Source organism: Tenrec ecaudatus, chromosome 7 (assembly GCF_050624435.1).
Source record: "Tenrec ecaudatus isolate mTenEca1 chromosome 7, mTenEca1.hap1, whole genome shotgun sequence".
Taxonomy (NCBI): Eukaryota; Metazoa; Chordata; class Mammalia; order Afrosoricida; family Tenrecidae; genus Tenrec; species Tenrec ecaudatus.
This window is the reverse complement of record NC_134536.1, coordinates 124,664,145-124,736,233: the sequence shown is the minus strand read 5'-3', so window position 1 is coordinate 124,736,233 and position 72,089 is coordinate 124,664,145. Positions and strand designations below refer to the sequence as shown.

Genomic DNA, 72,089 nt, shown 5'->3' with positions numbered 1-72,089 from the left:
CCACAAGGAGACCTCATCAAGCTGTGACCTGATTGACAGACTAGACTCAACTTGTACACTTATTTATCCAGTTGACATGAAATTATGTAACTACCCACCGAGCTTTCCTCTAAGCACTTTTAACATTAGTGTAAAAGTTCTCTAAGGGCTGATAAACCAAATAAATACACCCTACACATGCTTACTCACACACGTGCGTGTGCTATTTCTAGCAACTCAAACCAAGAAGTATAAGAAGCAACAACAAAACTTAGTGGTCATCAAACTAATTTCAACCTACAGCAACCCCGTAGTGTCATAATACAGTATCACAGCAGAACTGCACACGACAGGGTTTTCAAAAGCTGATATGTTGGAGGTAGATTGCCAGGCCTTTCTTCCTAGGCACCTGTGAAGGGACTTTTTGAAACTTCAAAGTGTTTAGCTCTTTTCTAGGCTTTTCCTGGTTCATGGGGAAAATACGAACTTCTCAAGGGCATATATTGTGTTTTCTATTTCCTTTTCATCCTGCATAGCATTCTATTGTTTGGAGGTATCTTAGGAGCTTGTATATTAAGAGACTTAAAATATTTATGATCCAGAATGTAACACAATTATTAGAAGATTTTAAATTAATATGTTAAACGTTATGTTTTAATTACAGCTCTATGCTACTCAGTCTCATACCAGTGAGCTGGAGGCCAATTGATAACTAGAATACTGTCCCTGCTGGCCAGGGACACACAGCCAACTGATGAAACAAAACTAGTGGAGATGCAAACAGCACATGATGTATTAAAAACAGGATGTAGTAAGCATCCCATTGTAGCATCTTGGGCACTCTTTGGGAGGAAAGGAGGAGCAGGTGGTGGAGGCAGCAGCAATCACCCATGATGGGCCTATGGGATGTGCGAAGAAGGAAGGGGAAGTGATGGGCTTTCTAGGTGAATGAAACATGAGCAGCGGTATGTTTCTCTTTGTAAACTCAAACATAAAAGTAGATGCATTGTGGGTTATTTATTGACAAGGCCCAAGTCATGCAAATGTATTTTTCTAAAATACCCAAAGACTAGCACGATCACTGAAGTTAGGTGAGAGCAAGAAGAGATGGCTGAGATGAGCTTAACATGGTAGATTTGTTGACAAGTTTGTGTATTTTCCAGCTGCCATAGAGACGTCTCTGTCTCCTGGAAACCCCATGTGTGTCAAGGCATAATTGCCTTCCATTAGTTTTTCAGAGGCTGAAGATTTTAACCTCTCCTCCCAAGCACCTGTGGGCAGATTGGAACCTTCAACCTTTTGATGAGCAGGAGAGTGTGCTAACTTTCTGCCCCACCCAAGGACAAGTTAGATTGGCAGCTAAGCGGATATGCATAGTGGGAGATAGACAGGTGGGCCTCATCAGAGCAGGACCTCATCTGCCCCGTTCCTCTTGCTAATCAGAGACCTCGTGCCTAGAACTGTGTACAGCCCAAGGGAGCCTCTCAACAGGTCCTTTGAATAAATCCGTCAATCTTCGAGCTTTATTTCCAAGGCTCAGTGTGAGGCCCAGCTGGCGCACATCCAAGCAGAGCCTTTGCAGAGATCTGTGCCCTGTGCTTTGTTTGTTTTCCTGAATGGGCTGGTCTCCGGAGATGTTTGCTAAAAATACAAGGCCACTTCCCCATCAGTGTAAAGGTGAAAGAACTCAAGGAATTCTCTCTTCCCTTCACAAGTGTGTGAGGGTGAATGGTCTTTTTTTTTTTTAAATCATTTTCTTGGGGACTCATACAACTCTTATCCTAATCCGTACATCCATCCATTGTGTCAAGCGCATTTGTACATTTGTTGACGAATGGTCTTTTCTAAGCAGATTTGCTCCCTCTCTAGACCTAGGGTTTTGACGTTGGATTATTCTTCCAAGGTTCACCTGGAAACCCAGGATCATCAAGCCCGGTGCACTCGCTCAGCCCATTACAAACAAGCTCCTTGTTGACTCTGCTTGCCCTTGTTATTATCGTTCTGAGAGCGGTGTGTGCGGCACAGGGTATGGTGCACAGTGACTTTGAATCTACTCGGATCCTCTGGATTCGCTTCAATGGAGTGCAAAGAAAAGGCGCCCTGGTGACATCATGACGTACACAATGGGCTGCTGAACTCAGTGTCAGCAGTTCGAATCCACCAGCCGCTCCTCAGGAGAAAGAGGAGGTTGTTTGCTCCATTAAATATGAGAGTCTCAGAAAATGCAGGAAGCAGCTCTCTGTGCAGTGGAGTGGCTCTGAGTGGCCATGGAATCAGCCTCATGCCAGGGGTGGGTGAGTCAACACGGAGGCAGGATCTGCTTCCAGACTTTTAGGATAGATTTTGGAAAAGAGGTGCCCCAGCTGTGAAACTTAGATGAGTGGCAATGTCATTTGACAAGCTGTTGTTTTAAAATATATATAATTTTATTGGGGACTCTTATGGCTCTTATAACAATCCATACATCCATTATATCAAGCATATTTGTACATATGTTGCCATCATTATTTTCTAAACATTTACTTTCTATTTGAGGCCTTGGTAGCAGTCCCTCTTTTTCCCTCTCTCCCTCCTCCCACCCTCGTGGCCCTTGATAAATTCTAAATTTTTATGATTTTCCTATCTTACACCGACCGCTGGACCATGTTTTGTGTCTTATCCTGGGCTGAAAGGTACCTGTGATCTCGCTGAGTTTTTCTGAGAAAGTATCTCCTTCTCACAATGTTCACCTCTTCTTGGGTAGAGAACAAAGAGGTTCTCTCCAATGTGCCCGTCTCTTCCTAGTGTGGCTTCCCGAGTGATTCAGAACAACGAAGATCAATGTCCCCCAGATTGGACCCTGGGTGTCTGCGCTTTGCTCTCTTTCTAAAAATGCTAAGGTAAGGAAAATGGCCTTGCTGCTCGGTTTCCCCAGTTGATACAGGCACAGATCAAGCAACACCCATGGATGGCTGGAGGCAAGCTGTCTCAGCAACACACTGGTCTGAGTCTCATTAGGGTGTCTGGAGGAAGAAAAAAAAAAAGCTTACCTTTTTGTGCCATGTGTTGGGGATTGGGGGGGGAGGTGGATAACTTTGAGATCAATGGTTCTCCAGTGAACATCTACCCCAACACTGAAGTTGGGGGAAGGCTGTTCCACCTAAAAGAATCATTTTAGCTGGATCATGTTTTAAGGAAGTTTGAGAAGACCAAGACCTGGGAGATGAATAAGACAGAGAGGTGAACTCAGAAGATAGGAAAACCTTTTTTTTCTCTTTTCAGGATTCCAAAGAAGTAATGGTGACAGATTTTAAACAGTATAGAATGAAGAAAACTTACGAAGAAAACTTAGAAAAATTGAAAACTGGGCTGATGAGACAAAGGCCAGGAAATTTGCACCCAGAAAATTTCCCCCCCATCACAATAATGCTCACTCTTTGAGAGTAACAAAGACTCTGAATCTCACTGGGACACCCTACTGCCTCCACCCTACAGCCCTGATCTTGCTCCTTCAGACTTCTTATTCCCAACATTCAAGAACATTGAAAAGTAACATGATTCTGGTCCTTCAAAATTGCCAAAATATGGTATAGATTGAGGAGAGTAGCATTCTCCCAAGAAAGGTAAGAGCGAATGCAAACACCCTTGTCAAGAAATGGCAGCTTCACATTTGATGTTTTTGTTTCATTTGTTTCACATTTTTGTTTCACATTTGATGTTTTGTGTAGCAATTCCTTGGGAATTAACTTCCTATAAGATCCTTTGTAATGTCTTCGCAAGGTGATCTCAGAATAGCAAAAAGATGTATTTTCTCTGCATTTTATTCTCCAATAAAGGCTACTTACTTGCTTGTTCCTTTGGTTGGTGCAACAGTGCTCCCATGCCCATCCCCCTAGAGTTGAGGCAAGAATTAAAGAGAAAAATTTCCCAGGGGTCTCTTGAGGGATTTAAGGGGTCCCGGTGGTGCTGTAGACATGGTGTTGGGCTCCTAACTGCTCCTAACTGGTCGCTGGTTCAAACCCATCAGCCAGTGATCTGGAAAAAATGAAGCTGTCTGCCTCCCATACAGCCACCTGAGACTGTAAATCTCAGAGACCCTGTATGAAGTCACCATGCATTGGAAATAAAAGCTAGGAGCAACAAATTAAAAACAATAGTTCTGATGGGATAGTGGATTATGAGTTGACAGCTAACTGCAAAGTCGGGAGTTTGAAACCACCAGCCACTCTGAGGGAGAAAGACGAAGCTTTCTGCTCCTGTAAAGATCCATGGCCTAGGAAACGCTTGGGGGTCACTCTAAGTCAGAATTGACTCCAAAGCAATGAGCTGGGTTTGGAGTTTCGCAGTTATTGAGCACATTCTATGTCCTTTTGATAAAACCACGATGCCATTTAATACTCAACTACCTTTTAGGTGTGTGCTTTTTTAGCTGTAGAATCTGAGGCTTTGGAGAGATTAAATCCCCTGTCTACAGACATCTAGCCAAGTATGTTAGTCTAGGTAGACTAGAGAAACAAATTCTTAGACACTCATATGTGTATAAGACAGAACTTTATATAAAGAGTAAATGTATATTAAGAAAACATCCCAACTCAGTCCAGATCAAGCCCACAAGTCAAATATCATCCCATATGTCCAGTACCATTCTATAAATTCCTCTTCAGACTCAAGCAACACATGCAACGATGCCGAGTGCAGCAAGATCACAGGCTAGTGGGTGGAAAGTCTTGTGGGTCCAGTGGTGGTGGAAGCATCTAGCACTGACGTGGGTGTCCAAGGCTCTATAGCTCCAAGGCTCTGGCTGCCAACAGCATAGCTCCATGTTACCTGTGAACAGGAATGTCTCACAGGGAGTGAGGGTGTGTCCCACTTCCAGCGAGCTCTTTATCTCCATCAAGCTGCAATCTGATTGACAGGCTAAACTCCACCCCTTCACTCTTAATAGTCTCAAGTTACCAACAGATTCTGTAACTGCCACACTGAGTATTACCAGGATACCTAATAATAAGCAAGGTAAACACTGGCTCACTTGTGCTTACTTACTAATCTAGAGTGAACAGTTTCACATGAGTTTCATCTACTAGTAAGTCCTTGCTGACCTTGCTTATTGGGAACCAACCCGAGGCTAAGTGGGTCTGGGCTGTACTGAAGACAGAGTCCACATTGTTCAGACTGTCCTCAAATTTCCTCAGGCAACTACATAAATAAAAGCGAAAGTTCCTTTCTGTAAAACAAAGGGTGCATCTTACCACCCCATAGTCACACCTCTTTACATCGTCTGCTTCTGCTTGGCAAACACTCCATCAAATGTATATTGCCACCAGGGATAACCTCTCCTAGCATCCACAATGCCAGGATGAGGGAAGTGTATACGGACTGACGGTGGGGGACAGGGAAGGAGGAGAGGCCAGAAAAAGCCATCGGGTTCATTAGGTTGATATGTATACTTCAGTGAGCCTGTATTATTTTTATCACAATAAAAACTGTTTCAGGAATCAAATGGTTAAAATAACCATTTTAATCTTTAGACTTGGCAGAGGGTTAATGTGTTGTTTCGTTTTCTTTGAGGATGAAGATCAGATTTTAAAAGTGATAAAATGCATTTATAACAAAGAAAGTGGGGTAGAGGGCCTAGATGGCGATTGTAACTGGGGAGCCAGAGCACAGCACACTTAGAAATGCTTCCAGGGTAAGCTAGAGTAATGTTAGGTTAGTCTGCTTTTTTGTAAGCCTATTGCATATCAACAAAGAAAAAGAATTCCGAGTTTCTCTTGGTTAGTATCTCTCTAGTCCCAGCCTTCTCGAAAGTTTTCTTTTTAGCCTGAACTACTTTTTCTACTACTTAACAAGGGGGTGAACAAGAAAAAAAAAAGCATCTAAGTCATGGGTTCCGGTGGCTTCATGGTCTCCTGTCGCACTCCCCTCACCCTTAAACAGGTGCCTCGCCAAGCCCTTTCCCTAGAGTGCCCAGTATGTTGCCTGATGGCATCTGCGGCATAATGACCGTCAGAGCCCTGAAACTTCGGATTTATTTCCCCCCTGGACAAAGAGGAAGAAAACCACACAGTCTACTAACCACCTTCCTGTTTCAGGCACTCCACCTCTGTGTGCACTTATCCCTACCCAAACCCTCACAAGGTAGTGAGTGTCATCTTTGCCATTTTATGAACGAAGAGCTTGGGAGCCTGCCAAGAGGGTCGGTGGCACACCTTCTTGTTAGTTACTGTGGAGGGGACTCTAGTTCCTGGGAGCTCCCGGTGCACAGACTAGAAACGCTGAATAGGCTTCAAGGCTGCGACCTTTGGGAAGATCACCAGCCCTTCCTTCCACCGTGCCTCGGAGGAGGGGGTTCCCGTCACTGTGGCGAACAGTCCACCTTTGGACAGACTTAAGTCCCTGTGCCACCCAGGGACTCTGCCAATCGCTGACCTGGTGTCTGCAGATCACGTTTCCCTTTACACACACAGTGTGGTAGCAGTGACCATGCCATCTACGACTGGTGCTTTCTTATCAGCATTGGCATGAGTGCCGTCGTTTATTGGTTTATTGGATGCGTGCTAAGAACCTGCAGGCTTCTCTCCTGGGCTCTCAACTTTCAAGGGGCTATTAGCCTTTGTTTAAGTGAGCCCGGGTGGCGCAATGGTTAAGGCACTGACTGCTAACCCAAAGCTTGCTGGGAAAAAGATGAGGCCACCTGCTTCCATAAAGATGTGTCGTCATGGAAACCCTAAGGGGCGGTCCTGCTCCATCCTGTGGGGTTGTGTGCAGTGGAATGACCCAACCCTGGTGGGTTTGGGTGGGTGCGGTCCTTATGTTTTATTTGTGCACAAAGTGAACAAATTTAAGAAGCGTGAGTAGGTTTATTAAAGGTTAGAGCCTGCTCTCAAAAGATGTTTCTTCCTTTTCAAAATGATTTCATTGTTGAAATATATATATATATCGCAGAAATGCAACATTTCCCATTGAAATCCTTTTTCATGTGCACAATTCAATAAGGACGGTCACATTGGCTGGGTGCAACCATCACCAATGTCCTTGGCCAAATTCCCCAGCAACATGAACAAAAATTCTATACCATCTAAAATACATTCAAAACCCGTTTCTTTCTGAATGGTGGTAGCCTGTGGCCAGAATGCTGCTATATCGAATTGATACGTCTCTGCTCACGCCACCAAGACTGTCCTGATTACGTAAACTCACAGCAGAGCAAAGAAAGAAAATGAAAATGGGTGGGGTACGGAGGGAACATCCCCCCACTGCCGCCCCCACTACTTCCTGGAGCCCTGGGAGGTACAGAAAGTTACTGTGCTCGACTGCTAGTGGAAAGGTTGGAAGTTTGAAGTCTCCTAAAGGAGCCTCAGACAAAGGCCGGGTGACCTCCTGATGTACAGTCAGCCACTGAAAGCTCTCTGGGGAACAGGTCGACTCTGATGCATCCCGGGTCCAAACGGGGGTTGCTGTGAGTCGAAGCCAACTCCTTGGCAAGGGCTCGGTTTGGTTTGAGTTCCCCACCTCCTGCCCTCAGCACACGGGAGAGGACATAGAGCAGGCAGGAGCTTCAAGGTGCTCTTCAATGATAGATTTCTCTTCTCCCAGGGGGTTGCCGAGGAAGAGATGGCAGAGCCAAAAGAGTGTCATGGCTGGACAGGCCGTGAGATTCTCTAGTAAGTGCAGATCTGTCATTTTGCAGATGGAAAACTAAGCACTGAGACGGGGAACAAGCAAGCCTGAGCCAAGACCTCCCTGGGTCTCCCCATACCAAAGAGAAACCCCCACAGGAACCAATACAAATCCCCTAACCTGAGTGGGTACAAAATCACTTGGGGAGGTTTGTTAAAACACAGAATGCCGAACCTTGGTCCAGAATTCCTGAAATCCATGGTGTGGGCACTTCCAACAAGTTCCACCAAAAAAAAAAAAAAATCCAAACTCACTGCCAATGAGTCCGTGCTGACTCAGAGTGGCCCTATAGGACAGGGTCACTGGGTAGAATTGTCCCTGTGAGTTTCTGATTGCGTAACTCTTTATGGGAGTAGAAAACTCCATCTTCCCTCCCCAACAAATTCTGGCAAGTGAGTGACCACATCAGAACCACTGCTCTGGTGTAAGAGGAACGGGAGACGTTCCCAATTTGTGTTGCTTCAGACTTTAAGGTGTAAGTAATTGCCAAGTTCAAGTCCAGGAATGAGTTTGGGAGAGTGGTGTCTCAGGGACTCTCATTTCAATTGGACAAGGGACATCACTTTTCCACAATGAGGCGAGCTAGAGGGCAGGTGGTGCTGGCCCAGCCCCGCCCCTGCAGGAAAACAAGGTCACATTATCGACCTGTCCAGGGGGAGCTTTCATGCTGTGAATTGTCCTTGGCAGTGCCCGCTGCTTGCTGTCATGGAATTCCCAGCTGCCGTGTCTGTGCCCTGTTGTGGGACATGCTGAGAACCGAGCACCGGGAAATCTTATCCACAGAGCCAGTGTGTGCCTTGGCAGCACATCACACTGACACGCTCCTCTGCTCTGGTTTCAAGCGAACAGGTCAGAATCCCCAGGGGGTGTTGCCTCCCATTTGGTTGGCATCCATGCAGCTTCTGGCACTATATTATCTATGATTCCTACCCAGCAGGATAAGTTCTTGCCAAACCCACTTGGCCTGGTCCTCTTCAATGATAGATTTCTCTTCTCCCAGGGTGTTACCTAGGAAGAGACACGGAGCCAAAAGAGAGTCATGGCTGGACGGGGCCTGTGAGGTTCTCTAGTAAGTGCAGATCTGTCATTTTGCAGATGCAAAACTAAGCACTGAGACAGGGAACAAGCAAGTCTGAGCCCAGACCTCCCTGAGTCTCCCTATATGGAAGAGAAAACCCCCACAGGAACCAGCCAAGGAGACCTAACCAGGCACCACTGGTTAGGACCAAGTTTCAGGAAATGCATACCAATTATGGGGAGATTTTGTGGCATCCCTTCCAAAACCAACCCAAACTCGCTACCGTCAAGTGGGTGCCAACTCACAGTGCCCCTATAGGGCAGGGAAGAGTTACCCTTGTGGGTTTTTGAGACTACAACTCTTTACAGGAGTAGACAGCCTCAACTTTCTCCCACTAAGCTGCTGGTGGTTTCAAACTGCTGACCTTAAGGTAACCAGTCCCAACGGGTAATCACTACACTACCAGGGATCTTGTGAGTCCTTAGGTGGTGAAAATGGCTAATTCACTTGGCTGCAGACTGACAGGTTGAAGGTTTGCGCCTACCCAGAGGTGCCTTTAAAGAACATTGAGTCCACTAGAACTGCTCCTGTGAGGTTCCGAAACTCTTGCTCTTTATCCTGGTAGAAAGACCCCTTTTGTTTTCTTCCCTCCCCACCCCCAGGAGACCTTTGAAAAAAGGTCTGGCAAAGGACTGCAGAATCAGCTGTTTCAAATCTAATGGAGCACAGTTCTTCTCTGCCACACATGGGGTCTCCATGAATCAGAACTCATTTAAGGGTCACTGATCTGGTTAATGGTCATCAATGAAAAATGCAGCTCTGCTCCCTACTACGTGTCCCCCTGTTCTTCTCTAGGTTTCTTCTGCCTACATCTTCCCCCTTGACACAGCCCACCCCAGGAACCCTGGGTCCATGTTGGGCTGCTAACCGGAAGGTTACTAGTTCAAAACCACCAGCCGCTCTATGAGAGAAAGATGAGGGTTTGAGTCTTATAGCTCAAAACTGTATAAAATTTGCCAAATCATTGCTTTCAAGGTAAATAAGGTGACTACAAAAAGCACAACATATTGCCAGTTTTGTTTGCTCCCGGTACTTGAATGAACCCTGTGTTTGCCCAAACTAGCCCAGTAATTAGACTAGTAGAGCCCAACATGAAATAAAGGCCTGGCTTTTTGTGGGGAAACAATCCAGCACTAACCGTAGCTAGTTCCTGCGTTTCCATTCTGTGGCCTCCAGTGTTCAGCACCCTTGGACATGACCCCAGGAAACAGGTATTGTTTGTTCTCAGGAACAGGATCCATTATGTTCCCGAGCACGCTAATTGCCTTTATAAACCCAAACGCAGCAGCAACCATGTTAATTGCTCCTGATTAGAGTAGTGGGATTAAAAAGGCTTCCAGTCCTTAAAATGCCAGAGAGGATTTCAGGTGTATTTAATCTCAAGCAATCAGTTCAGAATTTATTTCATGATCACAGCCTGCCCCCTGTAGTTTAATGAGGGTAACTACAGTAGAGCCCTGTTGTTTCCCTCCCCCCACCTCACCCCCGCACGTCTCCCTCCCTTCTCCCACCCCCCAAAAAGGCAAATTGGAGGAAATGCATGTGGGAGTTTGGGGTCGGCATCCTTTTGAGACGCATTCTAGGTGTTACAGAATGGCCATTTCTCATCCTCTTTATTTGTTCTGGAAGGGCCATTCTGATATGTAGGTTGCCTGGCAGCTTTTCAATGTCCCAGAGTCTCTTAAATGTAATGGACACCCAAGGCTCACTAAGTATCTTGGGAAAGGCCAGAACTTCGAAACGAAACTCACTAATATGCAGTTGATGCCCATAAAGACCTTATGGGTAAGGTGGAATGGCCCCAGAAGGTTTCCAAAGCCTTCGATCTTTATGGAAACAGGCTGCCATGTCTTTTTTTTTTCCTTCAGAGTGGCTGGTGGGTTCGAACCATTGACTTTTCATTTAGCGGCCAAACACATACAAATATAAAACAGACAAAGAGGGAGCCAGCAATGTCACCATGGGCCTGTCCTGTAGGCGTTTCTAAAGGGGTAAAGGAACAAAGAGAGAACGATGACTCAGGGGGACAACCAGACCAGCCTTGAGAGGCCTCTAAGACAGCCAGTTTCAGAAGTGAGTGAGCCACCCACATAGGCTACCTCTTTCTTGTTCACGGGGAGGTCGGGTCCGGAGGTAGAGTCTTAGCGTCTTCAGCACAGAATGGTGCTTAAACCCAGGGGAAGAGATCCAGTCATGGGCCAGTGCAGCTTGAGAGGCAATGTCATCTGAGAGCCAAGGCTTAGGGCACACCAACATTGAGAAGCAGAGAGAGGACGGAGCCCTGTAAAGGGAGTGACAATGACTGGACTTGAGAATCTAGAGGTCAAGAGACACATTTCAAGAAGGACATTACGTTAAATACTGCAGAGAATGATTGAAAAGAAGGATCACTGGCCATTTGAAGCACAGAGACCATTGGATACATTCTCGGAAAGTCTGGGGGTAGATCTGAGGATCTGAGCTTTCCCAGAGCTTTCTACAGTCCTTACTTTAGAAAGATTAGACCAGAACATGCACACTGCTACAGATAAGAGCCTGAAACACAGAGAATTCAGGATAGATACAACAATGAGAATAGAGATACCAGGAGGATTAGGCGAAGTGGGGGTAAAAGGGGGAATTGATCCCAAGGATCAACATATCATCCCAAGGGGATGAACAATGGAAAAGTGGGTGGAGGGTAGCAGAGATCTATGTATGATATGAAAATAATAATCTATAACTTATAAAGGGTTCATGAGGGAGGGTGGGGAAGGGGAAAATTAGGAGCTGATATCAAGGGCTCAAGTAGGAAAAAAATGCTTTGAAAATGATGATGGCAGCATATGTACAAATGTGCTTGACATAATGGATGAATGTATGAATTGTGATAAGATATGTAAGAACCCCCAATAAAAGTGTTTAATAATAATTTTTAAAAGACAGGAAAGAAAGAAAAGATCAGCATGGTTGCCAGAGATTTTGAACTTGCTCTTCATCATATAGTAGCTAAGGCACATGGGAGAAATGATGAGGTCAAAGAGCGGAACAGAAAATTTCACAGGGCAGTTTGAGGAGACAAAGTAAAATATTATAATAAAACGTGCAAAGACCTAGGATTAGAAAACCTAAAGGGAATAACCCGCTCAACCTGTCTTAAACAGCAAGAACTCAAGATAAAATTCAAACCCTGAGTTGCAGTCTTGAAAAGTTCTACAGGCAAAAGTCTGAACGATGCAGGAAGCATCATAAGAAGATGGAAAGACTACACAGAGTCACTGCGCCAAAAATAGTCAATATCCAACCATTCCAAGAGGCAGCACATGAGCAAGAACCAAAGGTGCTGAAGAAAGAAATCCAAGTTGCACTGAAAGCATTAGCCTTAAACAAGACTAGGAATTTTTTTTCTTTTTATTATTTTTTTTATTTTAACAATTTATTAGGGGCTCATACAACTCTTATCACAGTCCATACATATACATACATCAATTGTATAAAGCACATCTGTACATTCTTTGCCCTAATCATTTTCTTTTTTTTTCTCCTCTTTTCTTTTTTTACATTTTATTAGGGACTCATACAACTCTTATCATAATCCATACATATACATACATCAATTGTATAAAGCACATCCATACATTCCCTGCCCTAATCATTCTCAAAGCATTTGCTCTCCACTTAAGCCCTTTAGGAATTTATGGAATACCAATTGAAATGTGTCAACGAGCTGATGAGGCAATGGAAGCACTCATCTATGCCAGGAGATTTGGAAGACAGCTCCTTGGCCAAATGACAGGAAGATTTCCATATGTGCTGTCCTCATTCCAAAGGAAGGTGACCCAACAGAATGCTCAGATTATAGAACAGTATCATTAAGACCACATGCAAATAACATTTTGCTGGAGTTCATCCAACAATGATTGCAGCAGGACATTGACAGGAAGCTGCCAGAGGGTCAGGCCTGATGCAGAAAGGGTGTGGCAAAAAGGATACCAAGGAGGCTGACGTCAGATGGATCTTGGCTGAAAGCAGAGAATACTAGAAAGATGTTTACTTACGTTTTATTGATTATGCCAAGGCATTTGACTGTGTAGATCATAACAAACGATGTCCTATTACTGAGATTTCGTATCAGAGACACTCAGTGCTGTCCCTCTCCTAATGTTTCATTTGTGTTCAATACCCTTACCTTGAGTGAGGTTAGGACCAATGGCTTGCTTCTAATCAATAGAATATGACCAAATGATATTCTATCACTCCTAGGGTTTGTTACTTATTTTTAGGTGCTGTTAACTCAGTTTGAGCTCATAAAGGCCCTAAGTGCTACGGAACAAAAAACTGCTCAGCCCTGGGCCATCCTTACAACCGTTGCTATACAGAGCCCACTACTACAGCCACTGTGTCAGTCCATCTCATTGAGGGTCTGTCTCTCTTTCATCAACCCTATCCTTGACTGAGTACGATGTCCTTCTCTAAGGATTGTTCTACCTGGTAGCCTGTCCAAGATATGTGAGACAAAACTTAGCCATCTTAACTTCTAAGGAGTATTCTCACTGCATTTCCCACCCCCCCAAGACAGTTTTACTCTTTCTCCTGGTAGTCCATGATATATTCAATACTCTTTGCCAACACCACAATTCAAAACCATTGATTCTTCTTTGGACTCCATTTCCGTGATTATCTTACGTTACACAAGACTCTGTCTTCCAAGCAGGTTAGAACTAAAGCCTCTGCTTGTTGGCTTACTGAATTAATTGGCCATATGGCAGAAGCCCCCATGAAAAAGCAATGTGGGTGGCCTCTCTAGGATCTCAGAGCAGCCTCTATCCACCAGTCAGTGGAGAAAAAAGTCAGGCCTCTCTGTACAACAACTGCAAAGACTTAAATTCTGTCAACAACTTGGACTCATCTGAAAATGGATTGCCCTCCCCTCCTCCAGGCACACCTTTAATTGAAGACACAGCACAAGCAGCCCTTTGATTTTGCTCTCGTGAGGCTCTGCGCAGCGGCTCAGTGGAGCCTCTGGACCCTCCAAAGCTAGGGAATCATACACACATTTACACAGTAGATGAAAACCATTACTGTGTCTTTTAAAATTTATCTTTATATGATTGGCTCAGGTAGTCCAAGGGGGAAAGATGATGCTGTCAGCTTCTGTCTGGATTTAAAACGTTGGAAGCCCAGAGGGGTGCCTCTACTCTGCCCTAGAGGGCCATGATGAGCTGGAGTCAACTTTATGGCAATGTGCTTTTTGAGTTAGTAGCATTTTGAATGACAGCTGAGCTGTAATTAGTGAGTTGGACAGACAGACAGACGTGATATATGTTCAATGATACTTGTATTTCTTGATGTCTCATCCATCCTTATAAAGCTTGTTCAGTAGAAGAAAATTTCCTTCCCACCAAGCATCTTGACCACTTTAATTAGCTAAGATAATCTTCATTTGGTGATTAAGATCCCTAATCGTATGTAGCAATATAACAGATACAAGGGATTTAGCCTGAAAGGTCCCTTTTCTCTCTCTTGCTTTGGTTGGCTGCATGTTTGGCACACCCTTCCTCACTGGTGGATGTTTTCACTCAGTTCTTCTTTGCTTTCCATCTACCTTGAGCACTGAGGTTTTCTGACCTCCCTTCTCCTGAGCTGCAGGGAAGACAGGTTTGCCTGTGGAAATGGAATCATGTTCACAGCAGTCAGAACTGTGAACTTGGACATACTCTCGGGTTTGCTGTGGGCTCAGTGGCAAGGGTAGGCAGGGACCAGGTGTAAGTGCCCAGTGAGCACTAATGGACTTTAGAAGCATCTAGAATAATAAACCTTGGCTTGGGCATGGACAAATCCACACAGGCCAGGCATGGGAGTGAGGATCCACCAAATCCCAGTATGGGCAAAGCTGAGATGGTGCTGAGCCAATTTTGATGGAGGTTCCACTCCCAAAAGGTCAATCCTGACACATAGTGATGCTATAGGACAGAATAGAACCTTCCCTGTGGGTTTCTGGGGCTGTAAATCTTTACAGGAGTAGAAAATCTCAACTTTACCCTGTGGAACAGCTGATGGTTTCAAACTGCTGGCCTTGCGATTGACAACCCAACGTGTAACCCACTACACCACCAAGGTGCTGGGGAATATCACTCCACAGGGTGTCTACTAGCCTGCTGCTCTAGATCTCACTCTAAAGTGGCCACTGGTATACATGTAGAGGGCGTTCCCAAAAGGACCTACAGTGTATGATGAAAGTCAACCACAGTGCATACATACATACAATCATACGAATGCAAATGAATGGGGTCAGAGTGGAGATCCAAAGCCCATCTGCAGGCAATTTGACACCCCTCACAATAGATTCACAGGGAAGGGACGAGCCAGCCAGAGTGCAGTACAGCACTGATGAAACACACAATATTTCTCTAGTTCTTTAGAACTTCCTCCCCACGCCCCCTATCATGACCCCAGTTCAACCTTACAAACCCATCTAGAGCATGTACATTGGTAGAGATAAGAGCTCTCAACACATGGAATCCAAGACAGATATCCCCCTCCCCAGGAACAGTAATAGGAGTAGCGATACCATGAGGGTAGGGAAAATGGGGGAGAATAGGGAGAAAAGGGGAACCGATAGCAAGGATCAATGTATAAACCCCCCCCCACACACACACACTCCCCAAGGAGGACGAACAACAGAAATCTGGGTGAAGAGAGACATCAGACCGTGTAAGATATGAAAACAATAATAATTTATAATTTATCAAGAGTCATAAGGGTGGGAAAGGAAGGAAAACAGAGGAGCTGATACTAAGGGCTCAAGCAGAAAGAAAATGTTTTGAAAGTGATGATGGCAACATATGTACAAATGTTCTTGATACAAATGATGTATGGATTTTATAAGAGCGGTAAGAGCCCTCCACAAAAAAAAAAAGAAAGTAAGTAAGTAAATCTTTGTGATGGTTCCCAGAAAGCTAGCAACCAAACGGCGCTTGATTTGCTTCTTACATAGAATTCTGGGCATGATGAACAAGATATCTGACTCGAGAAAGACCTCGGAAGATGGTAGGTCATGTTCAAGGCCATCATGGGGCTGCCCTGATGGAGCAGGAGTCCAAAGCCCGAGAAAGTCCAGGCTCCCTCCTCAGACTTCTGGCCGAGTCATTTCGGTTCTCCAACTCTCCACTTCTTCAGCTATGCCTTGGGTGTCCCCTGGGACAGCAGCCTTCCCTGGGCTAGAACCAGACCACAGTGCTTTTTGAACTGAAATTACCACAATGGCAGGGAAGTGACACTATTACGCTGCCTGATCAGTGGCTACCCAGCTCTCTGGAAAGGAAGCTCCAAGGTTTATGTCTGGAGAACTTTTAGCATGAAGTGGCTGAACAAAAAGAAAGGGGCGGGGACCCCAAAATGGAATAAAATCCAACTTAAAACCTTGAGAGGAAAGGCTTTTCTGTAAGAAATGTCCACCAATGGCTTTGTGGCAAGAACGTGGCAGCCTGTCCATTTATCTGAGGCGATTTCAGGACACTTTTAGCATCTGGGCAATGCTCGTGACTCATCCTCTTTCATACAAGGAAAGCCACCTTTGAAAGCAGTGAGAGGCAGGTGTATGTGTACTGTAACAAAATAGATTCTTCTGTATTTTGGGTGCAATTTTTCAGAATCAGACCACCTGAAAAATACCTCTTCTTTCCATTTCCTTGAAGTTAAAGGAGGCAGTGATGAAGACTAGGAGATCTCCTTATTTTGTTGCCAGACTCCTAAATCAGAAAGTCCCATCTAATTCTGGGAAGGATCTCTTCCCTGACATCTCACTTCAAATGTCAAACTGCTCCATTTCTTCCTCCTTGATTTTATGGTTCCTAGTCTTATTCCGTTGATAAAAATTGAGTTAGCATGATGTCGTCTGAAGAGTTTCCAGTATGCGAAAGAGAATATATGCCTGAAAAGGGAAAGGGGAACAGATTATTGCTTGGCTATGTTGGCGTAGGGGCTGTGCATTGGGCTGTGATCCAAGAGGTCAGTAGTTCAAACCCACCAACCACTCTGGATGAGAAACACTAGGCTTTCTACTCCCATAGACAGTTATGGTCTTGGAAACTCACTGGGGCAGCACTCTACTCTGTCCTTCAGGGTCACTGTGAGTCAGAATGGATTCAATGGCAGTGCGTTTGGTGTTTTTGTTTGGTTGGTTCATTTTAAGTGATGGGGTAACATGACGTCCTTTGAGGTTCATATGTGACAGAGTAGAGCAACTCTACAGAAGCAGATCACCAGGCCTTCCTTCTGATGGAGAGGGTAGGTGGGCTCATAAACAAGGCTTTTAGGTTAGTAGCCAAGATCCTATTGGCACTACCCAGTATCCTCCAAAAAGGGGAAGCCAAAACCTACTGCCATCAAGTTGGTTCTGACTCACACTGGCCCTATCTCGAATGGGTTTCTGAGACGAGTAGCCTCAGCATCCTCTCACAGAGGGGCTAGTTGGTTGGAACTGCCAACTTTGGGGTTAGCAGCTCAACACCTAACCCAGAATACCACCAGGATGCCTTTAAAAGAAGAAACTTGTAAAAAAAAAACACACAGCTTCTTGGTAGCAGTCATGAGAGGAGACAAGAGTTCTAGGTGTGTGGATCTCCAGAGACACTTGAACTTTGGAACTGGAATATTTTCATGGGAAATGAATTGCTCATTTGCCTAAACTTAGGAGCATATGAACAGAACTTGACATGGAGTGGGACTCAGATTCTTAACTTCTAGGAGCAGTGCAATGTCTAGTCCCCCTCCTCCTCTTCCAGGAATGCTATCGCTATTTGCAATGTTTAAATATCCGTCTTCCACCAGCTGAAGCCCATAGACTTACTAATGGCCAATGAGTAAACACATGAACAATTCCGGCTTTAGAGAGTGGAGCAAGCGCTCTCTCAGCCGGACCAGCCTGGATCTGACAGTGGCTCCTGTTAGTTTAACCACCCTTCATGGGATTCCATAGCTCTCCATGGAGTCATGTCGAACTGAGGAAATGGGTATAAGGACGGATACGTTGTGATGAAGTGTAGGAGTGACACTTGCTGGTTTCTATCAACATCAGATGCCCCAAATTGTCCATCAGCCTTGATCCCACAATCCAATGAACTTGGGGCACATAGCTGGCTAATAATTTTTCTCAGTTGGCATCAAATTTTCTTCATAGGATGTATTTGTATTCTCTCTTCCCACCTTTTCTTACGTGGGGTTTAATTGTAACTTACCTTTGTGTTGCAATGGGTTGAAAGAATTGGAGCATCTGGGCTTGAACGTTAAATCAGATTTGTTTTGCTGCACAGAAGAAAAACAAGTTATTATGGGCATGAAGAATATTCTTTTCATGAAGGTTTCTTTCAAGAGTGCCTAGAACAAGAAGTCTTAGTCCAAAATTTTGTTCTACTCACTCACTCTCTCACTCACTCACCCACCAACTCACTCATTCACTCACTCACCCACTCACTCACTCACCCACTCACTCACTCACCCACCAACTCACTCACTCACTCTCACTCTCTCACTCACACTCACTCACTCACTCACTCAGCCACCCACTCACTCACTCACTCACTCACCCACTCACACTCACTTACTCACTCACTCAGTCACTCACTCACTGCCGTCTAGTTTATCCCAACTCGTAGTGACCACACAGGACAGAGCAGAAGTGCTCCCATGGGTTTCCAAGACTGAGAATCTTTACTGAGGAGGAAAGCTTCATCTGTCTCCCAAGGAGCGGCTGGTGATTTCAAATAGCTGATTTTGTGGTTAGTAGCCCAATTTGAGAAAATTGAGACTCAGAGGCAAAGCGACTTTCCTTTAAGATCACACAGTGGCTTGGTGAGAGAAGCCCAGGTCAGTTCTGCCAGCTCTCGGGCCAGTGCTCCCAGACTTGCAGCATGCCCTGTCCTGCAAAATGCAGGCCCAGGAATACGTTCAACGCTGATGCATCGTGTCCCCCTTGACATTCATTTTAAAGATTTTGTTGTCCTTGAGAGAATTTCTAAGCACCCCTGTAGGTTTGGATGCTGCTATGTCTATAGCCCTTGACTGTCTCAAACATGTCAGACCCCTGTCTGAAAGGACCTTCTTGTACTGATGGGCGTGGGGCGTGCCCCATCGTTTGTTTCTAGTTTTACTGTTTTCACATCAATTACGCTTGTATACCAAAGGATGAAAGAGGAATTCTGTGTTTTCATATGAACCTATCAGCTTATAGACTGATGACCTAACATTGCCAGTAACACAGTCTCAGCTTGAGATAAAATTCAGAGAATGTTTTGAATATTAACAAGTTTAACAAAACCTCCTTTCTACTGCAGATGAGAAGAAAGCATGGGTTTCTGAGGGTCCAGGCAGTCAGACAGAGAAGAAAGCCCTGCCGGTCTTTCTTGTAGACTTGTGGGAACGGGGTCAAACACTGTGGGGCAGAAATGTTCGCTATCCTGAGTGCCCACAGGCAGCACGCCTGAGCATCCTGGTAGCTTTGCATGCCACCACCGTCATGGCTTCTTGTACGCATGCCCTCCCCAACTCTGCCGAGTATCCCCATGTGCCAGCCGCTGTGCCAGGCAGCAGGAATACAGCAGAAGGAGAAATGCAAGGGGCTTACCCAATAATGGACTCCTTGGGGGACTGCATAAAGAGGAGACTGCAAAACTGGAGTGCAATCCATCAAACAGACAAGGACACACGTGCTAGGAGACGACTGTTATTTTTTCAATTGAGCTAAAGCGGATCAGACCCAAAGGAGCCAACTTTGGTGGTTACCATAGGTGAGATCAGAAGGGAGGGGAGGGAGTAGAGAGGTGTCAACTTGGTGCAGGCAGAGATAGTATCTGGCAAAGGGGAGATGGAAAAGGGTGGGGCAGGGGGACACATCGTTACAGTGGTGGAACCCCAAAACAGATGATGTGATCAGTCAGCCTCTGCCGAATTCACAATGCAAGGTTAAGACAAAAACAAACTAGAATGTCATGCGTTCGCCCAGGACGGCTTTTGTTGCGATGGGCCATCGAGTCTGTGCCAACCCACAACAGCCCTCTGTGTAACAGGGGAAGCCTTGCCCAGCCCTGCACTAGCTTCACAATCGTTCTTATGTTTGAGCCGGTGCTGGGGCTCAGCTGGTTCACAGCAGTTCAGCAGAACTGATAAAGGCTAATTTTCTGGTTGCATTCAGTGAACCATTTGTTAAAATGGCCCTTGTGATCAGGATTCTGAGCTGGGTGTCTGGGCAGCTACCCAATGTGCAAATCACAGATTCACATTCCTTACTCTTTCTGAACATTCAACTGTGCAACAGTGTAGTCTAAGCCTTTATAGTCATGGTCATTCTGTCCATACGTGTCAAAAAGTTAGACGCAAGTATGCCTATATTGTTGGTTTATTCATATCATAAAACTCATTATACATTTGATGAAATACTACCTTTTTATTTCTTTGCATTTATCACCTCAGTAAATAAACATATAACCTAAAGAGAAAAAGTGCCAAGTACCCAGAGGATGGCACGCTGTCATTCATTTTGGCTTTGTGTTACGACGCCCCAGGTTCCCATGAGCTATTCTGAGTGAATGACACGGTTCCTGAGAGTGTTCAAGGAGCTGAAATATTGTAAGAACACTTGCTGTGAATTCAACCAAAGCGGAAAGGGGTTTTCAAAGCTGGCCATAGTATGTTCAGAGAAGAGAGGTCGCCTGTGTGTAATAGCAGGCACAGTGACGATTGTCGAATTGGCCTACCTCTGAAAGAACGCGGTCCTATTCCTCCACTGAAAAGACGGTTAAGGTTAAATACACAGCTCGGACAAAAGCAAAGAATACTGCAAGTGGGGATGCCAAAGAAGCAGTATGGGAATATCCAAAAGGCTAGTTCTACTCTTTTTTAGCAGGCATTCCTTAGTATTTTAAAACTCTTTTTATGACAGAATCTAGTTTTGTATACCTTCTTACCTAAGTATTACCTGTATGCAATAATCAACTACCGTTCGGTATATCAGTTTTCAAAACTTGAAATGGTCATGAGGGCAGCAAAAATAGTTGTTGAATTATTTGACAATAAACTCACCACTGGTTTGAGCCCACTGCTGTAGCCACTGTATCAGTCCATTGTGTAAAGGGCATTCCTCTTGTCTGTTCTTCCTCTGCTTCTCCAGAGAGTGGCTTCTCCTGACAGCTTGTCCCAGGCACGTGAGACAAAGACTCACCACCCTTGCCTCTAAGGAGCATCCTGGCTGTACATTTTCCATGACCGAGCTGTTTGTTCTTTTGGCAGCCCATGGTACTTTGACCTTCCTGGTAAACACTATAGTTCAACTGCAGTGAGTTTTCTTTGGTCTTCCTTTGCCTTGTACAACTTTCATATGTATACGGGGCAATTGACAATGCCGTGGGTTGGGTCAGACACACCTTTAGTCCTCAAATTACCGTCCTTGCTTTTCAACACTTTGAAGTGGTCTTGTGCAACAGATTTACCTAAGGCAGCACATACTTTGATCTCTTGATGGCGGCTTCCGTGAGTATGGACTGTAGATACAATCCTTGACAACTTCCATCTTTTCTCCATTTATCATGATGCTTTCTACTGGGCCACTTGTGGGAATCTTGGGCTTCTTCACACAGTTGTAATCCACTACTGAAAGCTGGAACCCTTGATCTTCATTAGCAAGTGCTTCAAATTTCCCTCCCTTTCAGCAAGCAAGGTCGTGTCATCTGCACATCGCAGCTTGTTCAATAAGCTGTCCACCAGTCCTTTTACTGCATTCTTTTTCCTACCACCCAGCTTCTCTGACTCTTTGCTCAGTGTACAGACTGAATAAGTACAGTGAGAGAATATCACCCTGATGCCGTTTTCCTGATTTTAAACCACACAACATTCCCTGGTTCTGTTCCCCCCATAGCAGTGGGAGATAATTACCTTTGATGAGTGCTTCCAAGACATTAATGGGGATAGCTTGTTAAACAGAAGCTGTCGAAGCTATAACGATAACAAAGCAATGTTGGCGAGATACACATATATAATCGAGCATGAACAACAAAAACAAACAAAGCTGTATAACTAAAAATTAACAGCAGTATTTCTTGGGAGCATTTAATAGACCATAAACATAGATATCTGGTAAAAGGATTTATTTTCATAGACTCTTTCCTATAAACAAAACGAGTTAAACAAAGACCAACAGTACCAAAACCCATAAGAAGCCAGATTCTAGACATTAGTAATTGACAATAAATGAGTAAATTGACATTTATCTTCTAAGTGAAGAGTTAATGATATGAATGGTGCAAAAAAGAAATGATTTAGCTCAGTACAGCATTAAATTAAAACAATAATAAAATTGCTTCTTTGTAAGTAGTGTTTGAGTGTGCCTAATAATTGTATGAATTATCAATTATCTTTATTATCTCATTAAAAGGGTCTTTCATGTTTATTACTCAGCTGCTTTTACTTCTCCAGAGTTATTCAAGGTTTTGGAAAAAAGAGTGAAAAACCTTTTACTTTACATTTTCCTTTTCTATTATACTTCACCTAATCTGCTGATCATTCATGAAGCATTTTACTTAAAAAACAAAAATAAAAAAGAACTCAGTGCCATCAGCCAGTTCTGACTCACAGTGACCCTCTAGAGCAGGACAGAACTACCTCTGGGGGTCTCTGGAATTGTGGCTTTTTACTGCTGTAGAGAGCCTCATCTTTCTGTAGAGGAGTAGCTGGTGGTTTCGAACTGTGGGCCTTCAGTAGTGGCCTTACGTGTAACCCACTATACCATCAAGGGCCTTCTACTTTACTTAATGTGAGGGGGCTGTTTCAACATTTCTTAAAAACTTTACACCTACAGAAGAAGATGCACCTCTAAGCATATTCTAAGTAAGTGGATAAGTGAACTGAAGAAGTACACAGGATTTTGCTCCTACAGAAGACAATGTTGTTCTTAGGTTATTGCCAAGCCACCATTTCATGTGTAGAAGTTCAAGATTAAAAAAGGCCCCTTCAAAGTGGTCTCTACTCTTCACAATATATGCTGTGCTTACTCCTATCTACCTTTATTATCACTAGTAACTAATTAGGTTTTTTGTCTCTTGATGGAAGATATCTTTTTAAATAGCTTAGAATATTTTCCCAAGAGTACCCATTGTCTAAACCTTCTAATTATTGAAATGAGGCTCCTAAACTGAAGGGGTGGGATTTAAAGATGCTTCGGTTTGAGGGTAAAGAAAGAAATGATTACACATACCTTACTATCCAAGAACATTCCAAAACACAAGATGAAAAATCCCTTTAAAAAGAAAAAGGAAAGAAAGCAATCAGTCATTGTATACGTTCCCCCCAGAAAATGAGTCTGTATATATAGTGCAATTATGTCTACCAACATTAAGCTTCTTTTCTGGTCTGCCTCAATGTTAGACTGTGGCCTTCTCCTCAAAGTTGAGGGCATTGTGACTTCCACGGTGCTTGGCTCAACTCAGACATTTTGCTTAAGCTGTGCATAAGCAAGCAACCAAGTGATTGGAGCCTTAAATGTATGTGAAATTTCATTTACCTCCCATGGTGTCACCCCCAACCATTTGCTTCTGGCTCATAGTTTTCATTAGACCAGGCATTTCTTTAACATATGCTAAGCATGTATAATGGCAGCAGAAACTGAAGACCAACCCTCAAGTCTTATAGAGAGAGGTGGCCGATGGCGGCATCCTATCGGTCAAGTACAGGGAAATCCTTCTGGGACCCTGCTACTGCGGGAGGTCAACCCTCTAAAAGGTGTCATCCTCCTGTGCTTGCTTTCCATGATTGTGATCTCTGACCCATTGCTGTTGGGCCCATTCTGACTCATCGCAACCCTCCGGGACAGAGCAGAACCTCCCCGTTGGGGTTCCAAGACTCTGATCTTCATGGAAGCAGACTGCCTGATGTTCTCCTGATGGATTCCCATGGCTGGCCTTTTGGTTAGGAACTGAACGTTTAACCACCGCCCTCCCAGGGATCCTCAAAAAGGTTGAAAACCAGACTCAATGCCATTGAGTTAATTCTGACCCATAGTGACCCGAGAGTGTACAGGAAAACAGCCCTCTTTGGTTTCCAAGGCTGTCAATCTACACAGGAGCAGAATGCCTTCTTTTCCTCCCAAGGTTGGTGGGTTCAGTCAACCTTGTGACAAGTAGTCCAATCCTTCTCTAACAGGTCTAGTAGGTCTCCCACTACCCCCTACATGAGGTCACCAGGGCTTCTCCAAACTCATGTCATCAAGTCAATTCGGAATCATCATGACCCTCTAGAACTGCCCCTTCGAGTGTCCAAGACTGCAAGCCTTTACAGGAGTAGAAAGCCTCATCTGGGTCCTGCGGAGTGGCTGATGGTTTCTCATTGCTGATCTTTTGGTGAGCAGTCCAACACTTAACCCACTGCTCCACCAGGGCTCCTTCCGGTGACGACTCCCCCCCAAAACCCAAACTCACTGCCATTGAGCTGATGCCGAACTGTAGCGATCCTAAAGGACAGAGCAGAACTGCCCCTGTGGATTTCTGAGACTATAACTCTTCACAGGAGTAGAAAGCCTCATATTGCTCTCACGGAGCAGTAGCTAGTGGTTTCAAACTGATGACCTTGTGGTTAACAGCCCAATGTGTAACCACCATACAACCCGGGCTCCCCACAAGGTTCCCACTGCTCATTAAAAGTTAAATCTGTGCCGAAAGGAGAAATCAGCTGTCTTCAGAAAACACTTAGAAGCATTTACTGTCTGGCTGATGCCATGCTAAGTGCTAAACTCTCATTGTTCCTCACTGTATAATGTTTTAATAATAATTATCCCCCTTTAACTGAGGAACTGAAGGACAGAGATAGTAGGTAATCTATTAGAGGTCGCACAGCTGGGAAAGTGGTGTAGTGGTGCCCAGATTCAATGAAGTGCATCCCCACTTCCCTGTGTCCTCACTGTTCACAGATGGGCAGGTAAGACCTCTATGGGACGAGAGTGGATGGCTCCCTCCCAGGTTCATCAGACCCTAAGAATGACTTTGCCCACCTGCTCTCGGAATCCTCTAGTGGTGACATGTAAAACCCGTCTCTGCAGCAGAGGTTGGCAGTGTTTTCTAAACAGGGCCAGAGATAAAGCGGTCTCTGTCAGAATTATTCCACTCTGCCACTGTAAAGTCAAAGCAGATGCAAACGGTGGGCATGGATGTCCCAATAAAACTTTATTTATAAAAACAGCCTCCTGCCTGTCTCGTGCCAGCGCCTGCTCTATGGCACTCTAAGACATTCCTCTGCTCCCTGCAGATCCACAGTCCTCGCGATGAATTCCCCTCTCGTGCGTGCTTTCCCCCAGAGGGCTGCTAGGGAAAGGAGGGTTCCCTCGACAGCAAGAGGGATTCCTGTTAGCTATGTGAACTCTAAGCCCCTCAGGTCAAACCCTGGGAACGAACTTCTAGAGAATTCAAATGTTCTATTTCAATATCATTGTAACCATTGGGGGAGGGGGGATATAGTTTCTTTTCTTTTTTTAAAATGCAGTTTTTGGTATAGTCCTACTGAGGACTGGAAGAGAGATAAAAATCCCACCAAACTGACTTTAGTGACTGGAATTCTCTATATTTATTCCAATTGCTAATTGACATTTCAAAAACTTTTTTAAAAACCCAAAAAACACAGAAACTAAACTCACTGCCATCAAGTCAAGGATGACTCACAGTGACGCTATAGGACAGGGTCAAACTGCCCCTGTGAGTTTCCGAGATTATAACACTTTATGGGAGTAGAAAGCCCCCATCTCTCTCCTGAGAAGTGGCTGCTGGGTTTGAATTGCTAACCTTACAGATCGCCGCAGCCCAATGAGTAACTATTACGTGTCCAGGGCTCCTGGTGACGTGATAGGTTATTCGTATTCCTCTCACCTGGAATGCATTCAGCAAAGCAAAAATAACATGCCAAGCCAGGTTCTGGCTATTCACCAGGGTCCCTATGCCAAAGCCCCAAGTGAGCCCCAGCAGAGGCGTCAGAATGAGCAGGCTCTTCCCCATGCGGATGGCCGTGGCCTTGTCATCCTGGCTTATTCCTTCTCCAACAGCCGGCCTCCGGAGTTTCAGGAGCACGAGCAGCACAACAGTCAGATTCACGGCCACGATGGTCAGTGCAGGGATCACAAAGGCCAGGAGAGGCTTGCTTCCATCCGACCAGTTAAGCCAACACATGTCTTTCCTTCGGTAGCCATCGCTAGGTAGTGTGACAGCGATGGTGATGACGGAGATCACAAGGGGACACCCATAGCCCAGGCTGAAGCCGACAGCCATCATCACAGGCAGGGCCATGTGATGGAACACGAGGATGATCCGATATGCCAGCAGGATCCCTAGCAAAAGCATCCAGAAGAACAAGGCAAGGTAGAAGAAGTGGGTGAAGAAGACTGCAGCTATACAGAATCCCGAAGGGGTTTCCACGGTGCCCACAGTTGCAGCGATAATGAACCAGACGTCAGCAATCAGGAGGGACAGGGCTATGTTCACCATGCAAATATGACGCGTGTGTGACGTTTGGTTCTTCCTGACGTGCTTCCAAAACAGAGCCTCAAGAATCAGGCATAAGATGAGGCTGCCGATGGAGACGCCCAGCCCCACGTAGGTGATCCACTGCACAATGGAGGTGATGGCAGTGGGGACAAAGGGTGACATCAGTAAGGAGAAGGAGGTCAGGTGAGTACACCGGCACATTGCCGAGTCAGAAGTCTCATTCACTAGGTAGCAGCCTGCACTGTCCCACCGCCAACGGCTGAAATCCCAAAACACACAATGAGGCTGGCTCAGGTTTGGGTGGATCTTGGAGAAGATCAGGAAAACTTCACGTATGGAATAGTTGCGGATGACAGTGGATATCACAGGCCCATTGATCTGAGCGTTCTCAAGTCGGTCGCTCGGTAGAATGTGCCGCAGGTTCAACGAGGCCAGGCTGATAATAGTTTCTGGAAGGGACTTCTGGAACTGGTCCGGCCCAATGATCACCTCGCCCCTGATGGGAATGGAGGCATTTGCGGGGAACATCTCCATCTGAAAGTGGTAGCCCTGTTCCAGTTTGCTTTTGCTCACTGAGATCCCTTTCCAGGTAATAAATTCCCGAGAAAGCTTCAGGGGCAAGGCTGTGGGAGGCACCAGAGTGCTGATGGTCTCCACCGTCTCCAGGAGCCGTGAGCTGGCATGTTTTTCTTCCTGTAGTAATATGGTCCAGTTGGCGAGAGAGGCTGAATTCAGGATATGGTCAACGATATTGATGACATCCTGAAAGACAAGGATAAAGGATCGTACACAGAATGAGGGCCAGAGAGCAGACTGTCATCATCCTTAGCCTGCCCCCACAAAAAACAAAACTCACTGCCCTGTGTCAATTCTGATGCCTCGCAACCCTATAGGACAGGTTAGATCGGCCCCTATGAGTTTGTGAGACTGTCATTCTTTACAGGCAGAGAAAGCCTCATATTTCTCCCGCTAGGCAGCTGGTGGTTTCAAACCACTGACATTGCAGTTAACCACTATACCACATCACCAAGGCTCATTATTATTAAAGGTAGAAAAAAGTGCTCAGAAAAAATGGACTCTGTTGAGGACCAAATAAGACCCACTCATCAGCTTCTGTTCACTTGCTCAGCACCGCAGAAGCTCTGGGTTAAGAACCGAGAGTTGGCAGAACTAAATAAATAGTGATGTTGTCTGGTTTCTTGGTTCTCCTGTATTGCTGTCACAGTGAATGGTTTTCCTGAGCTGAAAGGTACTTTCTCGTGGTCCAGGGGTCTAGAAGTCTACCCTCAGGGCACTGACTCTCTAAAGCACCGTTTCCCAAAGTGAGCAGTAACACTGCCCCCTGGGAGGTGGTGAACTGATCCAGGGCTGCTGCACCAGCAGACACCTGCACTAGATCCTGCATAAAGTACAAATGTTTTTCTTGCCAGAGGGGTGATGAGTAATATTTTTTCCCCTGAAAAAGCAGTGGTAGACCAAGTAAGTTAAGGACCTACATGTCAGAGAGACTCTGTACTCGCGGGTGGAATCCTTGCCTCCTTCAGTTTCTCTGGCCTTCTCTGGGTTCTATGGCGAGCTCCACAGGATGGCGCTCCTTCTCACTTTCTTACCAGATGCCTTCTGTGCCTAATCTACCCATTAAGTCTCAAAAGTGATTGGCTTTCAGAATACCCTATGCTGATGCGGCCTTAGAGACTGCCCTGGTCCCTCATGGGATTACTTCCTGAGGTAAGGGGTAGGATTTCCAACACATATGAGGGGCTGTCAAAGAGTTTGTGGAACCATGGAATTAAAAGATAATGGCATGTCCCCTGCAGACTTGCTGAATCCCCCTCATTTCTTAGGGGGCGGGGCACAGGGCAGTGCCTAATTCTGGATGATGAGTCCAGGGCACTTGCAAGCACACCGGGACTTCTCCAGAGACACAAAAGAAGCCCATCGTTTAGACTGCACAAGTGTACATCTTCTCCTGAGGTGAAAAATGGATGCATAATTTCAAAGCTGAGGCACAAAGATTGAGCTCTTTCTTTTAACCGCTTTCCCCACTTTACATTTAGGTTGCTTCTCTCAGAAGGTCTAAATGTGGGTCCTGAATCTCCAAGTTTTAATTCATGTTTATTTGTATATGCTTCATTGTATATTAAAATCCAAAAACCAAACAAATTACCTTTGAGTTCACTTCCTGGTGACCCTGTAGGACAGAATGTGACTGCCCCCAAGGGTTTCCAAGGCTGTAAATCTGTACAGAAAAGGTGGCCATATTGTTCTCCCTTGGGACAGCTGGTGGATTCGAACGGCCAACCTTCCAGTTAGGGGCCAGCACTTAAACACTACGCTTCCATGGCTCTCCTTGGTTTATCAACAAATATAAAATGAAACTGAGCCTGAGTGATAAGGAAGAAGTGCCTGGTGGGGTTTAGGAGTCAATCTTAGGTTCATGTTTGCTACGGGGTGCAAACAGGAAATACGCCCACTTGCTGACCAAAGAGTTAGTGGGTGGAGTCCACCCAGAGACACCTTGGGCAGAGGCCTGACAATCACTTCTGGACAACCAGCCACTGAAAACCCCACGAAGCACACTTCTGGTGATGTTTTTTTTTTTGTGCCAACATGGCACCTGTAAGAAGCTATAGGTGTTTAGCCTGTCAATAAGGTCACAGCTTGATGGCCTTATTTGGAGGTGCAACCGAGGAGATAAAATGATCTCTAGAGGTACCCCCTTCCCCGTCCCCTTTGCCTTTACCTTCCTGTTGATGAGCCACATGGTGACCTGCTCGAGCCCTGTGAGGCCGCCACCCCTATTGGATCCACAAGACTTGGCACCCACTGGCCTGTGATCATCCTGCATGGGGCATCATTGCATGTGGCTGTGTGAGTCTGAAGAGGAGCGTACAGACTAGTAGCAGACTTATGAGCTTGGGTTGGACAGGGCTGGGGTGTTTTATTGATGCACAATAACTTCTTTATATAAGGCTCTTTCTTGTATATATCTATTTATCTATATCATCTATATCTATATATATGGATTTGTTTCTCTAGTCAACCTGGCCTAATTCACTTCTACTCTGACTCCCCCAGGGTGAGCATGAGTTGAAATTGGCTTGGGCTTGTGGGCAAAGGACTTTTCCCCTCCCTTGGTTTCCAATATTCCTTTTTCCAGCAGGTCCCACAGGACCCTCTCTCTTGGTTGGCCCTTAGGTTCCTTGACAGTTGACACTTAGTGTCTTACCCTTCCAGCTCAGTAGCTCCCTAGCCCAATCCTCTCTGCCTTCCGGCCCAGATGCCAGAGTGCAGGTCTACCCATGCCCCGGGGAACCTCTTCTTTAGATGTGCGTGTCTGCTCTGTTCTTGCCCTTCCTTTTGGTTTTAGCCTTTTTAGGGTTGTGTGTGTGTGTGTGTGTGTCATTTGTTTTAGTTGTTTCTTATAAACAACATATGGTCAGATTAAATGAAAAAGAAGCCCAAAAAATGCAAGTATTTTTTTCTTTGATGTTGGGAAGTTTATTAAATAGCTCGTTAATGTCATCTTTGATGTAAAGTTCATTATGGACGGTCAAGTATAAGGATGCGAACATGCCCCATCAAATATGATATATTGAATCCTCCAAGTTTACAAAATGTTGTGTTTTACATATCATACGCATGCATCTAAAATGCTTGGAAAGTTATGTATTTAACAATTGTGTGCGTGACTGCTTTATGTCGCTTGTCATTCTTCCAGGCAGTGGGCCTTAGAGCGAACATGCTAGAAGCGGCTGCTCCAGGACAACGAGATTACAGATCATATCTCTTCCTTTCTGCTTATTTACATCCCTTATAGCACGGGTGGGGAAACTTATTACTGCTCAGGGCCATTTGAATATTTTTAACTTCATTTTCAGGTCATACTGGTCAAACGTTTCATTAACTCACCCCTAATGGGATGGCTTCCTACTCCCCTAAAGAGTGACAGTCTCTGAAATTCACAGGGACAGTTCTACCCTGCCCTACAGGGGTGCTATGAGTTATCGTTGACTTGATGGCAGTGAGTTTGGCTTGCGTGTGTGTGTGTGTGTGTGTGTGTGTGTGTGTGTGTGTGTAATGGCTAGGACTGCTTCTCCTTAGTGAGGCATGTGATGTTAACTGGCATTGATGATTTTTGCGGGCCTGATATGGCCATGGGTTGAAAGTGTTCTACCCGTGCCTTATAGGATCAGGTATTTGTATCATTTTATGTTAACTATCAGGAAGACCTCAGCCTAGAAAAGGGACTTTAAACTACACCCACTCGCACACGCACACATTATGGAAAGTCAGAGTTAGGGCCTCAGGAAATGATTGTATTGCAAACCTGTAATGAAAAGTAGATACCTATATCAAGCAGGCACAGGCTCATCCCTGCCCCTCAGTCAGCTTCTGCCTTCTGACTTTGAACTCACTTACTTTGCCCTCTTCTTTTGAACTCGCAGGATGGCTGCCATGAGTCCCTTGTGCACTTCAGAGAAGGTGATGGAGCTCCATCGGGACCCCTAACCTGACCGTTCACTCTCTCCTCACAGCTCCCCACCACTCAGGCATCTGCCACCCCTCCTGTGAGAGCGAGCAGTTCAGTGAGACGTCAAGCATGGGCAGACCATACCTCCATTGTGGCACTGGACACCTTGATACGCCTTGCCAGGGACAGGGAGGTGATGTTTCCCAGAAGGGACACCACCGAAGCTAGATTCCCAGCGGTGGTTGATGGGTTTTGCTTAAGGATGGTAGAAAGATTCTGCACCAGGGCCGACACGGCTGCCTCTGTGATGTTGTCGGCGATCACACTGAGATTCTAGGAATGACAAAAACAAAGGGTCCAAGCTCTAGCAAACAATAGTTGATCTCATTTCAATTGGAGTTCTTGGCTATACACAACTAACATTTTCAAGAGTTTTTACAATAAAAACAGGGCTGTCTGTAGGGTGACCGTCTTGGAAACTCATGGAGAAGTTCTACCCTGTCCTATAGGGTCGCTATGAGTTGGCATTGACTTAATGGCGGTGAGCTATGATGCCAGACAGCCAGATGGTGACGGGAAGAGCAAGGGTTGGTATTTCGTGTGTTCTCTATTCCAGACGCCCTACATGCTCTGCAGGGATTTGTTCCATCTTTGCAACAACACTTTGAGGGAGGTATTTCATTGGAGAGTTGGGGAAACTGAAACTTGAAGAGATTTGTGAATGATCACTGTCATATAATTTGCTATCCTAATTATGAAGACATTGCTGGATGTAGAGAGTTACTTCTTCCCGGATCTCCCATCTGCCTCCACAGTATGGGGCTCACTTGGGAGGAAGGGAACGAGGAAGGTCCTCTTTTAATCAGCCCCATGTCCACTCAGAAACCCAGATCCCACCTGTCCCCCTCCTGTTTCTTCTCAGCTAACAATGCCTGTCTCTGCTCAGGGTGTCTGGGATCTGCCAAGGCCCAGATTTCTCTGCCAGGCAAGTGCATCGCTGAGGTGGACTAGTCCCAGATATTGTCCATGTCCAGAGTTGAGGTAAAGACAATCAGAGGAAGAATACAGCCTGGAGACCATGTAATACAAGCCTTCTCCCAAGTTTGCAGGTATAGAAACTGAGGTCCAACCAAGGAGAAGCCGTGATAATTACCAGCCCAGGGTTCTTAACTGCAATGCTGAGTCTCCAGCCAGGAGAGGGCTGCTGCTCATACAGAGGTTCAGTTTTAGGACAGTGCCCGGAGTGAGTCTGAAAATCCCTCTGCTTTGTCACTCAGACTCTCCATCTGCTCCCTCCTTTCTGTGTACATGTTCCTCCACTATGGACCCTTTTGGAGAGCAGATCAGAAGACTTGGGGGGCATAGTAGTGAAGCAAAAGTTAGCTGTTTGAAATTACCAGACTCTCCCTGGGAGAAAGATGAGGTCGTCTGTTATTATAAAGACTGATAGTTTTTGGAAACATTCAAAAAGAGCTCAGCTCTGTCCTACAGGGTCACTAGGAGTCAGACATCAACTATGTGAAGCAAGAGAACATCATGTCTGCTCACAGCTCTGAACTATGAATCAGGTGCTCAATTCCCAACATGAAAGCTGGCGGCGTGACCTTTGGCCCCTTGCGGTTCATTTCTAATCTATAAAAGGAAGGTAGTAGATCCGATCCTTGGCCATTCTGTCGTTCTGATTCCTGATATGCGCACAATCTTATTTGCCGTGCCCTGTGACCTTCTGACCCACCCTGCGCTTTGACTTTTTCTTCTCAGCCTCTGGACTTTGGGTGCCAGCACCCTTGGGATCCTACCACCTAGGATGTACCTCCCAAGTGCCAGTTCACTCCTCTGAAGTACCCTCCCCTCTAGACCATTAACTCTGATCTTTTCAGATGCGCTTTGCTTTCACCAAGGCCCTCCAGTCCTGCCCTCACTCCCTTGTGGAGCCTGGCGATCTGCTCCTGAACCACCGTCCTGAAACCTGTACAGCACACGTCTTCTTCTTTAAGTTGTGTAGGTGAAATTTGATTTTAATCGGGTATACAATTTCCTGTATGTCCCACTTTCTGTTTAGGATAATGATGTCATATTTAAAAACAACAGTTTAATGGGACATAACCCACACATCCTACAACTCAATCATTAAATCAGATTCAGAAGAGTTGTAGCTTCTTTATCACAATCAATTTTAGACCATTTCCTTCTTTCTTGTGCGTCTTTGAATCAGTGGAGCACGCTTCTATTCTGACACACATTGGGTCACCTCAAGTTGGAATCAAGTCAACAACCAATGGCTGTTTTGTTGGTGGTGGTGGTTTTGTGGGGAGTTTGTGGGGGCGGGGCGGGTTCTTGGCTATCAGCTAGCCTTCTGTCCACCAACCATCAATATAACTTGAGACATGGCAGCCTCTACCTTGCCATGTTCACTGGAGCATGCTGACTGTGAAAATCAAAGGCACGACACGTCTGCGGGGCGAAAATACTTCACCTTTTCCAGGGCTTCCAGCTGAGACAGCACGCAGGACTCCTTGGTGACCCGCCACCCGGAGGACTGGCACCTGGCTGTGATGTCCCCCTCGTAGCCGCGGCTACAGGGCAGGGTGTATTCATCATCCTTGAGTCCAAATCCAAAGACCACGTTGTGACACTGGGCTGGGCAAGAAAGGCAACAGGACAGAGAAAGTGGCTCTAGACTCAACGGGCTTCTATGTAAACCATGTTGAAATATTCAAATTCTTTAAAAGGCTAATTTTCAGAAACAAAATCCAGGCCAAATTGAGACGTGTTTGACATCCAGATTCTTTCCTCTCAGTTCCCTATCCTCCTTCCTGAAGCCAAGACTTGTCCCTCTCCCCCAGGTACCAGACCTATGTCAACAATGTCGATTCCAGTGGGCCGTGAACTTGTCAGTGTTAGGTTACCCTAAGGCAGAGTGTGATGAGTCTCAGGAAGTCCTTGTGCTCTGCAAAGGGATCCCAGAAAATACGAAAATCTTGGAGCTTGTACTCCTGACTCATCGTGACTACAGGACAGAACTGTCCTACACAGTCTCTGAGACGGCGACTCGTGAGAACAGGAAGCCTGCTCTTTCCCCCGAGGAGTGGCTGGCGGTTTCAAACCGCTTGCCTTCTGGATGGCAGCCCAACATGTAAGCACTACGCCACCAAGGTTCCCGGAGACTCTCTAGAGCCAAGCAAGATGGCCAAAAGATGGCGGTTGCCATTTGGAAGGACACTTGCAGCTTGTGTTCCTCTAAACTTGAGCTTTCTCATGTGTGACCAGCCATCCGCTCTTCTGGCAGCTGGCTGAGCAGTGTGTTCTTGCCATGTTTGGGACTGGGGGAGAAGCAATGCCTAGAAACTCCCCTCCCCATTCTTTCCCTGGTTCCGTGGACTCTGATTTAGACACGTAATCAATCCCTAAGCTCTTTCGATATGTGTACCAGTGAACGACTGCTGAATCATTTTCATCACAGCCTGCAGGGAAACCAGCCGTCCACAATGTTCATGCTCAGAGGGGCGGTCAGACCACCAGTTAGCAAGGATGTGAAACAGCCAGGGGAAACTGAGATGCAGCATGGTCAGGGTGGTGGTGGCTGGAGGGGAATCAGGGCCTATTTCGACTGAAAGTCAGTTTGAGAACAATTCTACCATCTCCTTCCTGAGATCCCGGCGGAGCTGCAGATGAAAAGCCTCTGTGATCCACACCGAGTGTGGGACGCCATATTACCTTGTCCAAAAACTCTGAAAGAGTCATCTTGTAGCGGGAACAGCTTGTGAAGGGCTTCCCTGGCCTGCACCGCCGCCCGTTCAACGGCTGACAGCAGTTCAGAGGGGCTGCTGGAACCAATGACTTCATAGCCAACAAGGATGCATCTTCCTTCCCTGCAATGTGCACATCGGGTGGTGGGTGGGGATGAAATTGACTCATTTGTTCAGCTACTCAGTGCCCACCCTGTATACACATGACCTTGGGTCGAGAGGAGTAAGTCAACCAGACTGGAGCTCTACCTTCACGGCACTTGCATTCTACCAGAAAAGGCAAGTGAGAACCAAGTCCCCACCGAACACCTTCAGCCTGCTCTTGTCACCTAGAGTAGTTAGTTTTATAAAGCTGTCTTAAACACTGAAATAGCAAGTAGCTAAACGATGGTTCTTAGGAGAAAGGCCAGGTGAAGTTCCTGTGAGCCTCTGGTTCCCTTGTCATCAACTGATTGATGCACGTCCTTGTTTACATGTGTGCTTCTGTTGAGAGACAACTTCATTTCATATATATTGTTGGCGCATCCACAGTGAGCTCACAGTCAAAAGCACTGGATTTCACGCCTGAGCAAAGCAAAGCAAAGCTCACAATGTCTTTTCTCTGGAAGGGATTTGGCAGTCTTTTGTGCTGCTCAGTACTTCAGCACGACTCTCAGGCTTATTGTAGACGCCACAGCCATGCACCCAAAGCACACAAACGTCGACAACCCACAGCATGAGGTAGCTCATGAGAAGGCCTGTGTCTTCTCCGGGCCAGCTGAAACAGGAAGGCAGAGCATTGCCTTTGACCTGAGCTGGGAATGCACATCTCAAGGAGCTCAGCTCTGCACGTGCCTGTGAGTGGTCATGAAAGGGGGTGAGCATTGCTATGGGGTAACATATGCATTTTAGTGAGTGAGTTCCCAAAGATGAAACTTAGGAAGGATGAGGGACAATGGTCTGTCTGTAATTGTACATTTTGTTAAGTGTGAGTGAGAGACACCAACAGGCACTGTGGTAGACACAGCAGCAGCAGCAGCAGGGGTGGTTTCCCGATGAGGGGGATCTGTGAAACCAAGGGCAAAAGAATGAACAGGAAAACCCAGCCATCCAGAGAGCCCTGGTATACCAGGATAGGCAGAGGGAAGAGCACGTTGGAAGGCCCTCAACAACCACAACCAAACTCACTGTCATCCACTCAATCCAGGCTCACAGGGAGCCCATAGGAAAGGTAGAACTGCTTTGTATGTTTCCAAGGCTGTGACGGTTTACAAGAGTAGAAAGGCCCATTTCTCCCAAGGAGCAGCTGGTGGTTTCCAACTGTTGACCTTTTGGTGGGAAAAAGTCTGTCAGTCTGACATACTTAAAGACTAGCATAGTTTAATTTAATGAACAAGGAAGAGGCCATAGGAGATGCTAGATTGGAGAGTTTGCCAGGAGCCAGATCATAGAGAGTCTGAGAGTTTGGGTTTTATTCTTTATTAAAAGGGACCTGGCCAGATTTACTTTGGAGATAACCACTCTGGCTATTGTGTAGAAAATAGATAAAAAGGTGCCAATTGGTGAAACGGAAAGACAAGTTAATAAAGAGATGAAGGTGGCTTGAACTAGTTGGGTAGAAGCTCAAGTGGTGAGAAGCGGTGGGATTGGGTTGTTGGCTGACATCGAGCTTGGTGACTCGCTACTGGGGCAGTGACATCTGTGCGAATAGAAAGCCACCAAGAAGTCTCTAGAGAACGCAGAAAAAAACTGTGATGCATCACTACCATGCAAGGAAGGAGCTGCGGATGCTCAGAATCATAATGATGGATGTCGAGGCAGTAGGTCGAAAGAAGCCAGGTGAATGAAAGCGCACACAGACTGCAGTTCCACAGGCAAAAGTCACCGCTGGCGACAGAAACCAGATCAGTGGTTGCTTCTGGTGCACAGAGACACAACTAGAGCTTTAAGTGATGGCAATCTCCTCACAGAAACATTTGTGAAACAGATCAGTGCCCCTACAGTTGGAATAGATCACCACCCACTGCCAGGGAGTCAGTTCAATTCCTACTCATGGTGACCTGATCCATAGGGCTCCCAGGCTGCAAATTCTTATGGAGAGAAACTTTCCCATCTTTGTCCCACCGAGTGACCTCTTGATTAGCATCTGGATGATTTAACCACTGCACCACGATGGCTCATTTTGGCTTCCATTTTAATATGTCCTGTGTGTGCATTATATCTCTGTGCATTATATCTCAATAAAAGTGATGACATGAAACAGTGCTAAGGTTTGGTCTGGGCCACTAAAAACCAGCACCAAGTCATAGAAGTCATCATTATTAATTGTACCAAATATTGTTCCATCATGGACACCCCTCCCCAAGCTCCAGTACTCGAGGTCTCCATGACTACATTGAATTTCCACTCCAATTGCAGCGCAGGTAGTAATGGTCATGATACTTTTGCACCAAAGTGGCACTTCTTTTTTCCCTTCATTGCAGCTCTTTTAATAGTTAAAAAAGAGTTTTCAAACAAATGACAGAAGAAATAAATAATTGAAGGAATTACAAAAGAAAGACAAAATGGCACTTTTATCTGTAAAGTGCTCTCCTACCTGAGTAGAGGTAATGAGGTAAAGTGGACATTAATAGTCCTGTCAGGCAGACAGATAAATTGTAGGCAGTTAGAGCTTAAGAATGGGTTTTTAAAAATCATGTAGCTAGAAAGTGATACCAAAATATAGTTATGCTTTTTTTAGGTTTATGCCTATTTTATTGTGACTTTGCAACCAATTATTTGACACAACTTACAGGATATGCACATGGGATAGAAGTTAGAAATAGAAAGCCAGGGCCAATGAAGATAAACATATGCCTCTTGAATACTCACAAATATGTATTTATGTTGTGGTAGAGTTTCAATTTTGTTATGAGTTCTCTGGCAACAAAATCAAAGAGGAAATTTATTACATGGGGGAGGTGGGAGGCTTCAACAAATTAGCAGAAAGATGAAATGAAATGTTTCCAAGAACTTTTTGAAAACTTCAATATCAGAGGGAAACAAAGCATTCCTTTCCTGGCATGGCTCTTCAAAGAAGACAACTCATGAGAGCATTTCCATGAGAGCATGCAATCCCTTGAAGGATAATGCCCAGAGCCTTATCGCTATAGAACATGCTGTCGAAAATGGCTAGGGCTGTTCTTCAAGTTCTTAGTGGGGAGTCAAGTTCTTTGACCTCTCAGTCACTTCCTCTAGCCAGCGGACTTCCTAGTAATGGCTGGTGATCAATGCACACATGGTTAGCTAACCAAATCACTTAGGGCACTAAAGCACTAAAGCATAAACAAAGAAGGGTTTACTAAATATTTCTTTACTTATTGTAGACAATGACCTTATTGTAGACAAGGATGATTGGGTTTCGCACTATGAAGCAGGCATGATATTTACACAAAAATATGGTTCTTTTCCCCATGACTCTGCATGCCCTTTGTGAAATAAAAATACAACCCACCCCTTCATATCCACAACCCTCTGCTCAACCCTTCACCCCTTCCTTTCATTAAGAAAAATCAAATCTGACCTTGACCAACTCTGCTTTAGGTGACCTCATTACTGTTGGAGTACAGTTGAACTCTGAGGCTGGTTTTCAGAATTAAATTGCCAGGTATTTCTTCCAAGATACCTCAGGGTGCATTTGAACATCTAACCTCAGCAGCCAAGTACACTTAGAGACTCCCTTCCCAGACATACATGGTTGTTTCCATGTCCTGCCATACTTCTGTGGCTTTTCAGTTCTGGTCTCTGCTTCAAAGCTTGGAGCACGGTCCTTAACATATATTCTCATCTCCTGTCAATGGAAATCTAGGTTCTACCCTTCTGACTTTTTAAAGTATCACAGACCCTGGTCTACTAGAGGAAGGAATCCAACTAGATTTGGCTCTGTTTTCTCGCAAGGTCACTTGGAAACAAGCACCAGACATTTGGCAGGGTGGGGACAGCATTCAAGGGATGCCCTTCTTGGGCCATTGTGTTACTTACCAAAATTGGGTGACCCGAACGGACTCAAAGCCTTGAATTCTTTTGTATACGCCTTTAAGCTTACAAAGAGAACAAAGGGTCACATATTGGTATTTAGCCTCACACTTGGCAAAGCATTTGAACGACAACAAAATAAAAAGAGCATGGATAAAAAATAAACAAAACTGCTGAACAAAGGAAAGAGATATAGTGGGCAGGACTTGCTTGTCATAAAACTGGAACAAGCACAGACAAATGTGAACATTTGCCATTTTGTGGTGCTAGCAAAGAGTGAGTAACCAAGGACTTAGGATCAGGGATGGATCTGGTGCCAGATAATATGAGAAATTCCCTCCAAATCTACCTCCTTCTCAAAAATAAGCAGTCATTAATATTCACAGGTACTTACACCGACTCTCTTTGCAAAATCTTACCCATGTCTTCAGTGAGCACCACCTGTCAACCATGGCAGGCAGAGCTCTGAACTTGTTTTCACATGACCTCCTCAGATCTGGGATTTTATTGTTTACAGTGCTTGTATCACACAGGCTGCTGTGCCTCTTCCATCAGGACTGAGTGGACACCTCACTAAGATGGATGCTTTTTTAAAGACAAGCCTTTAAGACTTTGGGCTCTTTTCTTTCGAATAGCCGGGCACCACCTAGTTTCTTCACCACACTTTGCTATAGCACTCATCTCTTCATGAGGGTGAGTGTCAAGTAGGGCCATGTCATAAGAACTAACTGTTCCTAAATTGGTGCTAGACGTAAGGGTGAGCCCCAAATCCATTCATATATCTAGGGTTTACATGTGTCTCTGGTTCACTTTAGAGACATCAGTTTTGGCATGACCTCACTGTGATGTCCAGAGTTTCGCTCAATAACTCACTCACCTAGCCTCCACCAAGAGAGACCTCACAGAATGCATTTCATAGACTCAGCTCATGGGAATGTTTCTTTGACAAATACAACACAAAAGTAAGAATAAAGGCTTAGTATAGTACAACCCAAATAAATGGGCCAAACAGAACCCAATAAAATGGGAAGAAGCCAACTGATAAAATTCGTGTAGAATAAAGATGCTCAAATAACCGCTCTGTAACAATTCACTGAGAAGTAATAATTAAGAATATCTATTAAACACAGATAACTGAATTAGGATCATCTCAACTGATATTTTGGAAGCAACTCCTTGGGTAATAATTGAAATGTGCTTACTTGAATCTCAATCCCAGTTGTATAGTTGGAAAATATTGCAGAAGACGAATTCAAAAGATCTATGGTAAATTTTTCATTAATCTCAAAAGTGCCCCAAATCTCTGTTGGCAAAAAAGTTTATAAATGTAAAAATTACAAGCTAGATTTTATTAATAATTTTTTTCAAGTTGCTGTCCAGTGAAGCCAATCATAAGAACCCCATGTGTGTTAGAATGGTACTCTAAAGGTTTTCAATGGCTGGTTTCTCAGAAGTAGGTTTCCAAGCCTTTTTCTCAAGGTATTTCTGTGTGAGCTTCAACCTCCACCCTTGTGGTTATCAGGGAGTCTGTTTTCCCCACCCAAAGATTCCAGCATAAAATTAGAGGGGCACAATTAAAAACTCACATAATCAACAAATAACATTTTAATTTCTTTTCAGAATGACTTTTTACCTGAAATAATATGAGAATCACTTTAAAAACACAGTTTTCTATGGTGCGTTTTGAACAGAAATGGGAGAGTGCTGGTAATTAAGATAATTATAAACCTAGGGACCCCAAAGGATTTCCAAGAATGTAAATATTTGTGGAAGAAAACCGCCTTCTCTTTCTCCACAGGAGTGACTAGTAAATTTGAACAGCCAGCCTTGCATTCAGAAATCCAATGCTTTCCAACAATACTGCCAGGGCCCCTTAAGACAACCTGACAAGTGGGAAAATGTGAACAAAACATGTGGTCACTTAACACTGGACACACTACCATCCAGGCAATAAGCTTCAGCGTTGTCCTTGTTTAAAATATTTTATAAAGAAAAAGACCACTACTTACTAAACCCCGACATGCCCCTGCCTTGCCCACGGCTGGTGGTCTTCTGTATCGGTACGGGACTTGTCCCATCTCTTTGGGTACAAATAATGTTTATCCTTCATGCAAAGCCTAAAAAATGCTACTTCCTCAGTAGACCTGCCCTGATGCCCAGGGGCAAAACTTTCTCTCCTCTAGGTCCCTAGGGTACTTTATCTACACCTCTCTCACATGTACACATCTCTATGTGCAGGGTCTCCACTTCCCCACTGTGCTTATGTGCGATCCAGGCTTGATCCTCGCAGGCTGATGAGATAATCCTCTAAGTTAACGAGTGCTGCCCAGACACAACCACAACCGAAATGTATTTAATCACGGTTTCGGAGGCTAGAAGCCTGAAGTTAAGGCACAGGTCTAGAAGTCTCTCTCTCCCAACCTCTGGTCTCTTTTCAGCTTCTGTTTCTTGGGTTTTTAGAGAGCTCAAGTGTCCTGCTAGGCATCTTCTCTTCCCCCATCTCTGCTTGGCTGTTCCCTTGTTTAACCTGCTGCTTTTAGATCTCAAAGAGATTAATCTCAGACATAGCTCTGAATCTGCTATATTTATGAAGCTCTGACAAAAGGAGCATTTTGTCCGTTAAGCTACCTGCTGCACTAACTCTTCTCAGGGGAGACATTTTTTAAATGAACCAGACTCCTTTGTCTGTTGCATGTTGGTTTGGGAGGGACCCGAGCTGAATCTCCCCTCGCCCCAGTGATTACGGTGCTTACTTGTTCTCTCACAGAAGTTGACACTCTGGCTGAGGTTGTTGCCCTGACAGTCGCAGCTCTGGAAGGATCTTTCCGTGTGAAGGTAGCACTGCTGGGCATCAAGGCACGTGGGTGGGAACCAGGTGTAGCCATCCTCACAAGCACACTGCAGGCCTCCGTTCCGGCTGCCACAGTCTGCAGGGAGAACAGTTCGGTCCCATGCGGGCTGGTTAACGGTTTTGAATTCTGATCCTGGACTCTGGCTCAGAATCTGAACTTAGTATTTCTTGGGGAAAAAAATCAGAGACATAAAAACAACTGGTAATCTGTTCATGATAAGGAAATTTTCAATCAATTATCCAATTCTGAGCTTGTGACAAGAAACTTAAAACCCAAACAAACAAAAGCAGTTGTCATTGTTGGATTGACTCCAAGTCAGGATGACCCCAAGTGTGTCAGAGAACAACACTCCATAGGGCTTTCTGTGGCTGCTTTGTCAGAAATTGATAGCCAGGCCTTTCTGCCCTACCCCCCACCAATAGTTTAATTTTCTTGATCACTCATATCCATATGTACTTATAAAACATATTCATCTCATTAACATGAAAGAATGATTGCCCTTGATTTCTGTAAGCTCTTTTTGAAGGTGCTTAAAACAAACTTAATATCCTAGCAGGGATTGAATTATATTAATATTCTATTTAGTTACTTAATATGAAAGCTTTTAGATAAAACTAAATCTTCCTTTAATTTGAATGTATACATACCCTAGAACAATTTGGTACAGTTCATATATATCATGTTAATTAAATATTTATCTGAATATAAATACCTTTCTATTCATAAAACATTACAGGAACACTGCTGGATACACTAAACTATTTTTAACAGTTGTTATAGTAATTATAATACAAATTTATGCTGGTCACAAAGTAGCATCTATTGTTATTACATACCTCAAAATCTTAATACAGTAAGTTTTACAAGGGCTGGTTGGTAAGTGTGGGTTGTATGTAAACTGGATGACCAGAGATTGTCTATTTATCTATAAGCACATTTAAAGTTAGTCTGAGTGGCATCAAACTGCAATATTTCAGATGCAACTCTGCAGGCTTCTTCTTCATTTTTTTCAATCTAGGAACTCCCTCAGAGACCGAGCACACCCAAAGTTCGCATCCAAAAGAAGGCCGCATGGCCAGAGGGTCGTCCTTGCGGTGGGAGAGAAGCAATCAAAGAGCTAACTGAGGATGTTTAGAGGGTGTTTGGCCAGTGTCTCAACAGATGTCTTCCCCTACCCCCACACACCTACCACCATCCCAAGGAAGTCCTTAAGGACAGACAAACTAGAGAAGACAGAAAGGCTGCTTTGGGATCGGTATGTTGGGGAGCTGCAGCAACCAAAGGTACTCTCATCTACATGACCTAAAATCTCCACCAAAATCCCTTCGTTTTTATAATAGACAAAAGAGGAGTGAAAATGAACAGAGTTCTGCAGTGAATGGGAAGGATTTTAGAAATGAAAACATGACGGTTTTCATCTCTTTTCTGTCATTTTACCAATTGGGCAACTTTAGTTGAGTGTTCGAATGCCTCTGAATCTCAATTTCTTCGTGTATAAAATTTAAATAATAAAAGCCACTTCTCAGTTGATTATAATTGTTATATCAATTAAAAGATAGTGTTTAGCAATGTCCTAAAGCCTAGTGTGTGAGTCTGGGTACTTTAGAGAAGCAAATCCACAGGAACTCATGTATAAGACAGAGTTTTATATAAAGGTTAAGTGCGCATCAAGAAAACATCCTGACCCAGTGCTGCCCAAGCCCACAAGTCCAACATTAACCCACATGTCTGACACCAATCCACAAAGTCCTCCTCCATCTCACAAAACACACACAATAATGCTGACTGCAGAAGGAAAGCCAAATCAGTGAATGTGTAAACAGCACTGGCAGGGGTCTCCACACGGGTGCTCCAGCTGCATCGCGGTAGGTCCATGTGGCTTCCGCTCAGGGATGTCTTGTAGGAAGTGAGCCTTGCCAGCTGAAGCAGGGACCTGCCTAAGGCAGCTGCACCCTGGTCTGACCATCAGAAAGCAAGAGACCGGAGAACTAGAAAGGCGAGGCTCACTAAGCCATTTATCCCTCCGCCCTTCAATTAACCCCACGTGTGTTTATCAGCCAGGTTGGCACAATAAACTAACTACATCACCTAGGGTAACCACTAAAAACAAAAATAATCACTATAGTAAGAGAATGCATGTAAGGAATCAGGCAATAATGGAGATGAAATGAAAGCTTATAGAATATCCAATCCAAAACAAGTGAGAACAATGAAGAAAAAGCAAGCAAGGAGAAGAGACAAATAGATGCTCACTCCTTCTCCCAGGAGAAAGCTGCCTGGTGTCACTCTCAGGAGGTCCCTGGGTAAGACACAACCCATCAGCAAATCATATTGGCTCTGAGACTTCAACTGGGTCTTGCACTGACCGATCCTCATTTCACTCCTTCTCCAGTTACCATCATCCCTAGATCCCTGCAGGAGCCTCCTATTGGTTTTCCCCATTTCTCTCACCCTTACTGTCTTCCCACACCCTTTGGCTATTCTACCCACAGCAGCCAGAGTGACCTTTTACAAACAGAATTCAGATCATGTTCTTTCTCTGTTTAAACCTCTTGGTGAGCTTCCAATCTCACACAGGATGAAAAGCTAAGTTTTTGTCGTGCCATACATAATCCCTTGTGATTCCTCCCTTCTGGGCACATTTCAGACCTCTCTTTCCTGCCTTCAAACATCCCCAGTCACACTGGCCTTGTTCCTCAAATGTGGCCAGTATCCTTCTGCCTCATGACCTTTATGTTTACCGATCCCTTTGCTTGAAAGGCCATGCCCTTAGACAATGACATAACTTACTTTTTCACTTCTTCTGTGTCTCTGCTTTAAAGTCCCTTCAGCAGAGAAGCTCTATTTAAAATAGCCAATCCTCCTACCACTCTGAACTCTCTTTATAGTTAGTTCTTCATTGTATTTATCTCTGTACAATGTACAACAGTACAGGTACATCTACGTGGACATAATAGGTATCGTATTATGCACAGATGCTTATTTTTCATTTTCTGCATCCTTCTACTTGATTGATTGCGTAGTGGTTACATGTTGGGCTGCTAACCTCAAGGTCAACAGTTCAAATCCACCTGCGGTTTTGTAGAAGACAGAGGGAACTTTCTGATCCCATTCTGGCAAACCCACAGGGGCAGTTCTGCCCTGTCCCATAGGGTCACTATGAGTCAGAATTGACTTGATGCTAGTGAGTTTGGTTGGTTTTATTTCTCCCTTTGGTATGGTGTGGTTGTTAAGTGACATCAAATTGGTTCCAACTCATAGTGACCTATATACAACAGAATGGGACACTACCCTTTCCTGAGCCAGCCTCACACAGTCATTGCTATGCTTAAGCCCACTGTCGCTTAAGTCACTACATCAATCTGTCTCATTAAGGCTCTTCCTCTTTTTCATGGAACCTCTACTTTATCAAGAATGATGTCCTTCTCTGGGATTTCATCTCAGACCCCATATCCATATCCAGAGTGCATGAGACAAAATAGTGCCATCTCACTTCTAAGGAATGTTCTGTCTGTATTTCTCCCAAGACAGATTTTCTGCTTCGTCTCGAAGTGTACGGTACATACAATATTCTACGGCAACATCATAGCTGAAAGGTAGCAACTCTTCTGTGGGTTCCTTTTTATGGTCAGCTGGTGTGTCCTATGAAGTGATTGAAATACCATGCCTTGGCATGGCGTCATTTTATTTCTTGACTGCTGGTTTGGTGTTTTCACTGATGCTGCTAATCTTCCCCCCCCCCCCCCGCAACTTGCTGCTTTACGCAAATTGTCCAACAGCTCTGGACCCTTCTACTGTGGTCATCTATGCTGCTCACCAAATAGTCCTTGCTCTTTTCCAGGCAAATATCGGATTGCACCTGCTGGCCGCTTGCAATTGTATGGGTAATGGAATTATTTCTGGCTAATAGATTGTGCATAGAGTTGATGTGGTTCTTTGTTCTATAAACTGGCAATTCAATGATGTTCACCTTCCCGACACAAAGTGGGTACATAAGTCAATGTGGTAAAGAAAGCTGATGGCCTGACTATCAAAAGATATAGCATCGGGGGTCTTAAAGACTTGAAGATAAACAAGCGGCCGTCTAGCTGAGAAGCAACAAAGCCCACATAGAAGAAGCACACCAGCCTGTGTGAACGCAAGGTGTCAATGGGATCAGGTATCAGGGATCAAAGAACAAAAAAACAATCATATCATTGTGAATGAGGGGGAGTGCAGAATGGGGACCCAAAGCCCATCTGTAAGCAACTGGACATCCCCTTAGAGAAGGATCTCTGGGAGGAGATGATCCAGAGTGCAGTGTAACAACAAGGAAACATACAACTTTCCTCTAGTTCTTTAATGTTTCCTCTCCCCCTCTATCATGGTCCCAATTCTACCTTACAAATCCAGCTAGACTAGAACATGGACACTGGGACAGATAGGAACTGGAAACACAAGGAATCCAGGACAGATGAACCCCTGAGGATCAGTAGTGAGAGTGGCAACACCAGAATGGTGGAGGGAAGGTGGGGTGGAAAGGGGGAACCGATTACAAGGATCTACATATAACCCCCATCCTGGGGGCTGGACAACAGAAAAGTGGGTGAAGGGAGATATCGGACAGTATAAGACATGACAAAATAATAATAATTTATAAATTATCAAGGGTTCCTGAGGGAGGGGAGTAAAGAGGGAAGGGAAAAATGAGGAGCTGATACCAAGGGCTCAAGTAGAAAGCAGATGTTTTGAGAATGATATTGGCAACAAATGTACAAATGTGCTTGACACAATGGATGGATGGATGGATGGATGGATGGATTGTGATAAGAGTTGTACGAGCCCCCAATAAAATGATTTTAAAAACCCAACAAGGATTGATGTGTGTTGTCTTCGCGTTAGGATATTTTCTGGTCTGCACCAGACCATGCTGTGCACTATGTTCCATGGGCTTACAAGAGAGCTCAGGCAAAATAAAGACCCATTCATCACTCGGGGTTTCCCAATGACTATCTCTAATATAAACCCTCTACTAAGTGGATGTAGGCATGTAGCATGAAAAAATAAAGCTTTTATTCTGTTAAACCACAAAGATTTGGGGGAACTTTTGGCTCCCTGACACAGCCTCACCAACCCTAATGGCTGCACCTTTGTTTCCCATTGACGCTCTCGGTCCCAAGACTCACATGTGGTAGCCTTTATTCTGGTCATCGTCACTGGCCCGTGTGACAACAGCGACGACGGCCCCAGGAGCTTCAGGAGATTCTTCAAGGTCGTTTTCTCATTGGCATCCCTATAGGACAGCTGAAGAAGCAGTTCATATTCCTGGACCGGACCTGAAGGGAGAAAGTGAGGCGACCCCCTTGCCTCAGTCTGGGAGAGACACATTGCTGAGGAAATGATTCTGAAGCCACCGTGATATTTGGTATGGAGGTCAGGGACCATACTTAATTCTACTCATGTAGACCTTGATGAAAACATGAGCAAGCTCTTACCTGTGCTTCCTAGATCCCCGTCCACTCCCTCCTGCCAGCCCTGAAGCTCCCAGTGCTCTTGGTCCCACCCTTATCACCACCAGATTTTGGTGGCGTGGTGGGTTACTTGTTGGGCAGCTAATTGCAAGGTCAGTCGTTTGCACAGGTTCAGCACCCCTCAAGAGAAACGTGAGGCTTTCTGCTCCGGTAAAGATACGCCACCATGAAAACCCCTGGGAGAGCTCACCCTGTCCTATGACGCTGCTAGGACTGAGCATCGACTCCATGCCAGTGAGGTGGATTTTTGAGTTTTGAGCGAGCACCCAGAGCACATGCCCTGTGCCACGTCCAAAGGAAGCTCCAGCGAAGAGACCCAAGTGGTCAGCAAGCAGATGGAACAACTGTCAACATTATTCATCCTGCAGTCAGCACCACCACGAGGTGCTGTCTAACAGACTCTGTCCTCATGGGACCCCGGGTGTGTCCCAGGATGCTTGTGCTCCAGGGAGTTTTCAAGGACTGACCTTTTAGTAGATCTCCAGGACTTTCTTCTGAGGCACTTCTGGGTACATCCAAACCACTCACCTTCTGGTTAACCTCCAAGTGTATTGAACTCTTTGCTCCATACAAGGGCTCTAAGGATTCCTCCCAGAAACCCACAGGGGCAGTTCTACTCTGTCCTACAGGGTCGCTATGAGTAAGATTAGGGAAATCAAAATCCAAATCCTAAAGAGTAGCTCTACTAATTTAAAAAATAAGACGTGTTGGTGAGGAGATGGAGAAATGGGAACCTTCATCCATGGTCGATAGGATGGTAAATGAGTGCAACCACTGGGTAAGCAGTTAGGCAGTTCTTCAGGGAAGCTGAGCATCGACTGTTCCATATGACCGAGCACCTCTGCTCCCAGGTCTACACTCTACAGAATCAAAGTGAAGAGAGCAAACAGAAGGCTGCGCATTCACGTTCCCATTGCAGTGTTACTCACAGGGGCTGACAGGTGAGATGAGCCCAGAACTAACAAATAGATGAACAAATTTTGAGGTGTACACCCAAAGACATAAGAAGTAATGAAGTCCCGATAGACACTACAACATGGATGGACGCCAAAACCAAGCTAAGTGGCAAAGCCAGGGATAAAAGGCCGTCTCTTGTATGTTTCCACTTATATAAAATATGCAGGACCAGGAAACCCAGAGAGAAAGCAGACTGGTAATCCCCAGGGGCTGGGGGAAGCAGGAGGTGGAAAGAGCCTGCTCAGTGGGTCTGGAGTGTCCTTTCAAGGGAGCATTGTAAATCTAAGAAATGCCACTGAATTGGATACTTTACACTGGTGAAAATGATATGTTTTATGCTATGTGAATTTCACCATAGTGGTTGCTTTTTTGGGTTTGTTTTTTAAAATACCAAAGAGAGAAGTGAGCACACCCTATTCTCTCCCCTCTCCTTCTCCGGGTTCGAAGTCTTCTTGCGTTATCTCCAGTAGACGCCCCAGCTTAATACTCTTGTCCAGGGTCCTTGCTTCTTCTGTACAACATGTTCCCTTAATGAGCTGAGCTGGAGACTTCCTAGGAAAGGCAAACTCCAAACAGAGCACATCTTGCCTTCAGCCCCTGGTGCGCCTTCACCGGCCCCTGATCATCTCGGATGGCTTTCTTCCCCTGAGGAAAGACCCTTCATCGTGTCAAACCGGAAGAAAAGATGGCCCTAAGTGTGTTGTTCCTCTCAACATTCCTTTCGCCACATTCACGTGAAACAGAAATAAAATCTGGGGAGAGGAGGGTTGTCCGATGCCCTCTGAAGCTCATATGTGAACGAGAGATCAAGAATGTGAAGAAATGTATAAAGTAATAAGGCAAGGGTGAGCATCTTTTTAATCTGAAGTCTCTTTCAGAGTAGAGAAACCACTTAGAAATTGTTTAGACTTTTCAAGGTGGCGGGAGTGAGCGAGGTCCCTGGCCTAATCTGGGACAGATAAGATAGGCAGCTTCTATGAGATGTCTATGTCACATGCCTTTAGCACCCTGGAGGGCTAGGCAGAAGATGGTTTTATGTAGAAACAAAGTCGATGGATTGATGCCAGGCCTTGGCAGTTGCCCCAAGCAATGAAAGGCTAAGAAGATTTCAACGAGGGGAAGGTGGGGGGAAAGAAAGGATGGGTGAGTCTGGTCACCTTGTCAGGGGTCAGTAACCCTGGCTCTGGGGCCAGATTGACTAGGCTTGAGTCCTGGCTCTTGCCCCTACCTCTGAGCCTTAGCTACACACTCCACAAAATAAAGGTGATTGCTGTACCCAACTTGGAGGGTCAGTGTGCGGATTTTATGCGTCCAATGCGCTTTACGTCGTGCCTGGCACAGAGTCACAACTCTGTAGATAGTTGCTGTATTTTTACTGCCATCTGTTATTGCCATGAGAGATATATGTGTGGCCTTCCAAGTAGAAACTTTAATTTCATTTTTTTCTGAGGAATTGCCGGCCCTACAGTGTTATTAGCACATGGAAGCGTGGCAAACTCGCCAAGCAGTCTGGAGGTTTTGATGGACTGAGCCAAGACCGGAAACCAACCCTGTGCAAGCAATTCCATGAGGAAGGATGCTAGTATCTGAAATATCCGACAGACCCGCACATTAAATTTCATAATGCAAATCACTTCTAGATGGAAGGTTTTGCCGATTAATTGCATGGTCAGGATCAATGTAAGGGAGGAGAGGAAGTACACAGGGCAGCTACTTGTTCGGCATACAAGATACTGCACCTGTATTAGATGATGCTTTAATTCTCACCAATAGTAATTATGAACCTTCTCATTTTATGTATGGGATCATTAAAAGCTTGCCCCAAACCACACCAGCAGTAGCAGGCCTGTGTGCATTTGTACCGAGGCTCTTGGCCGTGCTGCCTGATGGAGCCTCACCTGGCTGCTTTCTCGGATTCACAGGGAGTTCTCTCTTGCTTTGGATGCCATCGTTTCTCTGTAAAGAAGAAAAGAGTTACTGCGAGGCTCCAGAATGTGTACATCACACGGCTTGGCTGGGTTTCCCAACGAACCGAAGTGGTGGATGTGAAATCCACACCAGGGCTGGTGGAGAGGTCACCGGCGAAGGGCCCTGGAGTACCAAGATCCGAATGAGTTGGTGAGATCAGAGCCCTGGAGGAAGAGCTTTCAAGGCAGAGACAATGGCAAGGCCCCAGAGTGTGAACATGTTTGGCCCATGGAGGCAGAGTAAACGGGCCCGTGCGGCTGGCAAGGGACAGGCGGTGCCATCAGAAAGGGGACCGCAGGAAAGCGGAGCGCATCGGTTTGTATAGTGCATGGCGAGAACCGTCCTTTGAGGAAGAGGAGAGCCTGCTCACACCGACACTCACTGCTCTTGGGCCCATGGTAACCCATAGCAACCCTGTCGGGTAGGACAGAACCGCCCCTGTGGGTTTCTGAAACCGTAACTTTTTATAGGAGTAGGGCGCCCAATCTTGCTCCCACAGAGGGTCTCAAACTGCTGACCTTGCAGGTCACAGCCCAAATAGTAAGCACTACACCACCATCACCCCTGGACCCCCTGCTGGGGAGTTTTAAACTGAGGAAAGGCTGGCGCTGACATGCTTTCAGAAGGTGCAGGTTTGCAGCCACGTTGCAAGCAGGCACACAGAGAAACAACGAGAACATCAGGGAGGACTGGGGACTGACATCATGTGAGTGGAGGGCTGCATAGTGGGCATAAGAGCGAGTTAGAAGCTGACTGTGTGCTGAAGCCAGAGCGATGCTGGTGTTTAGCTGTGGAATGTGAGGAGACGAGAGGCATCAGTCTCGCCAAGTGTCTCATCCGTGCACCTGGAAGGATGACGATGGTGCTCCTGGAGCTTGGGAAGGAAGAAAAGTGGTGGTGAGAGAGAAAAAAAATCTAGGGCTTGATTTGGGACATAAGTTGAGGGGTCTTTGGTGCATCTGAAAGGGGCTGTTGAGTAGCAGTGGACATGTGAATGTAGAGGTTAGGAGAGAGTCGGAGATGCAGATACCACACAATAACTTGTGAAAGCAGCAACTTATACCACGTAGAAACCTGCCAGAGAAGGAAAACTCAAATAGTTCTCACTAATAGAGAGTGATGAGAGAGTGGTAAAGGTGGGAAACTTGCAAACCTCATCCCCCCTCCACCCCCAAATAACAAGGAAGCCTCATCAAGTTCCGTCTGTCACAAATGTCACTGTAGAAATGTGAGGGCTATCCGCCTATATCAAACTCTAAACCTGCTCCTGTCAATTCATAGCAACCGTGCAACAGAGTCCACCGGTGCCTTAGCATCCCCAAGCATGCTTGATAGAAGCAGACTGCCACAGCCTCCCCCCCAGAGTGACTGGCGGATTTGAACCGCTGACCTTTCCGTCAGCAGCCTGGCACTTGGTCTGCTGCAGAGCAGCTGAGAGGAAAACATCAGAGGAATGAATATAGAGCCCAAGGAAGGCTAATGCCAATCCGTGTGCATTCTCTGCTTCCAAAATACATTTAAGTAGGGAAGGGAGAACGCACTGAGCCGGAAAAGATCCCCAAGAAGGTTTAGTCTGCAGACTTCTTTGGGTAGTTCTGTTATCCACATTCCAAAGAGATCAAGTGATGTGTCCCAGGTCACACAGGGAAGGGTGACCCGAGATTATTGGCAATGTTGAGCCAAGACTTCAGATCCCTAGGGCTTCGGATTGCGAGTCAGACGTGAAGTATGCAGCTTCAGCGGCCTGGAGAATGATGGCTTTGAAAAGTGCCCTGGGAAAGGAGAGACTGTGGAGAGGAAAGGCAGACTGCGCTCAACTCACCCCCAGGAGGCCACCGTGCCCGGCCAAGATCATGAAGAACGAGGCGAGCCCCAGCACGCCAGCTCTCATCGTCAGTGCTCCCTCTCCGCTTCCTGGAACTGAACACGAAGAGGAGCAGTGGGACTTAACTCCCCAAAACAGGTCACACAAAGCCCAAGCCTAAAAGCGCGCTCAGCGGTCCTGACCGAGCTGATCAGAAGCCTTGAGTATGTCATGGTCTCCCCTTCCTCTTCCTGGAGCCTGGCATGCTAGCACTCTCGCTTCAGCTGTGCAAAGTAGAGCATTTGTGTGTCTTATAAACGGACTGGAATTTTTTTTCTTTCACCTTGCTATGAGTTATCGCGCATAACTAAACACAGTCTATTTTAATATCATGGTTCCAAATTTGCAATTAGATGCATTTAACATCATCATGCCTTTTGTATTCACCAAAGTCTCCCTTTCAGTTCAGTGAAGCCACGCATTAAAATAACCAAGGGCCCTCAGAATCATTAATACTCAATAGGTGTACTGCCTAAGAACAGACAAAATTCATACACCAATCCAGCTAATTTCTCTTGTATGGTTGAAGGACTTACCAGCAAATTGTTCTCAGATCAAAGTTTCTCTCAGAATAATTTGGGCAAAACTCAGTAGGTAATTATGCTCAGATACTAATCATTTATACTCAGATTGCGGGGCATCAAAGAAAACCAGAATGAGGGCGAAGTGCTCATGAATAGTAGCCACTAGACACATGTAGCTACTTAAATTTTAAAATTAGTTAAATTTTTATAGACTCTCCAATTCCATTTCTCCATCACTGCAGCCACATTACAAAGCCTCCATGGCTGCATGGGGCTAGTGGTTACTGTTTGGGCTGGGTCTGGACCAAGGCAGCCCCTTGTCCCAGCTTCTCGGGAAGACAAATGACCTGCTGACCCTCAAAGCACCTGCCTCCAGCAGTTCACAAAGCTCGCCTCCCCGGGCAGGACACAGCCCCCTCTCCCCAGTGTTCCAGGAAGCGAGTTTGCTAAGAACAAGATGATTTACTGACAGGCCATTTCCTGACCCAAAACTTGCAACCATAGCACAAAGAACCTCCCTTCCCTTTACGAGCCCAATGCCTTTAAGCTCATACCCTATATATGTCATGTTGCCTCAGTACCAGGCGCGACTTCCCTGACCTAACTCTCAGAACCCGCCAGGGGGCTCAAGATGCCCCCATCCCTTTCTCTGCTCTCCCTTCCCTCCCGGGAGTTCTTTCCCTGCCTCAATAAAATCTTTCTCAACTTCACATTCCTGGCTAAATTCTATCTCGGTTCTGTGCCTCCCTTCCACCTCTCAGCTACCATCCTGATCAATACAGATGGAGAATAGTGTCATTATTTCCAAGGGTGTATATTGGACAATTTTGATGGAACAGGAAAAAGTATTTTCCAGTGGCCTCTCGAACTTTTTTTCTATATCTCTCCAGAAGAGAGGGAAATTTATGGATCTTAACCCCAAGACCACACCATTGGTTTAGTGTCTTCCTGAGCAGCCCGGGCAGCAGGGTCGGATCTTCTCTCCAGTTGGAAATTGCACTAGAAACTTCACACAGACGCGCCCGTCTCCACTGGCACTGCCTCCCACAAGGGCTTCCTGCTGTAACAGAGACAAGACATGAGAGACAAGGCAATGACAACCTTGTGGGCCACATTGCAGCCAAGACTCATCTAGCCCTATAACGCCTGCATTCTTAAATTCAGGAAAAAGATTTTTTTTTTGTTTTCATTCTTTACTTTCATAGTTATCAATATATATATTAATATATACATTTAATTAAATGTTACTAAAACGTCATGCTTGGTGTTATAGAGCTAGGACTCTTTATCCAAACACGTAGTGTGTTCCATTTGATGTTTTTATTCTCTTTCTAACCATAGGTGAATCGTTCTCTCATGCATCTTACCTCACACTTCTCAAGGATTCCCCCTACATCTGTGGTTTAGAGATGTAGCAACTACCCCTTCCAGAACATTCTTGAGATCATCACAGTGTTCTCTCCTCTGAGTCCCATGAGCTCCGGCCTGTGAGTTCTGCTTCCCTCCAAACCAAAACCCCGAGTCCATTCTGACTCAAGTGACCTGATAGGACAGAGAACTGCCCTGTGGTTGCTGAGACGAACACCTCATGGGAGTGGAGATTCTCACTGCGCTCCCCAAGAGCAGCTGGCGGTTTTAAACTGTTGGGGACTGAGCAGCTCAGTCCGTGATCACGACACTGCCAGGGTCCAATGTTTCTTTCTTTCCCGAATCTTCAAACTCACTGCCATCGAGTCACTGCTGACTCACAGTGACCCCTCTGGGGGTTTCCCAGACTGGAACTGTTTACGGGAGTAGAAAACCCAGTCTTCTTTCTTCTGAGGAGCTGCTGGTGGTTTTGAACTGCAGACCATGCTGATCGCAACCCAACGTGTAACCACTACACCTAGAGGGGGGAATCTTTGTCTCTAGAGCAGTGTCTTCCCAAATCATTTGACCTGGTCCCATCCTAAGAAACACACACACACACACACACACACACACACAGAGCTTGGATATTGTCTTTCACCTTAATTTTATTTTATTGCTATTTCTAGGTTGTGACTTTGCACTAAACAGATTTCACAACCTGCTCCTGGAGCACAGGCACTCTCCATTGGGAGCTAGGGCTGTTTCCAGTTCCGTGGCGCTTTCTCTGCACTTCCAGGGAAGGGTTGTCCACTTGCATGGCTGGGTGCTACTTGGCCCTGGTTTCTGTGATGGAGCTGTCAGAGTGGATGACCAGCTCCGCCGCTGTGGGTGTCATCAGTCCTTCTCTTTGACAGGGGCTGCTTCCCTCACCATTCACTCACATGTTCTCTCTCTCAAGATCTCCTTCTCCCCTCCGAGTCCAGGCCCGAGACAGCCCAGGGCAGAGCCTCAAGCACCATAGAGAGCTTTATCTCATCTTTCACCCCCACCCTCACCCTCCCTGCCCTGGGGGGGGGCACACTCTGGGGCATGCTGAGAATGGTAAGATGCTACTTTCAGTCAGGAATGCATACCAGTCATGAATAGCTGGACTATAAAGAATGAGGGAGGAATCGGAAGAAGGAGAAGAAAGAAGAGGAGGAAGGAAGCGGAAAGGATAGGATGTACACTGGTACAGATAGGAACTGGGGGCACAGGGAATCCAGGGCGGATGATCCCTTCAGGACCAGTGGTGTGAGTGGTGATACTGGGAGGGTAGAAGGAGGGTGGGTTGGAAAGGGGGAACCGATTACACGGATCTACATGTGACCTCCTCCCTGGGGGACGGACAACAGAAAAGTGGGTGAAGGCAGACGTCAGACAGGGAAAGATATGACAAAATAATAATTTATAAATCATAAAGGGCTCGTGAGGGAGTGGGGAGTGGGAAGGGAGGGGAAAAAATAAGGACCTGATGCCAGGGGTTTAAGTGGAGAGCAAATGTTTTGAGAATGATGAGGACAATGAATGTACAAATGTGCTTTACACAACTGATGCATGTATGGATTGTGATAAGAGTTGAATGAGCCCCTAATAAAACAATTTTTTAAAAAAGAGGAAAGGATAAAGCATTTAGGAGCAGACTACATGCTGGGCTGCTAACCACAAGGTCAACCATTTGAAACATGAGCCATTCCATGGGAGAGGAACGAGCCTTTCTTCTCCTGAAAGGAGTTGGTTAGTCTTGGAAACTCAGCAGGGCAGGTCTACTCTGTCCTCCTGGGTCACTATAGGTCGGAATTGGTTTTGGTAGAAAATACAGATGGTTTTCATCTGATACTAAATCCACTGATTCTGAAGCGTCTCCACAGAAAATGATGAAAAACGTCTTTTTATTTTCATATCAAACTCAATTGCTCACCAACAGAATAAGTGTCTTTAAAAAAGAAGACGAAGAAGAAGTGTCTTTGATTAGCAGGCCAACCCTGGCATGTGAGCTAATGAAGCGACCCTCATACCCCGTCAGACAGGGATCAGTCTAGGAAAGAAAAGGATACAGCCTTGGCCTGGCAGGAAAACTGTTCGTTGGGCGCTGGGCCCATAACACAGACGCGTCCATTTGATTGCCTTGCTTCTTCATGCACACCCTTCTCTCTGGGGTGGTGGTCAAAACACAGGAAACCCTGCTAGATTGAATTTCAGATAAGCAACCGATATTTTTGTTTTGTTTCTTAATATAAGTATGTCCCATGAAATATTTGTATGTTATTCATTGTCCCAAAGGATTTGCTGTTTACGTGAAGTTGAAATCAGGTAAATCATAAAATTGACAGGCATCAGAGAACAAAGACCTGATGCTATACTTCTGTAGGATTGAAGCTACTGAAAATCCTACAAAATGCAGTTCTACCTTGACATTGATAGGATGGCCATGACTCAGCACTGACCGAACTTTAACAGGGTTTGTATGAGGAAGCTAGCGGTATTTTCAGGTGGATGGCTCAGAGCAGCCTCTGTAGCTAGCCTGCCTAGTCTCAGGTCCCAGCTTTGACTTTATCACTTGGATGCCCTTGGGGAATTTCTCAGGTTTTCTATATCTCCATTTATTCATCAATAAAATGGGAATAATAATACCTAATTCATAAAATTATAATTTAAATATAATTATAATTGATAAAGTGCCCTAGATCTTGAACTATGGGCAGTGATTAATGTTATCAGGGCCTTGGTCAGGTCGGGGGTTCCACTGTCTGCACCTGTAAAGACTTACAGCCTCGGAAACCCAACGGGGCAGTTTTACTCTGTCCTCTAGGGTCACTGTTTCAGAATCAACTCCCAGGTCTGGTCTTTATCAATGTTAACATTTCAATCTCAATGAGAGTTTTTACTTGCTAAAGCAAACGATAATTTGACTCCAGGATTTAGCCAAATGAACTAATGACATGAACGTTCTCCCTGGATTGATAAACCCAATGTGGAAATGGAGGGACTCCAGTCTCAGTTTTCACAATGCCTGAATTCTCCCACTCACAGGAGAGTCCTCAGCAGTGAGGATACCAGGACATCCTTCCTCTACGTGTATAAAAAATATATAACCAGTGTGGTTCGGTAAATCCCAACACATGGTGACCCCGTGAGTGTCAGAATAGAACTCCATAGGTCCAGAGGTCTCCCAATGGCTAGTCTTTCAGAAGTATTTCGCCAGGTTTTTTTCCCAAGGTACCTTTGCGTGAACTTGCACAGTCAACCCTCTGGTTAGCAGCTGAGTCTGTGAACCATGTACCCCGGGACTCCTGGATGTGCTGTAATAGAAGTCTTGCCCCGTAGCTTTGCCTTCTCAAGGTGCAAGCCTCACATGCTTGTCAGCGCTTCCCTTCCAAGTCCTGATGACCCAAACGTGCTCAGGATTCACGTGGCCTTGCCACAGGTGAGGAGCTGTGGTCATCAGGGCCTGGCGTGTTTACATCACATCTTGCTCTGTGGCAGCTGGGGGGCCTGAGCCCCAGCTGTGTTGGCACTCGCTTCCGTAGGAAAGCTTGGTCATGGTGGGGACCTCCCTTGCTTCCTTGAATTCATTCAAGTGAATTTATTTCTGATAATCCCTGCCCTTCGGTTTACAGTGAACAATCATCAGCGTTGGCTATTATGCGTCTGGAGACAGCTGCCCATTGTCTCTCGATTCTTCCAGTTATGTATTTATGGCCTCCGCATACCATTTATTTATGTCAACAGCCATCTCCTTATCAACAGCGGGGCTTAGCTGCTACTGCTCACACCTACACTTTCTAGCATTTTTAGCAACAATCTAATCTTAGGCACAGTTGAACTCTTAGGCTGCTTCCCGAGTACCAATATTTATGGGAATATGTTTCTTTCACTATAAATAGAAGAAATCCTCATAACATTGTCACTCTCATCTCTGTCTCGGACTCTCATTTGTACACACACACACCAGCAAAAAATGAAAAACCAAACACAATGCCAGCCCATCAGTTCCAACGCATGGTGACCCCATGTTAATGAGTAGAACTGTCCCATGGAATTGCGCTTGGCTGTGATCTTTGTCTCAGCAGATCTCCAGGCCTTTACTCTTCACAGCTGCTGGATGGTTTTGAACCATAAACCAACTTTTAGGTAAGTAAAAACAAATAAATTAATGTCATTGAGTCAATGCTGACTTATAGGACCGGGTATAGAACCACCCCCGTGGGTTTCCAAGACTGTAACTCTTTACAAAAAAAAAGGAAGAAAGCCTCATAATTAATCACAAATCACTTTCTTTACTGAGGAACCTTACACACACATTAGTGCAAGGAGCGTGTTGCCACATAGAACTTAAGAGAGGTCATGACTCAGAGTCACCTGACAAAGGCCCTGAGAGGAGGGGGACCTTGATTTTATTTTATTTCTAGTTTTTAGATAAAATTTTGATAACGTTTTCAATGGGATCTGTGTAGATGAGCCCGGAGGTCACTTACTTAAGAAGTATTTCCTGGGCTTCCTTTCAGGAGAGGGATGCAGCAGAAAAGATGGGCAGAAAGGCAGAAGCAGATCTAATCAGTAACTGGGAAAGCGTTGGAAAGTTTTACTAATTTTGATAAGCATATTACTGACAGATGCTAATCTGCCTCTGGGCTGCACAAACAGGTTGCACTGGACAATGACCCTAAAGGTCACCCGTACAAAGATGCCTGGGAAGAACCACCTGATAATCTGCTTCTACGGAGACAGTGGCAGAAACTCCACGGAGCAGAGTTCTAGTCTGGAGCTAGTGGAATCCCCGTGAACCACCACTGACTCCACGCCACAGATTAAAGTCTCCCTGGTGTCGGCAGAAATACATGTGTGGGTCCACTTACAGTTGACACATATGTCTTATGTGTAAACGTGCTCTTGTGTTGTATATACACAGTGGGCAGGACCGAGGTGAGTCAGCCCCCCTGCTGTGCTGCTCCCTCATCTATGAAGACTTGGGCTATTACAAAACTGTGCCCTTGGCTTCCTCCTTTATAGACGGGAAGGAGTAGGATGCTCTCAGATTAGCCCACATTCATAGCCTGTGATTGTAGACCCACTCCTCATTTTCTGTTTGTAGCTTATTTCACCAATCGTGCTTTTCATTATCACCCGCTGGTCATCAAAATTAAACTAGAAGGGACTAAGGGCTGAGCAAGACTGTATGCTGGTCTTCACCTCAGTTTGATTATTATATTTCATGAGCTGAAAACCTGCTAGGAATTGAGAGCAGAGGTGAAGCTGTTAAGAATTCCAGAACTATCAGTAGGGAGGAGAGGAGAAGAGTTTCTCAGGCACACCCCTCCCCCAAGGTCACTGTGTGGATCCCCTCAGGGTTACCTCTTCATTTATCGCTAGCCTGCCACTGTCTTCCATTGCGGCAGGGACTGACTGCGAACCACACAGCCAGGCAATGACTGCCAGCTTTGTCCTCCAGTCACTAGAAACCCCAGAGAGAGAGAGAGACAGGCTCACTTTGGAGAGCAACTGCTGGCGTGCTGACAATCTCTAGTTCCAGACTCACTGTGGTGCTAACCCCTGCCGCCTGCCCCATCGAGAAAAAAAGACGGATAGTAGGCTTCTTGCTATGAAGAATACCTACAGTCTCTGGGGCCGTTCTCCTCGGGGCTACCTAGATCCTTCTGTATCCAAATATTGGGATGCAAGTTCTACAAGCCACTCAGGAGACTTTCAAGATGAGAACTTTTCTTCTGATGGCATAGTAGGATACACATTAGACTGCTAACCACAAGCCATTCCTCAGGAGGATGTGCAGGCTCTTACTCCTGTAAAGATTTGCAGTCTCAGAAAACCACAGAGACAGTTCTACCCTGTTCTGCAGGGTAGCCCTGTGTCAGGATTGATTTGATGGCAGTGAGATTGGCTTTCTTGTTTGTCTTTTCTTGCCTTATTGGTCTGAGGGTGCTTTTTGCTGCTAAGCTAAAGGTGGGTGGTTTAAACCAGCTCAGTTTAAAGAGAAAGAGCCTGGCCATCTCTTTCCAGAAAGAATGCAGCCAAGAGAGCCTGGTGGAGCACACTTGGTCACACACGGGTCCCCATGAGTCGCAATCAACTTGACAGCAATGTGCTTTGTTGATTGGTTAGTTGGTTTCCTTATCAAGGGCAGAGCTACATTCCAGATCCTTTTTTGTCCTTCGTTCAGCATCCAATACAGTACTCCTTCTGCCAGCCTAATAGATACCACTTCCGCAAAAGACAAATCCGGCTCAATTCCTTGTGAAAGACACAAATCAGCAGGAGAAGACAAGGCCGTGTAACTTAAGCTTTGCTCTTGGCATTCTTGGTGTGAGTTACCTCAAGCCCGTAAATGATGCCCGAGGGCATCCCAGAGGAGGTGCCAAGTTCTTTCTTCAAGCCAAACCTTTGGCTCGGTAACCAGAACTGGCCTTTTTGGAAGCCCAGGCCAGGCTTAGTCCCCATTGTCCTCTGTTAACTGTGTCCTCCGTGTGGGTGAAGCACAGAAAACTTGAGTTGCCTCTTACTGTTTGCTTGAAAACACACAAAGTACCTAAATGGCATTCTAGAAAGATGATAATTACTTTGAAGAAAGAAGATTATTTTTAACTTTCAAAAGACTTTCATATGCATTTAGCTATGTTGGTAATTTTGTGAAATTTCTAATACCAAACTCATTGCCATCAAGTTCAATTCCATATCACGGTATTCTTAGGTTAGCGTGCAAGCACGTCTTCAAAGTTTTGAGCTTTGATGTTGTTGTGTGCCCAGTTTCGGTAGACAGTGCCAAATTGTCCTCCCCATCTGTCTACTTTACATTCCTTGACAGGGTGTAGAAATACCCATTAGCACACACCCTCCTGAACATCATTTTAATACTTGCCATGCTGCTAGACGAAACATTGATCTTGTTTTAATTTTCATGCATTGATTAGAAAAATTAATCACGGTTTTAGATGATTATTGGTTCCTTGTATTTTTTCCCCAGGCTGCATTTTTTTCCTGGGGCTTAAGAACGGCTTCTAAGGAGCACTTTTTCCTGCATGAATATTAGCTCTTTATTCTCACGTGTGTTAAAATCATTGTTCATCATTTGTCTCTTGTTTTCTAACCTCTGTATGTTGCTTTGGATGGCATGCAAGTTTTCCATGCTTATGAAATCACATCTGTGGATCTTTTCAATTGTGGAGTTTTACTTTGGAGTTGTATAGGAATGTGTTCTCTTTCTCTATAGAAAGATAGTGAGAATATTCCCATGTTTTCTTGTCACACTTCTAGTGCTCTGCTTCTTTCATCCTCTGTCTTTCTTGGCTTCCTCCCCCTCCCAACCCCTGTCCTTCCTTTCTCCCTTTCTTCTCTAAGGCATTTAAACTTTGATCCTTCTGAAATGACTTTCATATTTTGCAATGAAATAGGAGTTTCCGTTTTCGGTCCTCCAATGGGGCAGCCAGGTGACCTAGACTACATCATGCTTTCCCAAGGTCAACTGTATATATATATCAATGTAAAAAGAATTTAACTTTTTCATATAGTTAAATTCTGACTTAATCTGATGGGGTCTAGGCCATTTTGGTTTTTATCAGTTATTTCTTTAATTGGAATCTTGGTTAACAACACAGAGGAGTACTACATGCCTACAAACTACCGTATATACTCATGTATAAGCCCAGTTTTCAGCACATTTTTAATGTAGTTTGTGGTAAAAATTAGGTGCCTTGGCTGATATTTGAGCTGGCTTATACTTGAGTATATACGGTATACCATGAAGTGACTTAGCAGAGAAGATTGGCCAGATTGCCTAAGAGATTAAGCATAGGGGAGTCTCCAACCAGAGATAGGATACAGAACAAACACCAGAGATTCAGAGTTTCCTGGAGAATCTAATCTGCTTCATACAAACTCTTTACCCCAAACTCCACAGGTGTGACTCAGTTCCATTCTGACAAGCTGTACTAACACTACACATTGATAGTAAATATTTGCTTATCTCTAAACAATGGGGAAGCTCTTATGATCTATCTTATGAGGAAGGAGCAAATGGGAAGAAAATGGTCATAACGATTTTATTTAAAGCATTTAAAGCTTTCCTTCTTCCTTAAAGAATGAAGAATTTCCCCGGTCTGTGGCTCTGTAGAGGTGGAAAGGAGCGCACGTGTGAGGCGTGTGAGTACTCTATGAAAGCCTTGACACTCTCTTGAGCAGTCCTCTGTCTACAAAGGGTCGGCACGAGTCAGAATCAACTCAGTGGGAATGGGCTTGGGTTTTAGCTCAGAGATGCAAAACTGATCAGAGTTCCAGGTAGCCCATGAAGACCAGACAATCCTCATCAGCAAAACAACTCCACCTTACCATTTTAGAACTGCCGGGTGACCTCCTTGATCTATGGTGCTGAAGAGGGTTGACAGTATGAGGGATTGCCAAGAGAACAAATATATCTGTCTTGAAAGACGTATAACCAGAATATCCTTAGAGAAACTGCGTGCAATATGCAGATGGCACAACTTTGCTTGCTGAAAGCGAGGAGGACCTGAAGCAGTTGCTGATGGAGATCAAGGATTGCAGCCTCAGTATGCATTACAACTCAATGTAAAGAAAACCACAATCCCCACAATTAGACTGGTAGTTAACATGGTGATAAATGGAGAAAAAAATAGAAGTTGTCAAGGGTTTCATCGTGCTCGGCTCCACAATCAATGCTCATGGAGGTCGTAGTATGCCTGACCCAAGCCATGGTCTTTTCCTTTGCCGCAGAGGCATGTGAAAGTTAGACATTGAATAAGAAAGACCAAAGATGGATGGATGCCTTTGACTTATGGTGCTGGCAAAGAATATTGAAAGTACCGTGGACTTCCCAAAGAATAAACAAATCTGCCTTGTAAAAAGTACAGCCAGAATGCTCCTTTGAAACAAGGATGGGAAGACTTCATCTCACGTGCTTTGGACCTGTTGTCAGGAGAGGCCAGTTACCTGGAGAAGGATATTGTGCCTGGTAAGACAGCGGGGCCATGGTCAAGAGGAGGCCCTTCGACAGGATGGATCGACACAGAGACTGCATCCATGGACTCAAGCCTCAGAAGAGCAGTGAGGATGGTGCAGGACTGAGCCATGGCGTGTTCTGTTGTACACGGGTCTCTGTGAGTGGGAACAGACTCGGTGCTCCCTAACAGCCACCCCCTCCTCTTACAGCAGTCTACTTCTTTGCATGGTATATTTTCTCTCTCCGGCCTGCAGTTCTGGAAATTTACTATAAATTGTAACCTCTATGGAAGCCAAAGCACTTGAGTGCTCTATGGCTACTTCTTGCAGCTTTTTACTCTCAACAGGAAGAGCCCAGGCTCCCATCAGCCCCTGAACGGGAAGCTCTGTAAGGTTTTCTGTGGCTTGCTGAGAAATGCAGGGAAGCCTTGTTTCCCCCACTGGTCTTCCATGCTGCCGTTGTAGAACTTGGCAAGGCTAGAGCCAGCTGCACATGTGTTTCAGGCCATGATGCTACAGACCTTTGGCACCTTCTCTCCAGATTTCTAAATTATTTTCATTGCTATTAGGGTCCTGTGTCTTTCTGGTAAACAACTGTGGAGACCTTGGCATCACTTGAAGCTTCTCTGCTCAGACAAACACAATCTGGATAAAATCTCATACTGCGGAGTAGATATCTCAGTTCAATGAAGTTTCAGAAAGAGAACTCACTCTCTCACTCATTGTCATTGAGTCAATTCTGACACACGGTGACCCAATAGGGCAGAGTAGAACTCTCCTTGTGGGTATCCAAGTTATAACTCTTTACAGGAGTAGAGAGCCTCATCTTTATCCTGAGGATAGGCTGGTGGTTTTAAATAGCTGACCTCACTGATAACAGCCCAACACATAACCACTACACCATTAAGGCTCCAAGAAAGAGTATTAGGTGAAGTATTTTGAAAGTTACAACAGTACAAATTTAGATTTGGTGGATTCCATGAAACAAAGATTTATAAAGAATGTCCTTCAACACAACTCTGAATTCGGTGACATTTGCCTAAGGTTGCCACCTACTCCTTTGCTTCTGCTGGTTCATCCATGTGACACGCATCCTCCCACTATAAAGGCTCCGGAATCCTGCAGACTCTCTTGCTTCCTTCAAGTTCCACTTGCCCCCAACCAAAAGGGCCCAGGTCAGTTAGCTGTACCCCTGTTTATGTAGATATGTGATTTCTTTTTTCCTGGCATCAAATTTTCATTTATTTAACTCTGAAAGACACGACTTGTTGCTGTTCTTGTCCTCTGTCCAGGCTGGGATGGCCTCTTTGAGAGGGGACCGTAGTAGACAACTTCTTAGGCCTGTTTTTAAGAAATGAAAGAGATGCACATCTTTCTGGAGAAGTCAACATGCCTACCGATGTCAGCAAGTATCCCCTTGGCTTGCCCTTGGGCACAAAACTGCTGTGTTTGTGAAGTGAGCGCCCATGACTCAACATGCATACGCTCCTATTCTCAACTTGGGGGCATGTTCCCGATATTTTACTGATTAAGTTTGTCAAAAAGGCTAATGCTTTTCTCAAGTTCACAGTACTTGCCAATGATTTCATAAAAGTGTATGTGCCCACTCATGAAAGATTGATGGATGCCAGATCAGGTGGATAATTGTTGTGGTTGTGAGTGTTGTCCAGTTGATTTCTGCTCATGGAACTGCCCCATAGGGATTTCTTGGCTGTGATCTTTTCAGGAAGTAGATCTATAGAACTTTCTCCAGTAGAGCCATTAGGTGGATTTGGTCAGCATTTCAGTTCATAGTTGAGTGCTTAACCATTTGAACAACCAGGGTTTATCCTTTATGTTGGAAAAGCAGTAGGGTTTATACACACACACATACACATATCTATATACATACACACACACTCTCTGGGTTAATATACTCTCAAACGCACTGCCATTGAGTCAATGCTGACTCATAGCGACAACCCTGTGGTCTTATGAGAGTGTAACTGTTTACAGGAGTAGAAAGCTCAGTCTTTCTTCTGTTGAGCTGCTGGTGGTTTCGAACTGAGGGCCATGAGGATTGGAGCCCAATACTTAACCATAAGGACTCCATGCTGGGTTAATAGATTATAAATGAAAGATTTCCTTTTTCTCTAACCCCGAGGTCAGCTGTCCCGACCCATGAGCTGCTCCTCAGGAAAGGATGACGCCGTCTGCACTCATGCAGCTTCCAGTCTCAGAAACCCAAAGGGACAAATTGGTTCCATAGAGCTGGAAACAATTCATGGCACAGATTTGGTTTTTTGTTTAGTGTTTTTTCTGTTTTTGCTTTGTTTTGGCTTCTTTCTTTCTCTGCCTTTGTATTCTATCTGCAATCTCAAACCCATGGGAATGAAGCCAGGGGTCAGGGTTAGGTGGTTGGGTATAACCAAGACAAAGTCAATGCCATCACTTCTCCCAGTATCTCTCATGCAGACCCTCTGTGCCTCCTCAGATCTCCCCAGCCCGCAGTCTCTGACACGAGCATGAGCACGCTGCCTAGCATATCAGATTTACATAACCGGATTTCTCATGGAAAAGAAATCATTACTAATTGTCAAGGACTGTCAGTCTGAAAGCACAGTGTGTGGCTATAATTATTTGGAGAGGGGACAAGGGAAAAAGCTAAGAAGGTCACTATTTGATATTTTTTTGGGGGGGTAGGGCGGCGCAGGGAGAGGGGGGATCCCAGGGAAGGAGTTTAGTTAAGAAGCACTTCCTTTAACTCTTTCTAAAGTTGAAAATAAATTGAGTCCTCTCCAGCATATCTTTTTCTTTTAAGTTTCACATACTGTGAATTGTTAGACGTCAGGAGATGGGTATCATTAGCAAGCCCTGTGGAGCGTTCTTCAGTTTCCCTTCTCAGCACATCAGAAGCATAAAGGTATTACGTTAAAATAACGAGAAAGTTGTGTTTTTAATCAGAAGACAAATGGAGACTCAGCAAATCACTTCAAATCTTGAACTTACCAAGGGGCTGGGCCCAGTTTTCCATGCTCATTGCTTGTTCCAGTCTCTGCCCCTCTATTCAAACTGCTTGTGGAAGTGAGACATTTTTGCCCAGGGGAAAAAAAACTCTTGGGTTAGCAGTTAGCCCCGGTCTCATAATGCACATTCTAAGGATTCAAACCATAGCAAATGGACTTACCTGGGGATCCCTCTCTTCACAGCACAGTCAGGAAGAGACCTCCTCCAATACAATGGTGGGGCAATCACTTCCCAGCAGCTTGTCAAGCAAGATGAACATTTGAAGCGCGGCAGCTAGCTGGCATGCACACAGGTGCCACTCATGCATCCGCAAGCCCTGGTGCACACGCTGCTGGCTGATCAGGCAAACAAGACCGGGCACACCCCTCCACGAAGGAAAGGAGAAATACTTTTCTGCCACTCCCACCCTCCCCTCCTAGAGTCAGTATCAGGTAAGATATTGAGTAAGAGGAAGAAAATCAGGCCCTAAGACTTCAGGGTATCTCAGGAGACATAGATGGGTTTCTGAAATTGCAAGAGGAAGATGGAAGAAAATATACCCTGGGGAAACTGGAAACCCCTCTGGGCCAGTTTGCCACAAATGCCAATTTATCAAACTCTCCATACAGCCCTGGGCTCCGGGGTCATACTCCATAAAGCTGAAGGAATTTAGCCCTTCCTGCGCAATTCCTGTAAGAGGAGGTGGATAATTCCAGCTGAATAAGGGTAGAGGTAATTATTATTTTTCCTTTTCCAATTTTTTTTCACTCATGGCTGAAGAACCAACTTGCAACCTTTTCAGACAAAGTTCTGACTTGTGCGTGTGGTGGTGTGGGAAGGGTTTATTCCACTAAAAAGAATAGCATGCACACCAAAAATGAATATTTCAGTATATGTATTGACCGTAGGAAATCTAGAGCTAAGCCTAGGGAATTGTTTTTAAGGCTATCTCCTTTCTAAAGAATCATAAAATTTGAACTTTTTAAGAGTTCAAATTTCATGTGTTGGATCTCTAAATACCCTCGCTCAGAATTATGTTTGGTCAAGGTAACTGATGTTTACAATTAGCCAAAGATCATGCTATTGGGGAGTGATGAGCCCATTACCGTCCATTCTGACTCCCAGTGACCCTGCAGGACAGAGTAGTGCTGCCCCAGAGAAGTCTGGGGGTACAATGAACTGCCAGCTTGGCAATTCAAACGCATCAGTTGGGAGAAAATTGAAGTGATCTGCTCTGATAAAGGTTTATAGACTTGGACACCCTATATAAAATTGAATCTATGGTATTGGGGTATAATGGGATGGGTTAGCATTGTCCCATTGGGTTTCCAAGGTTATAAATCTTTACAGGAGTTCAGAGGGCCAAATCTTCCTCCTCAGGAATGGCTGTTGGTTTCACACCTCCAACTTTAAAGGCACAGTCCTTAACCACTGCATAAGCCAAGCTCCTTTATGGGATGATGAGGATAACCTAGACTGTAAATTATTTTTTCAATCATCAGACAGAAAAGACAGCATACCGATACGAACTTAATTTTCTTTTGCTTTCTTGGTGTGAGGACTAGTGATGTGTGTCAACTTGACTAGTGTATACTTACCCTCTATTTCTGATCTGATGGTCTGGCAAACCTCTCTCTCTCTCTCTCTCTCTCTCTCTCTCTCTCTGTGCCCTATACTGGACTCCTCATCATCTGACCTTTGTTTCTTGATCAGCAAGTCATCTTATCTGCCTAGTTGAGGTTGATTAGCTCCTGCACCCATGGATTTGCCAACCTCCACAGCTGTGCGACCGGGTAGTTTGCACTACATCTCTCTATAGGAGGGCAAGTCAGAAAGTATTGCTGCGAGGGCTCCCGTTCATACCCACAGAGTTCATGCCCGTTCTTCGAGGGTATGTCTTCCACCCTGATCTTGCCCCTTCAGACTTTCTTTTGTTCTCCAAATGCAAAGAACCCTGAAAAGGAACACTGGCTGTTCTCTAGGATGCCAAAGCTGCCATTTTCATGTTGTATAACCCAAAGAGCACGGAATTCTGGGAGAAAGGGATTAGACTAACCCTTCCTAACCATTGTTGTCATTAAGCACCATCGAGTCAGTTTCTAGTCATGGAGACTCTATGTACAAGGGAAGGGAACACTGCTTGGCCCTGTATCATCCTCACAGTTGGTTCTATGCCTTGTCATTGCCACCATGTCAATCCATCTTGTCCTGCGTCTTCCTCTTTTTCATTGTCCCTCGACATTATCAACTGGATGCCTTTTTCCAGGGACTGGTCTCTCCTGCTGATGTATCCAAAGTACATGAGACAAAGTCTTACCATCCTCGCCCCTAAGGAGCATTCTATCTGTACTTCTTCCAAGAATTTGTTTGTTCTTTTGGTAGCCCTTGGTGCTTAAAATATTGCTCATCAGCACTATGATTCAAATGCATCAATTCTTCTTCAGTCTTCCATATTCAGTGTCCAACTTTCATACGCATATAAGGCGATTGAAAATACCATGGTTTGGGGCAGGTACACCGTAGTCCTCAAAGTAACATCCTTGCTTGTCCTCACTTCAAAGAGGTCTTGTGCAATTGATTTATTCAATGCAGTGCATCATTTGATCTTTTGACTGCTGCTTCCATGAACACTGATTGTGGATTCAAGCAAGACAAAATCCTTGACAACTTCAATTCTTTATCTGTTTATCCTGTTACCAGTGGGTCTGGTTGTGAGCCTTTTGGTCTTCTTTACATTGTGTTTAATTCACACTGAAGTCTGCACTCCTTGACCTTCATCAGCAAGTGCTACAAGTCCTCCTCACTTTCAGCAAGCAATGTTGTTATCTGCATAGCCCACTTTGTTAATAAGCCTACCATCAATCCTGATACTGCGATCTTCTCCATACAACCCACCTTCTCTGATTATTTGCTCACCATACAAATTAAGTATGTATGGTGAGAGGATGCAACCCTGACACACACACATTTTGATCGAAACCATGTTGTTTTTCCTTGCTATGTACCCACAACTGCCTCTTGATTCAAGTACAGATTCTGCATGAGCACAATGAAGTGTACTGGGATCTCTATGCTTCTCAGGGCTATCCACAGTTTGCTATGATCCACACAGTCTTAGAGCACAGCCTTCTGAGGTGTACAGACCTGGATGGAAGATAGGTCAAGAAACAATAGATATTTTTGTTTACTACAGGTTTCTATGATGTTGTAGCAATACTGTTGACTTACCTTTGTATATCTATTTAGGAGCCCTGGTGATGCTGTTGGGAAAGCATAGGACTGCTAACCACAAAGTCAGCAGTTCAAACTCGCCAGCTGGTCTATGGTCAAAAGACGAGGCTCTCTATCCCTTGGAATTAAAACCATGGAAACCCTATACAGCCAGGATGAGCCAGTATCAACTCGATGACACTGGATTTGTGTCTTCTTTTTGTAGTATGTTGTTTTCAATTGATGCAGTGGCTAAAATTCTCAACTGAATACCAAAAGGTCACCTGGTTGAATCCAATCACTTATCCATGGTAGAAAAATGTAGCAGTCTGTTTTCGGAAAGATTGACAGCCTTGGAAACTCTCAGGTTACTTTTACTGTGCCCTGTAGGATCCCTATGAGTCAGATTGGACGTGAGCAGTGAGCGGTAAAGACATATTTACACAGCATCACACTTCACTGGTTTTACTTCTTGGGAGAACCCAGCCTAAAATATTTTGTTTCTTTTCAAGACTTTATATTTTATCCGTGCCTTGGGTTTAAGATGCATGTGCATAAAATATTACTAGAATGCAAATAAGACACTTGAATGGATAAAATGTAAAAAGAAACAATTAAGAAAATGAATATAATTAATAAATGATGAGGCATCAACACGGTTTTACTTAGCTGAAACAACTCTGGGGTAGGACTTCCTAGCAAGCTAAGAAAAGAGAAACTCATCCGGTACATTGTGTTTATTATTTGGAAAAGAGGAAGCATCCATCAAATTTTAATAGAATATTTTTATGGTGAAGCATATTCTCAATAACATTTGAGCAGCCAATATGTTTATATTGATGACCTTCAGTCCCAAGCAGGCCTAAACCCAATGTGACTTATTTGTTACCCACACCAGCTCATAACTCTTTACCAATGGAGTTCGGATTAGAACAAAAGATAACACTGTCCAAAGAACAGAGCCTTCCTGACAACCCCAAGGAACCAAGGACATCAAACACTTCTTTTGGTCCTCTACTAGCTTGGCTGTCACATGGGCGAGTTCATAAGTTAGCCACATAAATCCCATTTCCTCTTGTTCCTTTTCCATAGGGTCTTATCTATTTCACAATCCTAAAAGTGCCAGAAGAGATCAAATTTCAATACCAAGATCAAGGACTTCTAGAAGAATGTGAGGACTCCACTGAGCTGAGTCAATGTCCGGAGCCATTATCCATGATCAAATCCCAGCACCATCTGTTGCCGGTCTTTGTCCCCATGAAGTGGATTCCCACTCCTAGCCATACCCTGTGTGCACAGTAGAGCAGCTCCATAGGGTTTTCAAGGCTATAGGGCCAGTAGCTGAGTGCCTGCCATTGTGTCACCCAAGAACTCCCTATATCCCATATGCCCCTACCCCCAATGTTGCCACCGAGTCTGTTACAACTCATGGAGACACTATATCCATTGCCACCGACTTGATGCCTACTTCAGTGACCCTCTAGAACAGGGTAGAACTGCCCCTGTGGGTTTCTGAGACTGTCACTCTTTTCAGGAGTAGCGAGTCTCTTCTTTCTCCCACAGAGTGGCTGGTTTCAAACTATTGACCTTGCAGTTAGCAGCGCAATACCTATCCTGCTTCCGACTCCCTATCATCTGCAGGGACTGAGAGCCCTATAGGGTCGCCATGAGTCGACCTTGACACTGAGACAGGGAGCTTGGGTGACTGGTAGACTTTATTGCTTTAGTGAATGCACTGCTCTTGGAGGGGAAAAACGAAATAGAAACTAAGGAATGAATGTGCAGTTTACTAATGCCCCATTCAAGAAAGGGAGTCTCGTATGTCTGATAGTTGGGTTGTCTTTGAAATAAGGTGTGTTTGTATTGCTGATGACTCACCAATAAGCCACTTCACCACTCCTTCGAATTTCCTCCTAAGGATCTGTCTGTTAACACTCAGGACGCTGAATTCTGTAATACTTCCTGGTGAGGCTATGGGGCTACCAGTCCCTGCCAATGAGAGGAATATAGATGATAGCTGACAGCCAGCAGCAAGAGTGTGGGGTTCACGCACACATACACACACACACCACACACTCAAGGCAACACAGTGACAGCCCCAGACAGAGCCAGTCTTCTGCAAAGGAAGGTAATGCTGAGGAAGCATGGGCAGTCCTGTGTGATGGCCGCATTCCTTTGGCTACAAAATCTCCCACGTGAGTCTCCAAAGGAAGAACAAAGGGAGTTCCCGGGAGCCACAAAGCAAGCTGAGCAGATGTGCTTTGGGTTCCTCTACTGTACACGTCTCTGTCTGGTGACCGTGACCACAGAACTTCCTCAGCCAGAAGGTGCATTCCAAGCATGCCGAAGAAGAACAAGAAGACCCGGCTGAGGAAGCAGTCCAAGCCTTCTAACTGCATTTGTTTGTTTGCGTTAATTCTCTGAGCAGTCTGACAGCTTGGTTTGCCAGCCAAAAAACAAAAAGAGCAGAGCCACAGGAAAAAAAAAACAGCAACAAACCAGAGCCCTAGAACAAAGCAAAGGAAAGCCAAGTCATGTCACGGGAACTAAGTCCCTCAGATCATATATGTCAATAACCCATCTTCTCTGAGTGACTACTACTTGTGAGGCCATATCAAACGTAGAGAGACCAGCAGGGAGACTAGGGCAGGCCAGGCTCACTCAGAGCAGAAGGCCCTGGGCGGCCGTCTCCATCCATCGCAAGGCCTGGAGGTTCTTGGAGCTTGAAGGAGTCACACAGAGTCTGCAAAGGCCCCGGGCGACTTAAATCACCAATGAGTTGATTCAAAGCCGTGAAAGGCCATGCACGGTTTCGGATGGTTTTAGTCCACGATTGTGAAATGTTCAAATGCAACGTGACCTACTTCAAGTAGAACCAACGGAACAAATACAACGGGGGAGGGAGGGTAAAGAGGTGGAGCGCAAATGTGTCCGTCGCTGTTGGGCTCCCTGAGCAGTAGGGTAAGAAGTCTTCAAAAGTGGTGCACCGCTCAGAATAAACATGCCAAAGGACCGGAAGAAAAGTTGGGTGGGGGAAATGATTGAACTAGTAGAGGCAAAATGACTTATGAAAAACTGCTTTGAGGGGGTGTTTTTTGTTTGGTTAAGAAGGGAGGAGCATCTGCAGTAACTGTATTGCTACTTAAATGAAAATAAAGGAGCTTCAAATACAAAGTAAGGGTTGACAAAACTATGGGAAATCCTTGATAGGCCACTCTCAAAAACCAGTTAACATAACGTAGACCCCACTGCATGGAGGCTCCCCATGAGTATCAGAGTAGAACCGAGCCCCCTAGTGTTTTCAAAGACATACCAGCGTCATGTATCACACACTACAAACACACATGCTGACCTTGACAGCAAATTAAAGGGAGGGAGAGAGTGCCAAGCATCTAGCAGTTGAATGAATGATGTCGGCTGCCACTCACCGTGTTCTTGT

General features: G+C 45.1%; 1 protein-coding gene across 1 annotated transcript; it reads right to left on the bottom strand.

Annotated features, from left to right (window-relative positions):
• Positions 1 to 16,554: 16,554 nt before the first annotated feature.
• On the bottom strand, positions 16,555 to 51,602 carry ADGRF1 (adhesion G protein-coupled receptor F1). Its single transcript, XM_075554079.1, has 14 exons — positions 51,534 to 51,602; positions 49,642 to 49,699; positions 46,442 to 46,591; positions 41,178 to 41,351; positions 39,627 to 39,727; positions 38,431 to 38,489; positions 34,400 to 34,554; positions 33,159 to 33,322; positions 30,827 to 31,015; positions 25,597 to 26,970; positions 22,941 to 22,982; positions 21,623 to 21,682; positions 17,935 to 18,001; positions 16,555 to 16,628 (listed from the first exon to the last, which is right to left on the bottom strand). The coding sequence occupies exons 1-14, from the start codon at positions 51,600 to 51,602 to the stop codon at positions 16,555 to 16,557; spliced, it is 2,736 nt and encodes a 911-aa protein (XP_075410194.1).
• Positions 51,603 to 72,089: the final 20,487 nt, after the last annotated feature.

Bases quoted from the DNA above. Each gene is read 5' to 3' on its own strand.
- ADGRF1 (XM_075554079.1), bottom strand. From the start codon at position 51,602: ATGAGAGCTGGCGTGCTGGGGCTCGCCTCGTTCTTCATGATCTTGGCC. The intron at 49,700-51,533 runs GTGAGTTGAGCG...TCTTCTTTACAG, and splicing joins GGCACGGTGGCCTCCTGGGG to AGAAACGATGGCATCCAAAG. The intron at 18,002-21,622 runs GTAATTATCTCC...TCTTCTGTGCAG, and splicing joins CTTGGAAGCACTCATCAAAG to CAAAACAAATCTGATTTAAC.